The 67,173-nt window shown below is 43.3% G+C and overlaps 2 protein-coding genes across 2 annotated transcripts; one reads left to right on the top strand and one right to left on the bottom strand.

Moving 5' to 3' along the window:
* The first annotated feature begins 6,771 nt into the window (after positions 1 to 6,771).
* LOC118386490 (insulin-like growth factor-binding protein 2-B) lies at positions 6,772 to 25,777 on the top strand. The gene is given in 7 exon segments (XM_035774215.2): positions 6,772 to 7,135; positions 19,727 to 19,759; positions 19,762 to 19,901; positions 22,020 to 22,065; positions 22,068 to 22,150; positions 25,603 to 25,692; positions 25,694 to 25,777. Coding segments are annotated over 7 exon segments (840 nt in total).
* A 22,514-nt stretch (positions 25,778 to 48,291) lies between these two features.
* Positions 48,292 to 65,889, bottom strand: LOC118386108 (insulin-like growth factor-binding protein 5). The gene is made up of 4 exons (XM_035773534.2): positions 65,190 to 65,889; positions 52,897 to 53,120; positions 52,596 to 52,715; positions 48,292 to 52,417 (listed from the first exon to the last, which is right to left on the bottom strand). Exons 1-4 carry the CDS (start codon positions 65,521 to 65,523, stop codon positions 52,283 to 52,285), a joined length of 813 nt encoding a protein of 270 aa, XP_035629427.1. The 5' UTR covers positions 65,524 to 65,889; the 3' UTR covers positions 48,292 to 52,282.
* Positions 65,890 to 67,173: the final 1,284 nt, after the last annotated feature.

Raw genomic sequence — 67,173 nt, 5'->3', positions numbered from 1 at the left:
TCCCCAGGCACCCTCATTTGTTGACTTCTGTGATCGAAAAAGCCTTGGTTTCATGCATGTCAACATCAGAAGCCTCCTCCCTAAGTTTGTTTTACTCACTGCTCTAGCACACTCTGCTAACCCTGATGTCCTTGCCGTGTCTGAATCCTGGCTCAAGAAGGCCACCAAAAATTCAGAGATTTCCATTCCCAACTATAACATCTTCCGTCAAGATAGAACTGCCAAAGGGGGAGGAGTTGCAGTCTACTGCAGAGATAGCCTGCAAAGTAATGTCATACTTTCCAGGTCCATACCCAAACAGTTCGAACTACTAATTTTGAAAATTACTCTCTCCAGAAATAAGTCTCTCACTGTTGCCGCCTGCTACCGACCCCCCTCAGCTCCCAGCTGTGCCCTGGACACCATTTGTGAATTGATTGCCCCCCATCTAGCTTCAGAGTTTGTTCTGTTAGGCGACCTAAACTGGGATATGCTTAACCTCTGCTCCTACCTGGCACGCAGGCGTCCCATCTAGAGCTCTGGAAATGCAAATGCGCTACGCTAAATGCTAATAGTATTAGTTAAAACTCAAACGTTCATTAAAATACACATGCAGGGTATTGAATTAAAGCTACACTCGTTGTGAATCCAGGCAACAAGTCAGATTTTTAAAATGCTTTTTGGCGAAAGCATGAGAAGCTATTATCTGATAGCATGTAACACCCCAAAAGACCCGCAGGGGACGTAAACAAAATAATTAGCATAGTCTTCGCTACACAAACCGCACAAATAAAATATAAAACATTCATTACCTTTGACCATCTTCTTTGTTGGCACTCCTAGATGTCCCATAATCACTATTGGGTCTTTTTTTCGATTAAATCGGTCCATATATAGCCTAGATATCGATCTATGAAGACTGTGTGATAAATGGAAAGAAATAGCGTTTCATAACGTAACGTCATTTTTTAAAATTCAAAAGGTCGACGATAAACTTTCACAAAACACTTCGAAATACTTTTGTAATGCAACTTTAGGTATTAGTACACGTTAATAAGCGATAAAATTCATCAGGAGGCAATGTCAATTCTATAGGTGTCTGTCTCGAAAAAATGTCTTGGAGAGAGCTCAACCAAAACATCCGGTCAGAGACCGGAGGGAATCGATTCCCTTGATTCGGTTAGACCAAGAATCAAAGCTGAATCAAATGACAAGACTCTAGACAACGTGTGGAAGCTGTAGGCACTGCAACCTCGGCCTCATTTAATTCGGTTCACTTTGAACAATTCCTTGAAGTCGCGCATGGATATTTATTTCCATTTTCAGTGATCAGATTTTCCTGCACTTTTCGATGAAACGCACGTTCTGTTATAGTCACAGCCGTGATTTAACCAGTTTTATAAACGTGTGAGTGTTTTCTTTCCACATATACTAATCATATGCATATACTATATTCCTGGCCTGAGTAGCAGGGCGCTGAAATGTTGCGCGATTTTTAACAGAATGTTCGAAAAAGTAGAGGGTCGACTTAACAGGTTAACACCCCGGCAGTCCTACAATCTAAGCTAGATGCCCTCAATCTCACACAAATCATCAAGGAACCCACCAGGTACAACCCTAACTCAGTAAACAAGGGTACCCTCATAGACGTCATCCTGACCAACTGGCCCTCCAAATACACAATCACTGCCTCATTGCCTGTATCCGCCACGGAGCCGCAGTCAAACGACCACACCTCATCACTGTTAAATGCTCCCTAAAACACTTCTGTGAGCAGGCCTTTCTAATCGACCTGGCCCGGGTATCCTGGAAGGACATTGACCTCATCCCGTCAGTTGAGGATGCCTGGTCATTCTTTAAAAGTAACTTCCTCACCATTTTAAATAAGCATGCTCCGTTCAAAAAATTCAGAACCAAGAACAGATACAGCCCTTGGTTCACTCCAGACCTGACTGCCCTCGACCAGCACAAAAACATCCTGTGGCAGACTGCAATAGCATCGAACAGTCCCCGCGATATGCAACTGTTCAGGGAAGTCAGGAACCAATACACGCAGTCAGTCAGGAAAGCTAAGGCCAGCTTCTTCAGGCAGAAGTTTGCATCCTGTAGCTCCAACTCCAAAAGTTCTGGGACACTGTGAAGTCCATGGAGAACAAGAGCACCTCCTCCCAGCTGCCCACTGCACTGAGGCTAGGTAACACGGTCACCACCGATAAATCCATGATTATCGAAAACTTCAATAAGCATTTCTCAACGGCTGGCCATGCCTTCCGCCTGGCTACTCCAACCTCGGCCAACAGCTCCGCCCCCCGCAGCTCCTCGCCCAAGCCTCTCCAGGTTCTCCTTTACCCAAATCCAGATAGCAGATGTTCTGAAAGAGCTGCAAAACCTGGACCCGTACAAATCAGCTGGGCTTGACAATCTGGACCCTCTATTTCTGAAACTATCCGCCGCCATTGTCGCAACCCCTATTACCAGCCTGTTCAACCTCTCTTTCATATCGTCTGAGATCCCCAAGGATTGGAAAGCTGCCGCAGTCATCCCCCTCTTCAAAGAGGGAGACACCCTGGACCCAAACTGTTACAGACCTATATCCATCCTGCCCTGCCTATCTAAGGTCTTCGAAAGCCAAGTCAACAAACAGGTCACTGACCATCTCGAATCCTACCGTACCTTCTCCGCTGTGCAATCTGGTTTCCGAGCCGGTCACGGGTGCACCTCAGCCACACTCAAGGTATTAAACGATATCATAGCCGCCATTGAGAAAAGACAGTACTGTGCAGCCGTCTTCATCGACCTTGCCAAGGCCTTGGACTCTGTCAATCACCATATTCTTATCGGCAGACTCAGTAGCCTCGGTTTTTCGGATGACTGCCTTGCCTGGTTCACCAATTACTTTGCAGATAGAGTTCAGTGTGTCAAATCGGAGGGCATGCTGTCCGGTCCTCTGGCAGTCTCTATGGGGGTGCCACAGGGTTCAATTCTCGGGCCAACTCTTTTCTCTGTATATATTAATGATGTTGCTCTTGCTGCGGGCGATTCCCTGATCCACCTCTACGCAGACGACACCATTCTATATACTTTTGGCCCGTCATTGTACACTGTGCTATCTAACCTCCAAACGAGCTTCAATGCCATACAACACTCCTTCCGTGGCCTCCAACTGCTCTTAAACGCTAGTAAAACCAAATGCATGCTTTTCAACCGATCGCTGCCTGCACCCGCATGCCCGACTAGCATCACCACCCTGGATGGTTCCGACCTTGAATATGTGGACATCTATAAGTACCTAGGTGTCTGGCTCGACTGCAAACTCTCCTTCCAGACTCATATCAAACATCTCCAATCGAAAATCAAATCAAGAATCGGCTTTCTATTCCGCAACAAAGCCTCCTTCACTCACGCTGCCAAGCTTACCCTAGTAAAACTGACTATCCTACCGATCCTCGACTTCGGCGATGTCATCTACAAAATGGCTTCCACAACACTCTACTCAGCAAACTGGATGCAGTCTATCACAGTGCCATCCGTTTTGTCACTAAAGCACCTTATACCACCCACCACTGCGACTTGTATGCTCTAGTCGGCTGGCCCTCGCTACATATTCATCGCCAGACCCACTGGCTCCAGGTCATCTACAAGTCCATGCTAGGTAAAGCTCCGCTTTATCTCAGTTCACTGGTCACGATGGCAACACCCATCCGTAGCACGCGCTCCAGCAGGTGTATCTCACTGATCATCCCTCATTTGGCCGCCTTTCGTTCCAGTACTCTGCTGCCTGTGACTGGAACGAATTGCAAAAATCGCTGAAGTTGGAGACTTTTATCTCCCTCACCAACTTCAAACATCAGCTATCTGAGCAGCTAACCGATCGCTGCTGCTGTAAATAGTCTATTGGTAAATAGCCCACCCATTTTCACCTACCTCATTCCCATACTGTTTTTATACTGTTTTTATTTATTTACTTTTCTGCTCTTTTGCACACCAATATCTCTACCTGTACATGACCATCTGATCATTTATCACTCCAGTGCTAATCTGCAAAATTGTAATTATTCGCCTACCTCATGCCTTTTGCACACATTGTATATAGACTCCCCTTTTTTTCTACTGTGTTATTGACTTGTTAATTGTTTACTCCATGTGTAACTCTGTGTTGTCTGTTCACACTGCTATGCTTTATCTTGGCCAGGTCGCAGTTGCAAATGAGAACTTGTTCTCAACTAGCCTACCTGGTTAAATAAAGGTGAAATAAAAAAATAAAAATAAAAAGTTGTGATCATAATTTAACCATAGAGTCATACCTGTCTACAAAGATACGGTCAATTATTTAATTATAACAAATGGCGTAAACCAAAATCAAATGATTATTTGAGCCCTCAAATTATAATGTACCATTGGCTCCCAACTAGAGTTCCCTTGATTGTCATGTGAAAGCTAACGTTTACATGGGTGGATTACTTTTAGTTTCATAGGTGTTCGAGAGATCTCATATATATCTCATATTATGAATCCCATGGTAAGGTAGTCATCAAATGTAATTAATGGACTATCCAAACTAGCCTTTCAGCTTCCTCCTCTGCCCTCTACGATTCATTCCGGGTAGGCAACCCGCTGACCATATACTGTACAGTATATATACAGTTGAATGTCTTGTTAACAAACTATAGTTTTGGCTAGTCAGTTAGGACATCTACTTCGTGCATGACATAAGTAATTTTTCCAACAATTGTTTACAGACAGATTAATTCACTTATAATTCACTGTATCACAATTCCAGTGTTTCAGAAGTGTACATACACTAAGTTGACAGTGCCTTTAAACAGCTTGGAAAATTCCAGAAAATATGTCATGGCTTTAGAAGCTTCTGATAGGCTAATTGACATAATTTGAGTCAATTGGAGGTGTACCTGTGGATGTATTTCAAGACCTACCTTCAAACTCAGTGCCTCTTTGCTTGACACCATGGGAAAATCAAAAGAAATCAGCCAAGACCTCAGAAATAAATTGTAGACCTCCAAAAGTCTGGTTCATCCTTGGGACCAATTTCCAAACACCTGAAGGTACCACGTTCATCTGTACAAACAATAGTACGCAAGTATAAACACCATGGGACCACGCAGCCGTCATACCGCTTAGGAAGGAGACGCGTTCTGTCTCCTAGAGATGAACGTACTTTGGTGCGAAAAGTGCAAATCAATCCCAGGACAACAGCAAAGGACCTTGTGAAAATGCTGGAGGAAACTGGTACAAAAGTATCTATATCCACAGTAAAATGACTGGTGCACTTCACAAAATAGATGGCATCATGAGGAAGTAAAATTATGCGGATATATTGAAGCAACATCTCAAGTCATCAGTTAAAGCTTGGTCACAAATGGGTCTTCCAATTGGATAATGACCCCAAGCATACTTCCAAAGTTGTGTCAAAATTGCTTAAGGACAACAAAGTCGGGGTATTGAAGTGTTCATCACAAAGCCAACCCCTCAATCCCATAGAAAATTTGTGGGCAGAACTGAAAAAGTGCTTGCGAGTAAGGAGGCCTACAAACCTGACTCAGTTACACCAGCTCTTTCTGGAGCAATGGGCCAAAATTCACCCAACTTATTGTGGGAAGCTTGTGGAAGGCTACCCAAACTGTTTGACCCAAGTTAAACAGTTTAAAGGCAATGCTACCAAATACTAATTGAGTGTATGTACACTTCTTACCCACTGGGAATGTGATGGAAGAAATACAAGCTGAAATAAATCATTCTCTCTTCTATTATTCTGACATTTCACATTCTTAAAATAAAGTGGTGATCCTAACTCACCTAAGACAGGGAAGTTTTACTCAGATTAAATATCAGGAATTGTGAAATTCTGAGTTTTAATGTACTTAGCTAAGGTGTATGTAATCTTCTGACTTCAACTGTACATGCTATAAAGTAAGAAGGCACCCACTAAGACAAATAAGCTTCATTAATATCTGCTAACGTAGGCCCCTGCAGGATAGGCTCCTACAGTGGTTGTGCTATCTTTGGACCCCTTGAGTCAACAAACATTGCTCTCCACGGTGGCCAAGAGACACAGATACCCTGTATGAGTTTACAGAAGCCTGCTTGCTGGATAAGCACAACAACCCCTACTCACTACCAATAAATCAATGGGACATATGGGGGAGGGAGATCCATTTCGGTCCTTGGGACAGCTTTAATTGAGTGTAAATGGTAATGCGAGAAATGGAGTGGTCATGTCAGAGACACCCAGCACACGCTGTAATATTCCCTTGGAAAGTTCTGTTTCTCTGCTCTGCTGCTTGTTGTTTAAACATACTCTCACGAAGAGCAAAAATTGTCTTGACATTATGGCTGAATCAGATGTATTAATGCTTAGGATCATTTTTCACTCGGGACAGCAGTGCAGCCTAAGATAATATTTAAAATGTTCTAAGTAAAGATAACATCATTTGAAAGCACAAAGCAAGCTCTTGCTATAGTCGAAGCATGGCTATTCGAACATATTTATTCAGATATTGACATTTGATCATTTGTTCCTTCAATAATTCGTTATCTACTGCACACTAAGGTTATGCAAGAGACAACTCACTGCAAGCTACATGTCGTTAATTACCTGCCTTCAAGACATAAAATATCAGAAATATGACAGTTGATAGGACCCTGCAGATTGCACCACTGGGTCTCCCACTTGTTTACTATGCTAACACAGTTGAAGGTTCCACTTTTGGACCCAAAGTTTACATCCTTATTTATTCATGTTACTCTTTATTAGACGGTACAGCTCGAGGTAGAATGGTACTATATTATGGCTGCAATTTGCTGCTGCTTACATTTCTTGCTCTGCCGGGTCTATTGCTCGGGGGCGTGGTATTCCATTGTCCGAGTTGTGCTGCGGAGCGCCAAGCTGCATGTCTTAAGCTTGCTACAACCTGCACTGAGATAGTCAGGGAGCCCGGCTGTGGCTGCTGCCCAGTGTGTTCCCGGTTAGAAGGCGAATTATGCGGCATCAACACACCGCGGTGTTCCACAGGGCTGCATTGTTATCCCACTGCAGATTCAGAATTGCCCTTGGACCAGCTGGTTCAGGGGTCAGGACGATGCTCACACAAAGTAGACCCGGTACCCAACCTCACTCAAGAGCATCAGGACAAGAGTGGTAAGTAACCAGACTGTCGCTAAGAGAAGGTTATCATTATTGTAGGGTTACAAGTATTCTGTGTTATACATGTCTTTAATCGGCCACAAAGGAGTTCACAATATTGAAGTGCATGATATCTGCTGAATGTCATAGGCTGGTATCCTGGAGATCTATTGCTTCTCTATATGTTTCCATTAAAAATCAATACCCCAAGTAGTCCCCTTATTAGGTGTAAATGGCAAAACATGTATTTAGAAATAACAAGAATTTGTTCAATGGATCATCATTGATTTCTGGGAATGAATGTTGACATCCGAGGTGTGTTTGGACTAACAGGTAGATCCAAATGCTATTCATCTATTTTTGTCAAACTGCTAACCATGTTTGTCTGATCCTATTTCTCTGTTTTTTTAAACAAAGTAAGTGCATGACAATTTTCCCCCTTTTTTTTATGCCCAAAGCACAGGTCAAAGATTAATGCTGCCGGCAGTAACTTAGTGCCATCTCACATACAGCATCCCCTTCACATGAGATTTCCATTTCATGAGCCAGTCAAGTGTAAAAGAGGCACTATCAGGTGCCAGGTGTCTTGTACGCTTGGAGCTCTCTAAATTATCTTTAATTAGGTAGCATGTCATATTCCTACACATAGCTCCCCCCTCCCCCCTTCATCCATCTCCCTCCCTCCATCATGTGTTAGTTTGATAACTGTTGCTGTTATTGGCATGACAGCACATCTTTCAGCAATGGGAAATGCTGTACGAACTCATGTGCTTTCGTACCAAAATAAACGCACAAAACTTCAGAGTACATACAGTACACTCAGGATGAACTCATCATTTTCAAGGGATTCTGTGCTTGGGTGGATGTTTGAAGATTTGTCCTCATCTGACTGAGCACACAATGCATAGGCTGGAACTGCATTCAGTCTCTCAAAAACAGTGGGTTCTGACAAAAAGATTCCCAGATTTGGAAGAGCAAATAGTGACTGTCTTTGCATGTTGATTGCAAACAACTACATGTTTGCCTCTTTATTGTCTCGTACTTTCTCTCTTTCTCCTCCTTCTCTATGCATTGTCTGTGAACTGGGATTGCCCTTGTAGCCCCGCAGGTAATGGTGTGCTCACACCCCTACAGGTTGTTAATTACACACACACACACACACACACACACACACACACACACACACACACACACACACACACACACACACACACACACACACACACACACACACACACACACACACACACACACACACACACACACACACAGTTAACCCTCGCAAGGCTGCAGGCCCAGACGGCATCCCCAGCCGCGCCCTCAGAGCATGCGCAGACCAGCTGGCCGGTGTGTTTACGGACATATTCAATCAATCCCTATACCAGTCTGCTGTTCCCACAAGCTTCAAGAGGACCACCATTGTTCCTGTTCCCAAGAAAGCTAAGGTAACTGAGCTAAACGACTACCGCCCTGTAGCACTCACTTCCGTCATCATGAAGTGCTTTGAGAGACGAGTCAAGGACCATATCACCTCCACCCTACCTGACACCCTAGACCCACTCCAATTTGCTTACCGCCCAAATAGGTCCACAGACGATGCAATCTCAACCACACTGCACACTGCCCTAACCCATCTGGACAAGAGGAATACCTATGTGAGAATGCTGTTCATCGACTACAGCTCGGCATTCAGCACCATAGTACCCTCCAAGCTCGTCATCAAGCTCGAGACCCTGGGTCTCGACCCCGCCCTGTGCAACTGAGTACTGGACTTCCTGACGGGCCGCCCCCAGGTGGTGAGGGTAGGCAACAACATCTCCTCCCCGCTGATCCTCAACACTGGGGCCCCACAAGGGTGCGTTCTGAGCCCTCTCCTGTACTCCCTGTTCACCCACGACTGCGTGGCCACGCACGCCTCCAACTCAATCAAGTTTGCGGACGACACAACAGTCGTAGGCTTGATTACCAACAACGACGAGACGGCCTACAGGGAGGAGGTGAGGGCCCTCGGAGTGTGGTGTCAGGAAAATAACCTCACACTCAACGTCAACAAAACTAAGGAGATGATTGTGGACTTCAGGAAACAGCAGAGGGAACACCTCCCTATCCACATCGATGGAACAGTAGTGGAGAGGGTAGCAAGTTTTAAGTTCCTCGGCATACACATCACAGACAAACTGAATTGGTCCACTCACACAGACAGCATCGTGAAGAAGGCACAGCAGCGCCTCTTCAACCTCAGGAGGCTGAAGAAATTTGGCTTGTCACCGCCTGGTACGGCAACTGCTCCGCTCTCAACCGTAAGGCTCTCCAGAGGGTAGTGAGGTCTGCACAACGCATCACCGGGGGCAAACTACCTGCCCTCCAGGACACCTACACCACCCGATGTTACAGGAAGGCCATAAAGATCATCAAGGACAACAACCACCCGAGCCACTGCCTGTTCACCCCGCTATCATCCAGAAGGTGAGGTCAGTACAGGTGCATCACAGCTGGGACCGAGAGACTGAAAAACAGCTTCTATCTCAAGGCCATCAGACTGTTAAACAGCCACCACTAACATTGAGTGGCTGCTGCCAACACACTGACACTGACACAACTCCAGCCACTTTAATAATGGGAATTGATGGGAAATGATGTAAATATATCACTAGCCACTTTAAACAATGCTACCTTATATAATGTTACTTACCCTACATTATTCATCTCATATGCATACGTATATACTGTACTCTATATCATCGACTGCATCCTTGTGTAATACATGTATCACTAAGCCACTTTAACTATGCCACTTTGTTTACATACTCATCTCATATGTATATACTGTACTCGATACCATCTACTGTATCTTGCCTATGCTGCTCTGTACCATCACTCATTCATATATCCTTATGTACATATTCTTTATCCTCTTACACTGTGTATAAGACCGTCTGCTAAATGACTTAAATGTTAAATGTAGTTTTGGAATTGTTAGTTAGATTACTTGTTGGTTATTAATGCATTGTCGGAACTAGAAGCACAAGCATTTCGCTACACTCGCATTAACATCTGCTAACCATGTGTATGTGACAAATAAAATTTGATTTGATTTTTTTTTTAAAGAGAGAGACTTAATTTGACCCATTTCCCATAGCAGGAAAATCATGTAAATTATTGTGTGGATTCTAATTAAATCAGACATTATACAGTGGAAATGACAAACTTTAGAAGCCTTTTTAAACCCCAAAACACTAAAGGTTTACATTTCTAGCTGTGCAGGACATTTCCTATAACAATAGGGTGATCACATTAAGATCTAACACCTGTAAGGATAGAGAGGGTGCACTCTGGGTGGCAACTGCATGTTAGTACCTTTATTGAACCCCATTAACATGAGATTGAACCTGTTCCGAAAGGAAAAGTTACGTGCCTGGAGAACTCTGAGAATTCTGAACCTTTTCGAGGTCAAAACGGGATGGAGACGAGTTGAAAATGTCAATTTCCAAACGAATCAAATATGTTATGAAGGCAGAGCTCTTAATAGCAGCTGTACACTGTAGCAACTTGTTAGCATTAGTTAGCCAAGTTATGCACATCATAATGTTGTTCACCAGACTTTCTTTCTCCCAATGCTCAGAATGTCTGGTAGACCAAAGCTTCAAACACAGCCTTCATTGGCCCAGTGGCATGTTCTGGAAAAAGTCCAAATGAAAATAGAAAGTCAGGGAGAAAGTCCAAATGCATATCCATTAACAGTGTGGGGAAGCAACTCTGAAAATATAGTTTTCCAAGCTACCAATTTTTTATCTGGTCACATTAGATTTTGGTTAAAAAGTTGCTTTTTTTATCATCATGATTTATTTGAACATTAATGTGCAATTGACCAAAAGTAAACCAACTTTCTGAATAGGAAACAAAGGCAGGGGAATGCCCCTGTCTGTGTGTGTCAGGGCTAAACCAACATACAGGGAAGGTCTTGGAAACCCTCCAAGGTAGTCGATCATCCCCGTCAGTGGGCCGCTTGCGCCAATAAATACAGTATAATGTAATAATGTCATTTTTTTATCAAGGCTATATAATTGATTTAAAAAAACAGATGGACCCCAAAGCTGTTCATTTGTTAAGTTGATTATTTATCACATGCTTGCTGCACACATATAGACTATAGATAATCTGTTGGGCAGAGACAGCATGCAGCTCTCAAACAACTGGTTGTTGCATGGAGGAAAGCAGTAGGAAAGATGTTCCAAGTTGTGATATCTACCAGTAAATGCTAAGGTGAGAATAGGTATGCAAACCAGGTATTACTGGTGATGTATAATGAATACTGATGATGCACAATTTAGTCCTGCAAAGCTACAGGACTGTTTTGCTCGTACAGACTGGAATGTTCCGGGACTCTTCTGATGGCATTGAGGAGTACACCACAGCAGTCAAACCAGCACTCCAACCTGGAAGCCTTTAAGAAATCCCGCTATGCCCCCAGAGGAACCATCAAACAGACAAAGTGTCAATACAGGACTAAGACTAAATCATACTACACCATCTCTGACTCTCGTGGCAGCTGCCCAGCGACATGAACCTACCAGACAAGCTAAATTACCGTTCCGGACGACTGTGTGATCAAGCTCTCCCTAGCCGATGTGAGTAAGACCTTTAAACAGGTCAACATTCACAAGGCTGCAGGGCCAGACGGTTTACCAGGACGTGTACTCCGAGCATGCGCTGACCAACTGGCAAGTATCTTTACTGACATTTTCAACCTGTCCCTGACTCCCTGAGTCTGTCCTTCTGTAGCTCAGTTGGTAGAGCATGGCGCTTGTAATGCCAGGGTAGGGGGTTCGATCCCCAGGACCACCCATACGTAGAATGTATGCACACATGACTGTAAGTCGCTTTGGATAAAAGCGTCTGCTAAATGGCATATATTATTATTATTATATTATTATTATACCAACATGTTTCAAGCAGACCACCATAGTCCCTGTGCCGAAATTAACACTAAGGTAACCTGCCAAAATGATTACCGACCTGTAGCACTCACGTCTGTAGCCATGAAGTGCTTTGAAAGGCTGGTCATGGCTCACATCAACACCATTATCCCAGAAACCCTAGACCCACTCCAATTTGCATACCGCCCCAACAGATCCACATATGAGGCAATCTCTATTGTACTCAACACTGTCCTTACCTACTTGGACAAAAGGAACACATATGTGAGAATGCTATTCATTGACTACAGCCCAGCGTTCAACACCATAGTGCCCTCAGAGTTCATCACTAAGCTAAGGACCCTGGGACTAAACACCTCCCTCTGCAACTGGATCATGGACTTCCTGATCAAATAGATCAAATAATGACAAATACTTAGAGGAGCTGAACCAAAAACAAAACTACTTCTCTGGTTAAAAATGTTCCATGTGGAATTGATAGTAGTCGCAAACATCAATTGTAGTCCCAAAATTGACAACAACAAAAAGTGTCAAGTTTAATCATTTATAATGTCAGTATTTTCCAAAATAGAGTTTTGTGAGATTTATGGGAAAGGATGTAAATGTTTTTTCATGTTGGGTTTAGATTTCAGTCCTGCCCACATTCCCACTAACGTGGGACCACTGCCTGTTAGCACCCAAATCATCTGAGCACAGCTGCACACAAGTTGTAGCAGCAGAATCAACCTATAACACACCCATTCCTTTACAGACAGTAGAACTACCCAATGAGACAACGAACAAGACATAGCTTCAATACATCATCGCCAATGTTATGTTGAAAGAACAAGAAATGTTCATTATCAAAGGCTTGTTTTTTCCCCCAACTCAAACATCCACACATTTCGTGAGTCAACATTAGCATCACAAACACAACTGTCATTCCTTTAGACAATTTCGTAGATAGCACGGTGGTGCAGGATGTTTGGGGCTTGGGATAACTCAACTACGGTAAGTGAAGAGGAACAAACAACAATAACTGCCATATATTGATCATAACACATACACATACACAACAAACCACACCCTCAAGATTCAAATCTAGTTTTTTTTAGGAGAAAAACCCAGGTGAAATCAGTTCAGACCCCTGTCAGTGTTTATATGCGCAATTAGCCTGGGGACGATGTTAGGCACATCATTACAATTCCATGATGATGATTTTGGGACTCTTTGTATCTCTACTTGTGAGTTGTTGCTAGCTTTTTAGCATAAGTTAGACACATTGCAATTGACACAAAATCTATGGAGGTTGATTGATATGACACTTTTGACTGTGATTCCTTTTGGAATAAGTGCTAAGTCACAAGACTAGACCTCATGTCCTTTGGGAGCAGAGAACTTGAGCTGGATGAAGAGGCAAACCATCATATTTTTGGGCTCCCTGCTTCGACAAAACCGACACAATAATTTGACTGTTTGCCAACTGAACTTGTTTGAAAAGGTTTAGCCGCAAGTGGAAGGAACCATCACAAGGTACGGCCATTATCTTGGCAGAAGAAAAAAGGTGTGATTTGCAACCTATTTACCACATTTTGAGCACAGTTATACTGTAAATCACAACCAATGTCCAAAAGAATGATACCGTTTTAATTGACATTGTAAATACTGTATATCACTAATTCAGACAGCTGTGAAAGCATGTTCAGTAGCATTCTCAAAGCCAAGGTTCACATAACTTTCTAACATGCAGTTGCTATGCTTCCAAGATGGGATCAACACTAGTGTTTCAAAGTAAAACTAACAAGCTGACGGTTGTTGGCTGAAACTTGTATAATTTTCAGAAATTTGGAATTTCAATAGCTACTGCCACAAAGCATTCAATCTGTCCAGAACTCTGAACGCTATACTCTCTACTGCTGTGGACATTTTAACCAGAGTGGACAGTAAGCCATTCCATACATTTTGAGGAGAAGCATACTAAGTAAAGTAATAAAAAATGGTATATAAATACACACAAGATTAGATTTGAATACCCCCTCTCTCATTCTCTCATCCTCTCTCGCTCTCTTTCTCTCAATTCAATGTAAGGGCTCTATTGGCATGTTAAACATATGTTAACATTGCCAAAGCAGGTGAACTAGATAATAAACTAAAGTGAAAAAATCTCTCTCTCTCTCTCTCTCTCTCTCTCTCTCTCTCTCTGAATACTGTTTGAATGCCTTTGTCAAGTCAATGGGTTGCTCTCCCTCCTGGGAGTGGTTTACTGTCTTAGAGCTGCATTCCTCTGTTTGTGTCTCCCTAATTACAGATAAGAGTTAGTGGAGTGACACACACACACACACACACACACACACACACACACACACACACACACACACACACACACACACACACACACACACACACACACACACACACACACACACACACACACACACACACACACACACACACACACACACACACACACACACACAGAGACACACACAGAGACACATGCACAAACACACACACGCTCACACAGTGCCCCCAGGAGGTAGTTCACCTCCACTGAGAAGGCAGGCAGAAAGTCCTTACTCAGCAAGACAACCAGGCTAAAAGTGCTTCCATACTATTCCATGCTCGCTTCGCATGATAGGGAGTAATGTTCTGATCCGTAGTCAACAATTTTGCACCAGTGTTCTCTATAAGAATAGCAAAATTCAGCTAAATTATAAACAGCGTTTCAGGTTTTCAAAACTGAGTGGTTAGGAAATGAGTGTAACTATATCAGAATGTAGACGTTTTGTAACTCTGAGCCCTCCTGAAAAATACCCCATATCCATTGTTGGGCCAATTCAGCCTGATTTTAGTGAACCGAGCAATGCTACAAAAGGGTAGTGTGAAAGACAGTAACTGGGAGCAGCTTCTGTTGTAATACAGATAACGCTTTGCCAATGATGATAAAACTTCAGGTGGACCAAACAAAGATTAACAGTTGGGTACAACTTTATCCACCACCATAATTGTTTTATTTTTTATAATTATATATATTTTTACAGATAGAAGAGAAACAGTGTAAAAGACAGGTGGGACCTGGATTCGATCTCTCTCAGCTAGAGGCTCATATACAGTGCCTTCATAAGGTTTGCATACCTCTTGACTTAGTCCACATTTTGTTTTGTTACAGACTGAATTCAAAATTGATCAAATGTATGCTTTTTTTCTCACCCATCTACTCTCAGTGCCACATAATGACAAAGTGAAAACAAATGTTTAGAAATTATTTTGTGAATTTTGTGAAAATGAAATACAGAAATGTCTAATTTACATACAGTGGGGCAAAAAAGTATTTAGTCAGCCACCAATTGTGCAATTTCTCCCACTTAAAAAGATGAGAGAGGCCTGTAAGTATCCAAAGAGTTGCATCCAAAGAACATAATACCTACTGTGAAGCATGGGGGTGGAAACATCATGCTTTGGGGCTGTTTTTCTGCAAAGGGACCAGGATGACTGATCCGTGTAAAGGAAAGAATGAATGGGGCCATGTATCGTGAGATTTTGAGTGAAAACCTCCTTCCATCAGCAAGGGCATTGAAGATGAAACGTGGTTGGGTCTTTCAGCAAGACAATGACCCCAAACACACCGCCCAGGCAATGAAGGAGTGGCTTCGTAAGAAGCATTTCAAGGTCCTGGAGTGGCCTAGCCAGTCTCCAGATCTCAACCCCATAAAAAATCTTTGGAGGGAGTTGAAAGTCCGTGTTGCCCAGCAACAGCCCTAAAACATCACTGCTCTAGAGGAGATCTGCATGGAGGAATGGGCCAAAATACCAGCAACAGTGTGTGAAAACCTTGTGAAGACTTACAGAAAACGTTTGACCTCTGTCATTGCCAACAAAGGGTATATAACAAAGTATTGAGATAAACTTTTGTTATTGACTAAATACTTATGTTCAATCATAATTTGCAAATAAATTCATAAAAAATCCTACAATGTGATTTTCTGGATTTTTTTTCTCATTTTGTCTGTCATAGTTGAAATGTACCTATGATGAAAATTACAGGCCTCTCTCATCTTTTTAAGTGGGAGAACTTGCACAATTGGTGGCTGGCTAAATACTTTTTTGCCCCACTGTACATGTTTCAAACAGACCACCTGCCTAAATGATTACCACCCCGTAGCACTCACGTTGGTAACCATGAAGTGCTTTGAAAGGCTGGTCATGGCTCACATCAACACCATCATGCTGGAAACCCTAGACCCACTCCAATTCTCAATTGCACTCCACACTGCCCTTTCCTACCTGGATAAAAGGAACCCCTATGTGAGAATGCTGTTCATTGACTAGAGCTCAGCGTTTACCACCATAGTACCCACAAAGTGCATCACTAAGCTAAGGACCCTGGGACTAAACACCTCCCTCTGCAACTGGATCCTGGACTTCCTGACGGGCCTCCCCAGGTGGTAATGGTAGGCAACAACACATCTGCCACACTGATACTCAACACTGGGGCCCCTTAGGGGTGCGTGCTTACTCCCCTCCTGTACTCCCTGTTCTCCCATGACTGTGTGGTCAAGCACGACTCCAACACCATCATTAATTTTGCTGATGACGGTTGCAGGCTTGATCACTGACAATGAGGAGACAGCCTATAGGGAGGAGGTCAGAGACCTGGCAGTATGGTGCTAGGACAACAACTTCTCCCTCAGTGTGAGCAAAACAAAGTGATCGTGGGCAATAGGAAAAGGAAGACTGAACAGGCCCCTATTCAAATTGACGGGGCTGAAGTGGAGCATGTCGAGAGTTTCAAGTCCCACCAACAAACGAACATGGTCCAAACACACCAAGATAGTTGTGAAGAAAGCACGGCAACACCTTTTCCCTCTCAGGAGACTGAAAAGATTTGTAATGAGTCCCACAGATCCTCAAATAGTTCTACAGCTGCACTATCAAGAGCATCCTGACCGGTTGCATCACCGTCTGGTATGGAAACTGCTCTGCATCTGACCGTAAAGTGTTACAGATGGTAGTGTGTACAGCCCAGTACATCACTGGGGCCAAACTTCCTGACATCCAGGACCTATATAGTAGGCGGTGTCAGAGGAAAGCCCAAAAAATGGTCAATGACTCCAGTCACCCAAGTCATAGACTGTTCTCTCTGCTACCGCACCGCAAGCAGTACCGGAGATCCAAGTCTACCCCCAAGCCATAAGACTCCTGAACATCTAATCAAATTGCTACCCAGACTATTTGCATTGCTCCCCCTTTTTACACTGCTGCTACTCACTGTTATTATCTATGCATAGTCACTTTAATAACTCTACCTACATGTACATATTACCTAAATTACCTCGACTAACCGGTGCCCCTTCACATTGCCTCTGTACTGGTACCCCCTGTATATAGCCTCGCTATTGTTATCTTACTAATGCTCTTTAATTATTTGAAACTTTTATGTCTTATTATTTTTGTAAATGTTTTTTAAATTTATTTTAAAAATAAATAGTGCATTGTTGTTTAGGGCTTGTAAGTAAGCATTTCACTGTAAGGTCTGTTGTATTCGGCGCATGTGACAAATACAATTTGATTTGAACTCCAGTGTATATTTGGCTTTGTGTTTTAGGCTAATGTTTCTGCTGAAATGTGCATTTGTCTCCCATTGTCTGTTGGAAAGCAGACTGAAGGATTTTGCCTGCGCTTAGCTCTATTCCGTGTATTTTTATAAACTCCCTAGTCCTTGCCGATGACAAACATACCCATAGCATGATACAGCCACGACCGTGCTTGAAATATGAAGAATGGTACTCGGTTATGAGTGAAGTTGGATGTGCCCCAAAAATAACACTTTGTATTCAGGACATAAAGTTAATTTCTTTGCCAATTTTTTTGCAGTTTTACAAAAGTGTGTTATTGCAAACATCTATCCTCAGTTTTCTCCTATCACAGCCATGTTTTAAAGTCACCATTGGTTTAATGGTGAAATCCCTGAGCAGTTCCTTCCTCTCTAGCAACTGAGTTAGGAAGGACACCTGTATCCTTGTCATGCCTGAGTGTATTGATACACCATCCAAGGAATAATTAATAACTTCACAATGCTCTAAGGGATATTCAATGTCTGCTTTTTATTTTTTACCCATCTACCAATAGGAGCCCTCCTTTGCGAGGCATTGGCAAACTTCCCTGGTTTTGTGGTTTAATCTGTGTTTCAAATTCACTGCTCGACTGAGGGACAGATTATTTTAAAATGTTTTATTGAACCTTTATTTAACTAAGCAAGTCAGTTAAGAACAAATTCTTATTTACAGTGACGGCCTACCCAGCCGCACCAATGTGTCGGAGGAAACACTGTACAACTGCCGACCGTGTCAGTGTGCACTGTGCCCAGCCCACCACAGGAGTTGCTAGAACGCGATGGGACAAGGACACCCCAGCCGGCCAAACCCTCCCCTAACGCAGACGACTCTGGGCCAATTGTGCGTCGCCTCATAGGTCTCCCGGTCGGAGCCGGCATCGACACAGCCCGGGATTGAACGGATATGTATATGCGGGGTACAGAGATAAGGTAGTCGTTCTAAACTATATTATTGCAAGAAGAGTCCATGCAACCTATTATGTGACTTGTTAAAGCATAGTTTTACCCCGGAACTTATTAAGGCTTGCCATAACAAAGGCAATGAAAATTATTTTCGACTCAAGATATTTCAGTTTTTAATTTCAAAATAATTTGTATAGATGTTTTTTTTTTTAAATCCACTTTGCCATGATGGGGTATTATGTGTAGGCCAGTGGTAAAAACATATATAAATGTAATCCATTTTAAATTCAGGCTGTAACACAATTTTCTGTGGAAAAAGACAAGGGGTGTGAATACTTTCTGAAGGCACCGTATGTGCTGAGGGCTTTGATTTTAACAACACAACTAATCTTAGGCACCATCTCTCATCATGATTTACAACCTGTAGTACATACAAACTGTCAGCAATAAGATTATAGTCCCGACCACTTCTGAGACTCACTGCCCAGCAGGAGAAGTGACATCAGTGTGAGACACATACTGTACCAGCAGGATGGTGCCTTGAGGAAGCCAATGTGAATCTTTCTCTTCCAAAGATAACACATTGTTTACAGAAACCTGTCATTAGAAACATAGTGCTTTGAAAGCTCATTTGGGATTAATTAAAGGAGAGCAAACAACTGTGTGTGTATCTATGGGTGTGGGTGTATGTGTTCTGTCAACCCTGAGAGTCTATAAAGGGAATCATTTTGTCTTTGAGTTTCCGGTGCATTTAAACTTTTTATGTGCAGATATCCTTGTTTGTATTCGGGGCATGTACACTCTTAGAATAAAAGGTTCCAAAATGGTTCTGTGGCTGTCCCAATAGGAGAACTATTTTTGGTTCCATGTAGAACCCTCTTTGAAAACAGTTCTACAAGGAACCCAAAAGGGTTCTAATTGGAACCAAAAGGTGTTCTTCATAGGGTTCTTCTATGGGGACAGCCGAAGAACCCTTTTTGGTTCTAGATACAGTATCACTTTTTTTCTAAGAGTGCACTAAGTCTTTGTGTGTGTGTGTGTGTGTGTGTGTGTGTGTGTGTGTGTGTGTGTGTGTGTGTGTGTGTGTGTGTGTGTGTGTGTGTGTGTGTGTGTGTGTGTGTGTGTGTGTGTGTGTGTGTGTGTGTGTGTGTGTGTGTGCGTGCATGCATGCAGGATCTATAGAGGAGCTGCAGGGCACTGAGGGCCCCCTCAGAAGAAGCCGACCAAAGATGCCAGCCCTTGGATGTGGTCCAAACAGAAGACTTTGAGGCAGGCCCAGAACGAGCTCAAGACCAAGATGAAGGACAACACCCGCCCTGAGGAACCTAGGACCCAGCGGGCCACTTAGGTCAGGACAAACCATTCCAAAAATAAATAAAAATCCATCTTTGTTCACATCCGCTTTCCGAGAGATACAGTTCAGACACCTGATGAGCAATTAGTATTATGACACTACATAGCTTAGAATGGCTAAACTTAGGGCCTCCTGAGTTGTGCAGCGGTCTAAGGCACTGCTTCGCAGTGCTTGAGGCATCACTACAGAACCGGGTTTGATACCGGACTTTGTCGCAGCGGGAGACCTATAAGGCGACGCACAATTGGCCCAGCATCATCTGGGTTAGGGGAGGGTTTGGCCGACCGAGATGTCCTTGTCCCATCGCGCTCTAGCGACTGTGGCGTGCCGGGAGCATGAACGCTAACACGGTCGCCAGTTGTACAGTGTTTCCTCCGAAACATTGGTTCGGCCGGGTTAAGCGAGCAGTGTGTCAAGAAGCAGTGTGGCTTGGCAGGGCCGTGTTTCGGAGAATGCATGGCTCTTGACCTTCGCCTCTCCCGAGTCCGTATGGGAGTTGCAGCGATGGGTCAGGACTGTAACTAACAATTGGATATCATGAAATTGGAGAGAAAAACATGGATTTGGGTAGGGTCAACTGATCCTAGAGCCCCCCTAACCTTTCTAAACACGCTGTTGTGTAAATTGATCACAGTTCTGAAAGTGGTATCTGTAAATCCACTATATGAAATTGATTGAATACTGGCCTTAATGAACCTGGTTGGTATTTGGTACGGCAGTACCCTCTTCCGTACACACACAAAGACACAGCTACTTTGTATGTCAATAAAATCTTTATATATTTATATGTGTTGACAGATTGTAATTTATTTACATAGACCACTGAAGGCCAGTATTCTTATACATTTATTTTAATACTGCAATTGGTAACTGTTTACAAAATACTATCAAATATTGGCAGTATTTTCACCGTCAATCAGTAGAAATATTAGAGCTAAGTTGAATTGTGTTAAATTTGCACACTGCCAACAAACAGCACTCATTCAACAGTGTTTATGTGCTTCATTCAAGATCACGTGGCTTACAAGGACAACCTTGTTATTAGTTGACTAACACAACCCTAGTTAGCCCTAAATTAATTTCCCAAACAACCCATTGTCGTCCGGTTCATGTGAACTTTGTTTAAAGCAAAAATATGTGGCATGCTAATAAGCGTGGCCCCCGGGGCCCACAGAGAAGAGCCATAAGTGTTCCGACCTAGGAAACAATCATATACATGCCCAGATCTTCTCCCTCATTTAACTCTATGTATTGCCACAAAACACAAAATAAGCGAGGGAAACACAATTGAAGAGACCATTAGAGACAACAATGGATATACTAATGCAGTAAATGGGGGTAGGCAAAATGGGGGAGTCAGTTCTGGGGGTTGGTAAGTTGTGGGTTGTGGAGGGACAACTAAAATGACTATTCGAAAATGTTCCAGCCTGGGGTTTGGTGAAATGGAGTGTTAAAGATGGGTTTCCTGTTAACATGAGTGTTTGGAGTTTGAGGTAGATATAGTGAGATCATTATTTACTCCATCTAGAAATGAGAAGTCTTGCTAAGTTAAAAGCTCCTCCTTCCCTCAATAGAATGTGTGGGAACTTAGCATCCATATGTTATTGTAAGGTCCAGATAAGCACCCTGGAGGGTCATGCCCCCCTCTTGTCCCAGACCAAACCATTGGAGGACACACTGATCCACTTTGATGGCTGTCATACACTACTGTATAGTATAAATAGGCCGGCAAAACACAGCCCTCAGCTCTGTCACACTGTGCACCTGTCATACATTTCAATCACTTATTTAAGGGAAAGGAAAGGGGGGGGGGGGTACCTAGTCAGTTGTACAACTGAATGCCGTCTGAATGCCTTCTGAATGCCTTCCGCATTTAACCCAACCCCTTAAGGCAGGTGCGGGGGGCTGCCTTAATCGATATCCACATCTTTGACGCCCGGGAAACAGTGGGTTAACAGCCTTGCTCAGGGGCAGAACAACATATTTTTTACCTTGTCAGCTCGGGGACTCGATCCAGCAGCCATTCAGTTACTAGCTCAACACTATGTACGGGATGGTGCTGAGTTGAAGGTGTATTAGTTCAACAGTCAGCATTTTGTCTGTGCTTTTCAGAGCCTTTGTCAACAGGAGATGGCCAAGGTGCTGGAGGAGATCTCCAAGATGACAACAGGGAACCGCTGGAGGATCTGTACGAGCTCAACTTCCCCAATTGTGACAGAAGGGGCCAATACAATCTCAAACAGGTGAGCCTCTAATCATTGATAAGGTCAATGCAATATACTGCAGCCTCACAGCATATTGGTCAGTGTTGATTTTTCAGTGTAACATTTCTAAAAGAACCAAAGTGTTGATGTTAATAACCAGTGTTGACTGTGAGATTGTGATCGTGCCTGTTTTACTCTGTGGAGAGTAAAACATTTCTATCAAAACCATGGCCATCATTATCATTATCCCCAGCATGGTGTACTGCAGCTCTATTTTTGCATGTACATTGATTGATACATTCACCATGCTACACAAAGATAAATAACTGACTACTATCAGTTAGGTAGATTTATTGCACCCATTACTGAAATGGTTGTTCTAGTTTAGGTAGTCCCCTTTATCAGTATTCCCAACCCTGAGTGTCATTAAGGAATGCAGGTTTTGGTTGAATAAAAATGCCAACTGTTGGTTGTCATAACTCTGTCTGGATTCCAATAGGAATTACATATCACTTCGCAAGTCAGCATAATGCGACTTGCAGGCCTGATGTGTATGCTGAGTCAGTAGTGAACTTGAAAGAATTCCCTGTTTTAGTTCAGTTAGGATCACCACTTTATTTTAAGAATGTGGAATGTCAGAATAATAGTAGAGAGAATGATTTATTTCAGCTTTTATTTCTTTCGTCAGGATATTGTTGCCAATTGCTTAGGTTTGCCCTTTTCAAACTATCATCACCTGGTGGAGTGGAGCTGTGTTTTTTATTGCAGCTCACTTGCTGTTGTTAGCTATCTCTTTGAAAATGACTTGCATTAAACTTGTTGCGTTTAAACTTTGGATCACCGCTTAATTTGTGTGCTGAACATAAAAAAATATGTTTGCAATGCGAAAGGAAGAGTTGTACATTTCGATTGGGAGATCCTATGCCTAATGGTTGTGTTTTTGTGTTGTTATGATTGGGACCTACTGTACTGGCTTATTATGTCTGAGTGAATAGGCTGATTATCCTTTAACGCCATGCTGTGTGTGAGTGCTGTCTTTCTATTGGCCCCAGCTATGTGTTTTACAAAAAGTGCACTCACCTGCATCACAAGCCTGTCACACACAACCTTTGATGTGTCACTGTTGTCACTTTTGGTGATAGCGTGATAGTGATGGCGTTAGTCTACCATAGGTTGTGTAAGCAGTGTTGTTGCTGGTAGCATTATCTCTGTGTGAGTGGCAACCCGAAGCTTGGCTCAGCCTCAGGCCTGTTTGATTCAGCTGGGCGCATTCAATTATGCTACTTTCTGCTATTTTTCTTCATATTTGAGTTTGGTACAATGTGTTGGAAGATTTATTTTTCTCCAGTAGTGATGGTTCTCCACTGCGCAAACATGTCTATAATAGACATAAAGACTGTTACAACTTCTCACGGTCTTCCTTTACTAATAGTGAGTGTTCAACCTTCAAACAATTTCCCTACTCTTCCAATCCAATGCATCGAGGAAATTCTGACGATCACGACACAGATTGAGGATTTTCTTTAATGAATGGACAGTAATGTTATGAGTAAAGTAGAAAGCCCAGTTTTAATAAGCAATATTATATGAAAGGGATACCTCTGGGTTTTGGCAATAAGGCACTTTATCTACTTCCCCAGAGTCAGATGAACTTGTGGATACCCTTTTTTTTGTCTCTGTGCCCAGTATGAAGGAAGTTATAGTTAGTTTCGCTAGCCAATTCTAACTAGAGTTAGCAAAATGACTGGAAGTCTATGGGTATCTGCTAGCATGCTAGTAGATACCCATAGACTTCCAGTCATTGTGCTAACGCTAGTTAGCATTGGCTCTCGAAACTACCTCTAACTTCTTTCATACTGGACATCCCAAAGTATCCCTTTAATGATTCATGATATAGCCTGGTGAAGTGATTTTATGCACAAGCTGATAATTATGAATGTTTTACTCTGCAAGTCTTGGAAAGAAATTATGAGTTCTCACTGTCCGAAACAGAGTCCAGGCCAAGTAAAAATGTATATGACACAGAGACAAGATCAAGACATTCAATATGTGGTCTTTAGACCGGACTCGGGTACTACAACACTGATATTTAGGCTTGGAATGACATGTGGCCCATTGTTTACCTTATCATCAATGACATGTGGCCCATTGTTTACCTTATCATCAATGACATGTGGCCCATTGTTTACCTTGTTACCTGGCAACAACAAGGGTGTTTCAAAGAGCTGTCAGTCAAGGCGAGCTCACGATTATAAGCTCCCTGCCCACTCAGCCTGTTCGTTCAGCCTCCCTGATAGTTACAGATAAGAGAAAAGGTATAATTTCTTGAATTCTGAGCATTTAAATAGCATAAAAATATTATGGGTGATGTTTTGGTAATTTAAAGGCTATTTTTACTTGGGAAATAAGATGACTGTGCAGGACCATTAACTCAACTCATACTCTTAAAAAGGGTAGTATAATCTGCACGCACACACACTGTACACAAGCACACACACACGCACAAACACACATTTATTTTCAAGAATGCCTTGAAAGGCAGAGTCAGTGGGTAGAGGCCCAGCAGGAAAGTATGCCCCCTTTATCCACCACCATCCTTCACACACACTCTCACCCGCCCCATGCCTGAGAATGGGGCGATTTTTGTCAACATGGGGGCGACAGCGTCTGTATCCAGAGTTACAAGGTAATAAAACTGTTTTCAGGCAGACCTTGGGAAGATTTCCACACTAAGTCGAAACAATGTTTCCCAATGAGGCTTTTCCCAGTTTCCTCTGCAAGCTTGTCTTTGCTGCTGGAAGGACCCACTTATTTTTAGAACGTGGTCAAAACAATGATATGACATATCTGCATCCTGAAAATGCTTCATCTAGGCATCTGTGTGAGGTAAAATGAGGACAGGGGAGAAAGAGAGTGAGAGAGAGAGAGAGATAGAGAGAGAGAGAAGCAAATGAGGGCATTGTTTTGATGACAAAACTCTTTGGTTCCCAGGGCTCAAAAGACACTGCACCTCCAACAACACTTAATCGTTCCTCTCGCAATTATTGTAACTGTCACTTTTTGTTCTTTCTCATTGAAGGAAAAAATGGAAAGTGTGTTTTTTCTTCTTTCTCCTCCCCTAAGGCCCCGTGGTCCTTTCTTGCGTGGCCTAAGAAGTGTCCAGTTAAATCAGTTCAATTATAACCTCATTCTCGGGATAGGGGGGAAGGGTCTCAACGGGGGGTCCGAGGCCAGCTCGCATGCTGGAGGGGACAGAGGGGGGATGGGAGGATGGGGAGGTGGGAATGTCCCGAGGATGGGCTGTTATTGCGGGCGGGAGCCCTACCCATCCACCTCATCTCAGCCAATCCAAATTCAAACGCCCTCTTGTTATGCCGCCTACGCCCCCAACAAACGCCCCATCTCTGACTGTATCCAGTGCCTCATTAAACCCCCACCTCTCCCCCCTCACCCCCTACCCTTCTCTCTCATTTCCCCCTCCTGTGTTCCAGTGCCACATGTCCACCCACGGTCAGCGGGGCGAGTGCTGGTGCGTTAACCCCTTCACGGGTGTCCAGATCACCCAGTCCACGAAGGTGCGGGGGGGACCCCAAATGCAGCCAGTATGTGGAGGAGCAGGAGATGGCGACTGGGACACTTCCCACTGTTGTCCTCCATATGGCATAGCAGAGCTTCACCCACATCCAGATATCCCCGACGGTGGAAAGGTCCAACTTGACTGACAGCTGATATTGTTGTCATGTGCATGGGTTTCTTTCCTATGCAGCCTACATGTTTTTGTTTAAGTGTGTGTATAGGGGGGGGTGTTGTCTTTATATGTTTATGTGTGTGTATAGGGGGGCTTTTTGTCTTTATATGTTTATGTGTGCGTGAGAGGGAGAGATAACGAGTACTTCTCTTGTCTTAGGACAGGTCTCCCGTGTGGAAAAGATTTGCGCAAATCAAGATGTTTGATAAAAGGGGTGTGAGTGCAAGGCAAGGATATTATCCATGCTACAATTCAAAGCAGGTTTCATGAATATGCTTTTACTGTGTGGGCATACGCACTGTGCGCGCGTGTGTACCTGCCTGCTTGATTGCTCGTGTGTGTGCATGCGTGTGTCTGCATATGTGTGTGTGTGTGTGTGTGTGTTTGACTGGCTGTGTCCCCTGCTATTCATAGGGCTGCGAGTAGCATGGGTGCTGCGAGTAGCATGGATGCCGGAGCTAACACTATGCTAATCACGGGGCTGTCACTGCATCTGGTTCAATTGGTGTATCAGGCGGCATATAACCTCCCATTTATGCAGCTGCTTGCCTTCCATGCCACGTTCCATATCTATTTATTCAACCTTTCTCTCATCACACTAGTCAATATGTGTGGTGGACTAACAAAGCCTCACATTAAGCCCTTGACATATAGAAGATCCGTACCAAACTAACGAACCATGGGTGACACTTCATTTTGGTGTCTACATACAATGCACACTAATCTGTTGTTAGTGCATCATTCCAATGATGATGATGTACTTACATGCTAATACTAGTTTGAATGGTTGGAAACACTTTACCTTAATAACCTATACCGCCACACTCTATTACCAACGCTATTACACAGCAGTTCCTATGTAACGACAATGTTGTTACTACAGTTACTACTGTGTAGTTAGATAGGTAGGCTACAGAAGCAACTTAAGGTACTCTGCTACCAAATTGTTACGTGTTAATCGAAGTGTTCCGAGATTTCTGCAGGGTAACTGTAATGTTAATGATTTGTCTTCTTCAATACACATTCTTCTGTCCTCTCCTCGTTCTGATAAACAGTCTCATGTTTTTGTTATTAATATGGCTCTGATATTCAGAGAAATAGCCTGTGCATGGATGGATCCTGTTGGTCCCTCACATCAACAAGGTTAAGTCATTTATGTTCAAATAACTTTCATCTTTTGAGTATTCCTTGATTAGTTCATCAAATGTAGGTACATCTCTTGTTGAATAAAATGTCTGAATAAAATGTACCCAACCAAGCTCTCTTTCTCTCTCTTTCTCTCTTCTATTATTTTCTACTCTGCCTTCTTTATCCTTCACCTCATGTGTCCTCTCCCTCTTGTTGATCCTCCAGAATTCTGACCCCCTCCTCTCTCCCTTTCTCCAATCTATCCATCTTCTGCACTCTCTTCGTCCACTCCTCTCACCTCTCTACCAATGTTGTTCCATGATGACACCAGTTTGCAGTGGAATTGGGGTGGTGGTTTGTGTGTGTCTCTTTGCCCTCTGGTACTGTCATGCATCCTGCCCATGTGGTGACGCCCCTGGCAAAGGGTGGTGGGGGTGGTCGAAGGGAAAGGTGTATGGGGATCGGTGGTGGTTTGTAGAAGGGGGGTGTTGGAGGAAAGAGTGAATGGGGGTCGGGTCGGCGGGTGGTTTGAAAAAGGGGGTGTGGGGGGGTGTTGCGGGTTACTAATGAAGTGTTGACAGTGGTGAGAGATTAGAACCCAGGGCTGACATTGACAAATGTGATACTAAGTGGGTTAAAGTGTCTATAAATAAACATAGGTTCCCAAATGTATGTCCGCTATGCTAACGCTGAGGCCTGGCTGCTACACCTCCAGTCCACACACTGCTAGGCAGAGGGCGAACAGAGAGAAGGGAGGTGAGGGTTGGTGGGAGGGAGGAGGAGGAGGAGGAGGAGGAGGAGGAGGAGGAGGAGGAGGAGGAGGAAGAGGAGGAGGGTCTTGCACTTGTGTGTCCTATCCAACCCTGGATCTGGATTTCCCATACTTTTCTATGGGCTCTTTCCACAATGTTGAGAGCCAACCACTGACTGTCTTAGATGGCCCACTGACCGAATGAAGATATGAATACAAACATGCAAGCATGTCATACCAATTCAACGTTTCAATGATTTACAACTAAAACATTAAAAGAAAGGACAAACTAATGTGTGAGACTGTCGTTATGGAAAAAACACAATTTTTGGTGATCACTTGAAATGGTCAAAAAACACGTTTTCATATGACCACATGATCTTATTTAAAGTAAATGTGATAACATGTGACATGTAAAGCAACACGTGATAACATGAAACTACATGTGAAAACATGTGATCACGTGAAGTGTTCCAAAAATACATTTTCACATGTGAAGTCATGTGTTTTTTCTGTAAGCCCACATGTGACTGGGCTTTGACCTTATGACCTTATGTGTTACCAGTCTGCCAGCAAGGTGCTAATCCAGTCACAATGCATCATCAACCATGGCACTCTCCATGTGGAACTGGAGCTAGTATTTTCATATTTCCTTTTTGTTACTGTTTTCGTAGAGTAAATTAGTTGTGCTTAGTATGATTTCAGTGCTTTGAGGATGTTGGCAGTTCGTTTCCTGTATAGATCCCTCTGTGCCCTCTGGTAGTGCACTAAATTTAACGGTAGTTTGAGGCTGGCCTACTTTGAAAACAAAGAGAAACCAATCCCTGTGGTTTTTGGGTATATTGATTTGTCAGAGTGGGCTAAAGTGGGTGGTGTGTGTGTTGATGGAGTGTGTGTGCCGGTGTGTGAAGAAGGGGTAGGTTTGGCTAAGAGTGTGCATATGTATGCGTTCCTGGGGGGGAGTGGTTTAGCACAGAGTGGAGTGAGTGTTTACCATATGCTGCAGAGCAGGTCCTTGGGTTTGGAGAAGCTCACTCTGGGTGACAGAGGGAATTCTCTGAAGCAAAGCAAAGCACCATGTGCACTGCCAAGAACATTCACCGGGTGTTCTCCTTCCTTGTTTTTACTTCATGTTTAATTTTAAGGTAGCACCTTCTAGCATTCTTTCTGATTTGCGTAAGATATACTGAACAAAAATAGAAACGCAACATGAACTAATTTCATATAAGGAAATCAGTCATTTGAAATACATTCATTAGGCCTAAATCTACGGATTTCACATGAATGGGACGGGGCGCAGCCATGGGTACGCCTGGGAGAGCATAGGCCCACCCACTTAGGAGCCAGGCACACCCACTGGGAAGTCAGGCCCAGCCAATCAGTTTTTCCCCACAAAAAGGCTTTATTGCAGACAGAATTCGCTTCACAGTTTCATCAGCTGTCCGGGTGGCTGTTCTCAGACAATGTCGCAGGAGAAGAAGCCAGATGTGGAGGTCCTGGGCTGGTATGGTTACACGTAGTCTGTGGTGGTGAGGCCGGTTGGACGTACTGCCATATTCTCTAAAACGACATTGGAGGCGGCTTATGGTAGACAAATGAACCTTCAGTTCTCTGGCAACGGCTCTGGTGGAAATACCTGCAGTCAGCATGCCAATTCTACGCTCTCTTAAAACTTGAGACATATCTAGCATTGTCTTGTATGACAAAACGGAACATTTAAGAGTGCCCTTTTATTGTCCCCAGCACAAGTGCACCTGTGTAATGATCATGCCATTTAATCAGTTTCTTGATATGTTACACCTGCCAAGTGTACTGTGTTTCCTCCAAAACATTGGTGCGGCTGGCTTCCGGGGTAAGCGGGAAGTGCGGCTCGGAGGATGCACAGCTATCGACCTTGGCCTCACCCAAGTCCCAATGGGAGTTGCAGCGATGGGACAAGACTGTGACTACCAATTGGATACCACGGAAAAAAAGTACATTTTTGGGGGGGGTTTGTTAACATTTTCACTATAACATCTCACAACAAAACATTAATCCAACTCTGACTGTTTTACTCTAGGATGAGATTTGATAAGATGTTCGGGGATTCACAGATGTTAGTTATACAGGACCAGCATTGGGGGATAGAGCGCTTTAAAGGAGTGTTTTGCTTTTTTCAACTAAATCTCTTTTTTTTTATACAAATGGGGTGTTATAGAAGGGTCCAGGCACTTTTTTGCAATTTCACTTGTGTTTGAGAACATTTCCCCAACCAACAATTTATTTCCTCATCCTCGTTGTACAGGACGGGGTTCCGAAAACATGAACATAGGCTCTAGAAAAGCCCAAATAAGCCCAAACTCTCAGTATAGTGATGCAGGTCTTTGTTGTACACATGAAATTGTGTCATTCAGAACTTTATCTGCAACGTTGTATTCCATTTTGTTGCGACTGGAGCGATTACCGCTCTGTCCATTCTAGCAGCGGGTTACACATCGAAATAAACAGCTCGATAGGGAAACTGTCTTGAGTTGCACAAAATGAAATATCGTGTTGCATATAAAGTTCTGAATGGCACAATTTCATGTGTTTTTGGGGCATTTGTTAATGGGGTTTTTTGGAGCCCACATACTGTACAAGAAGGATAAGGAAGTTAATCTCTGGTTGTGGTGAGATTCTCAAAAACAAGTAAAATCGCAAAAAAAAGGGTCTGGACCATTCTATAACATGTAATTTACCTCAACAATAGAGATTTGGTTGTAAAAAAGAAAACTCCCATGCTGCGCATTCCTCAAATTGCCTTTCATCTTTATTCCAAATGGAGAAGAACCCCTATTACCCTTTGAGAGATGGAGAGAGTAGTACATGTAGGAGAACACAAGCAGAAATGTGGTATTTGTAGGTCTTGTAGTAAAATATCGGGGTGATTAAAAGCATATTACCTCCAAGGTCTGTGTTTCATTTGTCTTGCCGTTATTAATTATGTTTTTGACTCTCTTATCTACACATATCACGATGTCCTGAACTTGGGAAGCTCTCCAAAAGTGAGGCTGGTTTCGGATTGAGTAGTACTGAGGAATTGAGATGAAATCTGTTTATTAATTCCATCAGTTATTAGAACGTTATTCAATACTGCTAAGCACATTTTAGCAGACCGACATTATATACGTTTCACAAAACCCCCTGTGCGACTTTGTGGGCCGATAAACCTTTGAAACCTCAAATACTTGGCATGAATCACCTTGTTCTAGGACAGGTTTGGTGTAGCGAGGCCCTTGTTGCGATTATATGTAGCCATCCATAATTGTTGGCCTAATACTGTAATAAAAGGGGCATGAATGCTTTGAAGCCCTAAGTGCACTTGTCAGTGTCTTTGAAGGCAATAGTAATTGTCATGTTCACTATCTCACAAATCAAATCATCTACACATGTTCCTTCTCCACAGAGTCTACCCGGCTTCCCTCTTATATTACTGATGCCTTGATCCGACTATACAGGGGAACAAAGTTGCCAAGTCCTCCTCCCTCAGTGTCTGTGTGCCGACGCTGCGTCAATCACACACATCTGAAGTTGGTCAAGTCCTCGTGTCCCCAACCCTGTCTCGTCATGTTGTTTCCTGGATGTCGTCCGCAAACAATTCCCCTTACACCCTCTCCTTCTCCCCCAAAACTGAAAAAAGCCAGACTACCTTCAGAGGAAGGTGTGTGATAGATGAGCTGATAGTACCCTCCTCTTTTTCGTTATTGAGCCCAAAAATGTTCTCTCTCTCTCTCTCTCTGTGTGTTTGTGTGTGTGTGTGTGTGTGTGTGTGTGTGTGTGTGTGTGTGTGTGTGTGTGTGTGTGTGTGTGTGTGTGTGTGTGTGTGTGTGTGTGTGTGTGTGTGTGTGTGTGTGTGTGTGTGTGTGTGTGTGTGTGTGTGTGTGTGTGAGAGAGAGAGAGAGAGAAAGAGAGAGAGTGAGAGAGACAGAGAGCAACGACTTATAACACAGCTCAATAACTTTGTCCTTCGAAAACTTTGACTTGGCATAACTGCCATTTCTTCCATATACTGTTAGCCGTTTTTATTTAATCAGTAACTTACAATTTTAATCAACACTATGATACTGTATACACTGAATACAGTAGATTACCGTAGAATGCACAGTAAAAATTTGTTTTACAGCAAACTAAGATCTTTCTGTAATTTCCATAGTGCATTTTGGGGAAAAGTTGTCAGTGGGAAAGAGTCTCTTGCTCATTAATGTTGAGATGTGTCTGTTACTTGAACTCTGTTGTCATGACGTTGGCCTGGGGGTAGGTTTATGACCATCATAAATACCTCTTTCCCCCTTTTTCCTCTCTCTACCCTACTGATGTTACATTTGCAAAATCCTTGGTTAACATAGAGATTCTGGGAACATCAGATGGTGGGGGGAAATGAACTATATTCTGGTAATCCGACCAATGGAACATATGCGGTGGTACTTAATGAATATGATGTCAGTTCGGTTGTCATCTGAGACATTCTCATCAATGATAAGATGACATAAACTCTACAGTGGAAAGTCTACACATCAGAGTTATCGGATTCACATGGAATTGTTGTTCAATTTAAATGTTTGAATATGAAATTATGAAATGTGATTTTAGCTTCTAAAATGTGAGATTTGGGTTTTCATAAGATAGGGCTCTGCTCAATCAGTGGCCCGCCCCTGTGAAGGGACATGGGCTATAAAACTTTTCAAACACACCCTCCTCTCCCTTCCTATATAAGCCCTTGACGACAAGGTTCTTGTCCTGTTCCGAGGACGTGAGGACCACAGTCCGATGTCAGAATGGTTCAGATAATAACTACAGAACAAAGCCAACATCAGCGTGAGCTTTGGTTGCGAATGGTATGAACTTTGAACTCTTATTCACTACAGAAGTGATACCTCCTAGCCGTTGAGTTAGCAACAGCTGCTGCAAACGAGGGTTAGGAAGGAACAGACAGAGTATCCCGTCTACCACACAACGACGTTACAACGTATTCAATTTACCAGCAGATACATTCTTCAAAGGACACAGGACTCGGTTGGGCAACACAGCCTTCCATCTACCACAAACCTACCGAAGCGCAGCTCAGAGTAAATATTTTTTGCATTTTCCTTTTCCAAACAGGCGGTAATTTAGAATGCACTAGATACTGTATTTACGATAGCACAGCTTTGCCATTTGTTCCTCAGTTAACCCGCTCTTTCACTTTCATCCAGCCCCTTTTCTTTTGTGTAACAAGCTGTCATATCTATATTTCAAGACTAGTCATTCAACTGAGACTGCTCTTCTCTGTATCACGGAGGCGCTCCGCACTGCTAAAGCTAACTCTCTCTCCTCTGCTCTCATCCTTCTAGACCTATCGGCTGCCTTCGATACTGTGAACCATCAGATCCTCCTCTCCACCCTCTCCGAGTTGGGCATCTCCGGCGCAGCCCACGCTTGGATTGCGTCCTACCTGACAGGTCGCTCCTACCAGGTGGCGTGGCGAGAATCTGTCTCCTCACCACGCGCTCTCACCACTGGTGTCCCCCAGGGCTCTGTTCTAGGCCCTCTCCTATTCTCGCTATACACCAAGTCACTTGGCTCTGTCATAACCTCACATGGTCTCTCCTATCATTGCTATGCAGACGACACACAATTAATCTTCTCCTTTCCCCCTTCTGATGACCAGGTGGCGAATCGCATCTCTGCATGTCTGGCAGACATATCAGTGTGGATGACGGATCACCACCTCAAGCTGAACCTCGGCAAGACGGAGCTGCTCTTCCTCCCGGGGAAGGACTGCCCGTTCCATGATCTCGCCATCACGGTTGACAACTCCATTGTGTCCTCCTCCCAGAGCTCTAAGAACCTTGGCGTGATCCTGGACAACACCCTGTCGTTCTCAACTAACATCAAGGCGGTGGCCCGTTCCTGTAGGTTCATGCTCTACAACATCCGCAGAGTACGACCCTGCCTCACACAGGAAGCGGCGCAGGTCCTAATCCAGGCACTTGTCATCTCCCGTCTGGATTACTGCAACTCGCTGTTGGCTGGGCTCCCTGCCTGTGCCATTAAACCCCTACAACTCATCCAGAACACCGCAGCCCGTCTGGTGTTCAACCTTCCCAAGTTCTCTCACGTCACCCCGCTCCTCCGCTCTCTCCACTGGCTTCCAGTTGAAGCTCGCATCCGCTACAAGACCATGGTGCTTGCCTACGGAGCTGTGAGGGGAACGGCACCTCAGTACCTCCAGGCTCTGATCAGGCCCTACACCCAAACAAGGGCACTGCGTTCATCCACCTCTGGCCTGCTCGCCTCCCTACCACTGAGGAAGTACAGTTCCCGCTCAGCCCAGTCAAAACTGTTCGCTGCTCTGGCTCCACAATGGTGGAACACACTCCCTCACGACGCCAGGACAGCGGAGTCAATCACCACCTTCCGGAGACACCTGAAACCCCACCTCTTTAAGGAATACCTAGGATAGGATAAAGTAATCCTTCTCACCCCCCTTAAAAGATTTAGATGCACTATTGTAAAGTGGCTGTTCCACTGGATGTCATAAGGTGAATGCACCAATTTGTAAGTCGCTCTGGATAAGAGCGTCTGCTAAATGACTTAAATGTAAATGTAATATCTGTTCCGCCCGCTAGGGACGTTTTCCTTTATGACGTCATTTGTTATGATTTAATTATGTGTATGTATAATTCTGTGTAATTAGTTAGGTATTTAGTAAATAAATAATTAAACCCAATTTTGTGTTGCTAGGGTGGTATTATTTAAGTTTGTTTAGCCCGCTTCTGTTTGTGCGTGCTTGTTCTTCTGTATTTGTGAGAGGCGTTAGTGTTTTGTTGGGTTTTCTCGCTGTCCTGGCATTTTTACCTAAGGGTACTTATTGTAGTAATAGTGTGGTTCTTTTTGATTTTGGTGTCACGTTCTGACCTTTATTTCCTTTGTTTTGTATTTATTTTAGTATGGTCAGGGTGTGAGTTGGGTGGGCAGTCTATGTTTGTTTTTCTATGTTTTGGGGTATTTCTATGTTTCGGCCTAGTACGGTTCTCAATCAGAGGCAGGTGTCATTAGTTATCTCTGATTGAGAATCATACTTAGGTAGCCTGGGTTTCACTGTGTGTTTGTGGGTGATTGTTCCTGTCTCTGTGTTTTGCACCAGATAGGGCTGTTTTTGGTTTTCCACGTTTATTGTTTTGTAGTGTTCGTGTTTATCTTTTTTTATTAAACATGAATCAATATAACCACGCTGCGTTTTGGTCCGCCTCTCCTTCACCACAAGAAAACCCTTACATTTGGACATTAAAGCGTGTTTTTTCCCACATCCTTTGCTCTCTGCGCCTGACTCCACACCCATTCACTCATTGAGCGTTACAGATGTAAAATATTACTAGGTCTTTAAGAGATTTTTCAGGAAGATAACAGCTCTATAAATATTATTTTGTGGTGCCCGACTCTCTAGTTAATTACATTTACATGATTTGCTCAATCAGGTAATATTAATTATGGAGAAATTATTTTATAGCATGGCATATCACTGAATCCGGCATAGCCAAAGACACGACACTGTGAATCATTTAACTGGGCTGGAATCTGAGGTGCAGTTAACTCTAATGATCTTATCATCTGCAGCAGAGGTAACCTTTCCTGTGGTGGTCCTCATGAGAGACAGTTTCATCATAGCTCTTGATGTTTTTTGTGACTGCACATGAAGAAACTTTCAAAGTTCTTGAAAATGTCCGGATTGACTGACCTTCATGTCTTAAAGTAATGACGGACTGTCGTTTCTCTTTGCTTATTTGACATGTTCTTGCCATAATATGGACTTGGTCTTTTATCAAATAGGACTATCTTCTGTTTACCAGCCCTACCTTGTCACAACATCACTGATTGGCTCAAATGCATTAAGAATTAAAGAAATTACACAAATGAACTTTTAACAAGGCACACCTGTTAAATGAAATGCATTCCAGGTGACTACCTCATGAAGCTAGTTGAGAGAATGCCAATAGTGTGCAAAGCTGTTATCAAGGCAAAGGGTTTGAAGAATCTCAAATATATTTGGATTTGTTTAACCATTTTTTGGTTACTACATGATTCCATATGTACTATTTCATAGTTTTGATGTCTTCCCTATTATTCTACAGTGTAGAAAATAGTAGTTTTTAAAGAAAAACCCTTGAATGTGTAGGTGTGTCCAAACTTTTAACTGGTAGTGTATATCATAAAATAAGTTGTTGTAATTACAATTATTTTGAAAACCAATGCATACCGAACTACAACAACATTTTCCGTAACGGTTACAGAAAACGTTTAGTTTCTCTGATTTATCAACCTTGAATGCACTGACTGTACATTTCTAAGGACAACCTCAATACTGTTTACCCCTTAACAAGCTCTGCCACTCAAACATCCCCTCAATTTCTATGGGGGCTGTGACTAAGGGTTTCCCAAAGTCGGTCCTGGTCCCAGAAGAATACCACCTTGTCAAGCCTATTTTGTTTTGTCGGCTTTTGGAGTTTACCAAATTTCATAGCACCTGGTTTATGACTGTGATGTCTCACCTAGCTATCTTCAGATGAATGCACTTACTGTAGGTCGCTCTGGATAAGCGCATCTGCTAAATAACAAACATTCACATTATTTGGCGTGGGCGTCTGTGTGTGCGCCCACGTGTGTGGACCTTCGTTTCAGTGTGTGTGTGTGTGTGTGTGTGTGTGTGTGTGTGTGTGTGTGTGTGTGTGTGTGTGTGTGTGTGTGTGTGTGTGTGTGTGTGTGTGTGTGTGTGTGTCTGCGAGTCATATAAAGGTAAATTTTTCAAAACATGGTGGGGCTCCTTAGGCTACCCTTTCCCCATTTGAATAGCAAAGTTAGTGCCGCCAGAGTTCTGCCCCCTTGAAGTTAGTTCAAACCCCATGTTAAATGACTTCCTAGTTCCTGGGCAATCTCTTTGATTTGTGTTGAAAACCAGGTGACTCACCCCCGGGCAGGCCTTTAATAAAGTAATATCCTGTATTCTATTCTCATCCTGTGGGCCCTCGTCTTAGTCTGCAAGCTTTATTAGTAACACGCTGATCATATTGGTCCAACTAATAATTTTTGTTCAAGACCAAATGCTATCATCCTAAATAATCCACCTTTCTTTTACTACTGGTATACTTCAAGGGGCCGATTCAGATTTAGGAATGTATGTATTTTGTTACACACAACCTTCCTACACACTTCTCAGTATTTGGTATTCAGATTTACCTTATTCAGTCATGTAACAAGCTCTGCAGGTGTGGCGACCTTGAGCGCGCTGAATACATTTACAATGCCTTGCAAAATAATTCATCCCTGTCACGTCCTGATCTTAGTTCCTTTTGTATGTCTCTATTTTAGGTTGGTCAGGGCATGAGTTGGGGTGGGCATTCTATGTTTTGTTCTTGTGTTTATATTTCTATGTGTTTGGCCTGGTGTGGTTCCCGATCAGAGGCAGCTGTCAATCGTTGTCTCTGATTGAGAACCATACTTAGGTACCCTGGTTTCCCACTTTTGTTTGTGGGTGGTTATTTTCTGTTTCAGTGTTTTCACCATACGGGACTGTTTCGGTTTTCCTTTATTCTCTTGTTCGTTTGTTTTCTGTGTTCAGTGATAAATATGATGAACACTTACCACGCTGCATATTGGTCCGATATTTCCCACTGCTCCTCAGAAGAGGAAGACGGCAACCGTTACAATCCCCCTTGGCTTTTTTCCAATTCTGTTACATTACAACCTGTAATTTAAATAGATTTTTATTTGGATTTCATGTAATGGACATACACAAAATAGTTCAAATTGGTGAAAAATTCAGAAATGTAAATTATTCACCCACTTTGCTATGAAGCCCCCAAATGAGATCTGGTGCAACCAATTACCTTCAGAAGTAACATAATTAGTTAAATAAAGTACATCAGTGTGCATTCTAAGTGTCACCTGATCTCAGTATATATACACCTGTTCTGAAAGGCCCCAGAGTCTGCAACACCACTAAGCAGGGGGCACCACCAAGCAAGCAGCACCATGAAAACCAAGGAGCTCTTCAAACAGGTCAGGGACAAATTTGTGGAGAAGTACAGATCAGGGATCAGGGAAAAAATATCAGGAACTTTGAACATCCCACGGAGCACCATTAAATCCATTATTAAAAAATGAAAAGAATATGGCACCACAACAAACCTGCCAAGACAGGGCCGCCCACCGAAACTCACGGACCAGTCAAGGAGGGCATTAATCAGAGAGGCAACAAAGAGACAAAGATAACCCTGAAAGAGCTGCAATGCCCCACAGCGGAGATTGGAGTATCTGTCCATAGTGCCAATTCAAGCCGTACACTCCACAGAGCTTGGCTTTACGGAAGAGTGGCCATAAAAAGCCATTTCTTAAAGAAAAAAATAAGCAAACTCGTTTGGTGTTCACCAAAAGGCATGTGGAAGACTCCTCATACATATGGAAGAAGGTACTCTGGTCAGAGGAGAAAATAATTGAGCTTTTTGGCCATCAAGGAAAACGCTATGTTTGGTGCAAACCCAACACCTCTCATCACCCCGAGAACACCACGATTTTCATCAGCAGGGACTGGAAAACTGGTCAGAATTGAAGGAATGATGGATGGTGCTAAATACAGGGAAATTCTTGAGGGAAACCTGTTTCAGTCTTCCAGAGATTTGAGACTGGGATGGAGGTTCACCTTCCAGCAGGACAATGACCTTAAGCATACTGCTAAAGCAACACTCGAGTAGTTTAAGGGGAAACATTTAAATGTCTTGGAATGGCCTAGTCAAATCTCAGACCTCAATCCAATTGAGAATCTGTGGTATGACTTAAATATTGATGGGACACCAGCGGAACCCATCCAACTTGAAGCTGGAGGAGTTTTGCCTTGAATAATGGGAAAAAATTCCAGTGGCCAGATGTGCCAAGCTTATAGAGACTTACCCCAAGAGACTTGCAGCTGTAATTGCTGCAAAAGTTGGCTTTACAAAGTATTGACTTTGGGGGGAGTTGAAAAGTTATGCACACTCAAGTTTTCATTTTTTTGTTCTTATTTCATGTTTGTTTCACAATAAAAAAAGATTTAGCATCTTCAAAGTGGTAGGCATGTTGTGTAAATCAAATGATACAAACCCCCCAAAAGCCATTTTAATTCTAGGTTGTAAGGCAAAAAAATAGGGAAAATCCCAAGGGGGATTTTTGAATACTTTCGCAAGCCACTGTAATTAAATCACTGGCCAACATATTTTCTCATGAATAGGGTTTCAGAGTTTTCATAGAATAGGGTGTTCAGTACATGTTTCTTAATAACCCTGTCAGCCTGGAGATTCCAGCAAAAATTGGCTTTTCATTTATAGAGTGCATTTGCAAAGTACTCAGACTCTTTATTCTAAAATGGATTAAATCGTTTTCCCCCCTCATCAATCTACACTCAATACGCCATAATGTTAAAGGAAAGACTGCTTTTTAGAAAATTTAGCAAAGTTATGAAAAAATATTGGAAATATTACATTTACATAAGTTTTCAGACCCTTTTCTCAGTAGTTTGTTGAAGCACATTTGGCACTGATTAGAGCCTTGATTATTCTTGGGTATGACGCTACAAGTTTGGCACACCTGTATTTGGGGAGTTTCTCTCATTTTTCTCTGCAGATCCTCTCAAACTCTGTCAGGTTGGAGGAGGAGCGTCACTACACAGCTATTTTCAGGTCTCTCCAGAGACTTTTGATCATGTTCAAGTCCGGGCTCTGGCTGGGCCACTCAAGGAAATTCAGACTTGTCCCGAAGCCACTCCTGTGTTGTCTTCGCTGTATGCTTAGGGTCGATGTCCTGTTGGAAAGTGAACCTTCACCCTAGTCTGAGGTCCTGAGCAGGTTTTCATTCAACGATCTCTCTGTACTTTGCTCTGTTCATCTTTCCCTTGATCCTGACTAGTCTCCCAGTCCCTGCTGCTGAAAAACATCTCTTTAGCATGATGCTTTTATCACCATGCTTCACCGTAAGGATGGCGTCAGGATTCCTCTGGGTGTGACGTTTGGCAGTCAGGCCAAAGCTTCCAATCTGAATTTCATCAGACCAGAGAATTTTGTTTCTCCTTTAGGTGCCTTTTGGCAAACTCCAAGCAGGTTGTAATTTGCCTTTTACTGAGCAGTGGCTTCCATCTGGCCCCTCTACCATAAATGCCTGATTGGTGGACTGCTGCAGAGATGTTTCTCCTTCAGGAGCTCTATCAGAGTGACAATCTGGTTCTTGGTCATCTCCCTGACCAATGCCCTTCTTCCATGATTGCCCACGTTGGGCCGGCCGGCCAGCTCGAGGAAGAGTCTTGGTAGTTCCAAACTTCTTCTATTTAAGAATGATGGAGGCCACTGTGTTCTTGGGGACATTCAATGTTGCAAACCCAAATTCCTTAGATCTGTGCCTCGACACAATCCTGTCTCGGGGGCTCTACGTACAATTCCTTCGACCTCTTGGCTTGGTTTTTGCTCTGACTTGCAATGGGACCTTATATAGACAGGTGCGTACCCTTCCAAATCATGTCCAATCAATTGAATTGACCGCAGATGGATTCCAATCAAGTTGTAGAAACATCTTATGGATGATCAATGGAAACAGGATGCACCTGAGCTCAATTTCAAGTCTCATAGCAAATGTTCTGAATACTTATGTAAATAAGGTATTACATTTTTTTAGTTTATACAGTTGTAAAAATATCTAAAACCCTGTTTTCGCTCACCTTTTCATAGATAGCTTTTAATAGGTTGTAGCTCAAACCATTCAGACTCCACATTAATTTTTGTATAAAAGACCCTCCCTATATTGAATATATTGAGAGAACGGGATCAGAATATTAGGGATCAGTGAATGAAAACCATTTAAATATATGCATTTTCATCTCTGTTTCACCACCAATTGGTAGATTGTATCTTACAGATTATTTAGGTTTAGGAAAGCAGTCATGAATCATAAAAAACAAGTTTGGAGAGCCTTTACGCATGAAAGAAAGGAAACAGTGTTGTGATTATTTCAGAAAAATGCCACATTCAGTTTTTTAAATTTAATTAGCCAAGTAATTTAAGACCAAATTCTTATTTACAATGATGGCCTAAACCGGCCAATTCTGCTCCCCCTATGGGACTCCCAATCCCAGCCGGTTGGGATACTGCCTGGATTCAAACCGGTGTCTGTAGTGAACCCTCTATCACTGAGATGCAGTGCCTTAGACCCCTGCACCACTCGGGAGCCCAAAGCCTGAGCTGTTGTTCAACCCATGGTAATGTTGGAAAATGTGTGTACATAGAATTACAATAGGGCGTATAGTGTACAATAGTGGACTATACACTCGTCTATTGCCTGCACTAACCATGGAATTGTGTGATGACACAGCCATGTAATGGACCATGCGTCGGGTTCAAACTGTTATTGCTTAGTCTGTGCTCTGCTCCATAACAATTTCATTAGCCTACTTGTTACTAATGATCCTCATCAATAATAAAATGTATTTCCTCAACTGGTATTGATGTGAGATCTACAAGTGTGATGGACAACAAACTGAGGAGTGCTGCTAATGGAAAAAGATTGGTTTGCGCCTTATAAGCTTGTTCTCTTCTCCTCCCCAAACAGCAACATCTCTACTCAGTTACGTTGGGAACAGGATTTGTCTCACCGCACTACCGTGGAATGCATTATGGAAAAACACAACAGCAATGTCCAATTGTGTAAGGTATAAAATGAATCAAATGAAGATCTTACATAGGGCTTATATTATATATTATATTACATAGGGCTTATATTATATAGTATATTACATAGGGCTTATATTATATATTATATTACATAGGGCTTATATTACCGCACAGGTTGAAAAAAAGGGATCAAAGCCTTTCAGATTTGTCTTGGCGTGGCTGTGGTGAGGTTGGTACACTAATGAGTATGTTCTGGAAATGTCCAGCCGTCAAAAGATTTTGGACTGAGGTCCAATATGATATGTTGTCTGGAATTTTGAATCTATATATCCCAATATGTCCTGTAGTGTGCTTGCTAGGAAGTAGGGTGGACAATATCCAACCTAGAACCATGCAACACATAATTGCACTGGTCTTCCTATCAGTCAAACGAACAACACATATGAATCGGAAAGAGTGCAAACCGCAGTGCTTCAGCATGGACATTTGACCTCTGCCAGGCCACACAGGATGCCTGGCTTGCTGTGGTAGGGCTCGCTGGGTATCCTGTGTTTCCTGGTTGAACCCAGGTTACCTACCCTCGACCTCCCCCATCTATTGTTTATTGTCATGTTTGGATGTTTGTTGTCACTATGTTGTTGTTTTTGTTCTTTGTAAATGAAAAATAAAGAATAAATAAAAAATAAAATAAAACGAAGGATCCTCAGCAACAGAGAATAAATAAAAAATAAAATAAAACGAAGGATCCTCAACAACAACCACACAGCCGTGACAGCTTTTACAGAGGAAGTAAGGTAAACTAAGCAACATAATTAAATGGAATGATAATGTAAGCTATATTAACTGAAGGGAACAGTAAAATGGCAGTTGAATAGGTGTGGTTATTAGGGCTACTGACGGTCGATACTCATAGTGGCTAATATTTAACATGATAGAAATAGAAAACTGAGAAAGTAGGGGTATGTTATAATTAAGACATTCAAGAGTGCCCTTGCAAGTTAAAAGGGTGGCAGGTACCCTAGTGATTAAGAGCATTGGGCCAGTAATTGAAAGGTTGCTGGTTTGAATATTTGAACTGACAAGGTGGAAAAATCTGCTGTTCTTTCCTTGAGCAAGGCAATTAACACCCCAACAACTGCTTCCCATGCACTGATTAAGGCAACCGCTGCAGCTCTCTGATTCAGAGGGTTTAGGTTAAATGTGGAACACACATTTCAGTTGAATGCATTCAGTTGTGCATCTGACTAGGTACCCCCTTTCCCTAAAAGGCTATACAATTTAAATTATGGAGAATGGTGTTATATCAACAAAACAAAAAAAATTGCAAACGCTTTTCCCACTTGGAACCGGTAGGTTCACTAGACTACGGTTTCTCAATCTCGGTTTTGGTTTTTGCCCTAGCACTACACAGGTGCTTCAAATAACCAACTCATCATCAAGCTTTGATGATTTGAATTAACTGAATCAGACTGAGTTTTGATGATTTGAATTAACTGAATCAGACTGAGTTTTGATGATTTGAATTAACTGAATCAGACTGAGTACTGGAAACCCTGCGCTAGACCGTATTCAAGGGTTTCCTCACTCGTAAAATTTGTGGAATTATTAAAAAATGTAATCAAGGTCAGAATACGCCGCAATTGTAGACTCACCTTCATTTATTTGATCTCCACCTCAAAAGAATAGCGAGTGAATAGCATGCAATTCTCATGCTTTATTTAAGTTCAAGGTCAGAATACACAGAGGGAAAAGTGTGAAAAGTTTACACTCGCTTAATTCCGGTCTAGAATCGTCTCCCAAGTCTTTACACTGGATATTAATACATTTACATTTACATTTAAGTAATTTAGCAGACGCTCTTATCCAGAGCGACTTACAAATTGGTGCATTCACCTTATGACATCCAGTGGAACAGCCACTTTACAATAGTGCATCTAAATCTTTTAAGGGGGGTGAGAAGGATTACTTTATCCTATCCTAGGTATTCCTTAAAGAGGTGGGGTTTCAGGTGTCTCCGGAAGGTGGTGATTGACTCCGCTGTCCTGGCGTCGTGAGGGAGTTTGTTCCACCATTGGGGGCCAGAGCAGCGAACAGTTTTGACTGGGCTGAGCGGGAACTGTACTTCCTCAGTGGTAGGGAGGCGAGCAGGCCAGAGGTGGATGAATGCAGTGCCCTTGTTTGGGTGTAGGGCCTGATCAGAGCCTGGAGGTACTGAGGTGCCATTCCCTCACAGCTCCGTAGGCAAGCACCATGGTCTTGTAGCGGATGCGAGCTTCAACTGGAAGCCAGTGGAGAGAGCGGAGGAGCGGGGTGACGTGAGAGAACTTGGGAAGGTTGAACACCAGACGGGCTGCGGCGTTCTGGGTGAGTTGTAGGGGTTTAATGGCACAGGCAGGGAGCCCAGCCAACAGCGAGTTGCAGTAATCCAGACGGGAGATGACAAGTGCCTGGATTAGGACCTGCGCCGCTTCCTGTGTGAGGCAGGGTCGTACTCTGCGGATGTTGTAGAGCATGAACCTACAGGAACGGGCCACCGCCTTGATGTTAGTTGAGAACGACAGGGTGTTGTCCAGGATCACGCCAAGGTTCTTAGAGCTCTGGGAGGAGGACACAATGGAGTTGTCAACCGTGATGGCGAGATCATGGAACGGGCAGTCCTTCCCCGGGAGGAAGAGCAGCTCCGTCTTGCCGAGGTTCAGCTTGAGGTGGTGATCCGTCATCCACACTGATATGTCTGCCAGACATGCAGAGATGCGATTCGCCACCTGGTCATCAGAAGGGGGAAAGGAGAATATTAATTGTGTGTCGTCTGCATAGCAATGATAGGAGAGACCATGTGAGGTTATGACAGAGCCAAGTGACTTGGTGTATAGCGAGAATAGGAGAGGGCCTAGAACAGAGCCCTGGGGGACACCAGTGGTGAGAGCGCGTGGTGAGGAGACAGATTCTCGCCACGCCACCTGGTAGGAGCGACCTGTCAGGTAGGACGCAATCCAAGCGTGGGCCGCGCCGGAGATGCCCAACTCGGAGAGGGTGGAGAGGAGGATCTGATGGTTCACAGTATCGAAGGCAGCCGATAGGTCTAGAAGGATGAGAGCAGAGGAGAGAGAGTTAGCTTTAGCAGTGCGGAGCGCCTCCGTGATACAGAGAAGAGCAGTCTCAGTTGAATGACTAGTCTTGAAACCTGACTGATTTGGATCAAGAAGGTCATTCTGAGAGAGATAGCGGGAGAGCTGGCCAAGGACGGCACGTTCAAGAGTTTTGGAGAGAAAAGAAAGAAGGGATACTGGTCTGTAGTTGTTGACATCGGAGGGATCGAGTGTAGGTTTTTTCAGAAGGGGTGCAATTCTCGCTCTCTTGAAGACGGAAGGGACGTAGCCAGCGGTCAGGGATGAGTTGATGAGCGAGGTGAGGTAAGGGAGAAGGTCTCCGGAAATGGTCTGGAGAAGAGAGGAGGGGATAGGGTCAAGCGGGCAGGTTGTTGGGCGGCCGGCCGTCACAAGACGCAAGATTTCATCTGGAGAGAGAGGGGAGAAAGAGGTCAGAGCATAGGGTAGGGCAGTGTGAGCAGAACCAGCGGTGTCGTTTGACTTAGCAAACGCGGATCGGATGTCGTCGACCTTCTTTTCAAAATGGTTGACGAAGTCATCTGCAGAGAGGGGGGAGGGGGGGGAGGGGGAGGAGGAGGATTCAGGAGGGAGGAGAAGGTGGCAAAGAGCTTCCTAGGGTTAGAGGCAGATGCTTGGAATTTAGAGTGGTAGAAAGTGGCTTTAGCAGCAGAGACAGAGGAGAAAAATGTAGAGAGGAGGGAGTGAAAGGATGCCAGGTCCGCAGGGAGGCGAGTTTTCCTCCATTTCCGCTCGGCTGCCCGGAGCCCTGTTCTGTGAGCTCGCAATGAGTCGTCGAGCCACGGAGCGGGAGGGGAGGACCGAGCCGGCCTGGAGGATAGGGGACATAGAGAGTCAAAGGATGCAGAAAGGGAGGAGAGGAGGTTTGAGGAGGCAGAATCAGGAGATAGGTTGGAGAAGGTTTGAGCAGAGGGAAGAGATGATAGGATGGAAGAGGAGAGAGTAGCGGGGGAGAGAGAGCGAAGGTTGGGACGGCGCGATACCATCCGAGTAGGGGCAGTGTGGGAAGTGTTGGATGAGAGCGAGAGGGAAAAGGATACAAGGTAGTGGTCGGAGACTTGGAGGGGAGTTGCAATGAGGTTAGTGGAAGAACAGCATCTAGTAAAGATGAGGTCGAGCGTATTGCCTGCCTTGTGAGTTGTGGGGGAAGGTGAGAGGGTGAGGTCAAAAGAGGAGAGGAGTGGAAAGAAGGAGGCAGAGAGGAATGAGTCAAAGGTAGACGTGGGGAGGTTAAAGTCGCCCAGAACTGTGAGAGGTGAGCCGTCCTCAGGAAAGGAGCTTATCAAGGCATCAAGCTCATTGATGAACTCTCCGAGGGGACCTGGAGGGCGATAAATGATAAGGATGTTAAGCTTGAAAGGGCTGGTAACTGTGACAGCATGGAATTCAAAGGAGGCGATAGACAGATGGGTAAGGGGAGAAAGAGAGAATGACCACTTGGGAGAGATGAGGATCCTTGTGCCACCACCCCGCTGACCAGAAGCTCTCGGGGTGTGCGAGAACACGTGGGCGGACGAAGAGAGAGCAGTAGGAGTAGCAGTGTTATCTGTGGTGATCCATGTTTCCGTCAGTGCCAAGAAGTCGAGGGAATGGAGGGAGGCATAGGCTGAGATGAACTCTGCCTTGTTGGCCGCAGATCGGCAGTTCCAGAGGCTACCGGAGACCTGGAACTCCACGTGGGTCGTGCGCGCTGGGACCACCAGATTAGGGTGGCCGCGGCCACGCGGTGTGGAGCGTTTGTATGGTCTGTGCAGAGAGGAGAGAACAGGGATAGACAGACACATAGTTGACAGGCTACAGAAGAGGCTACGCTAATGCAAGGAGATTGGAATGAGAAGTGGACTACACGTCTCGAATGTTCAGAAAGTTAAGCTTACGTAGCAAGAATCTTATTGACTAAAATGATTAAAATGATACAGTACTGCTGAAGTAGGCTAGCTGGCAGTGGCTGCGTTGTTGACTTTGTAGGCTAGCTGGCAGTGGCTGCGTTGTTGACACTACACTAATCAAGTCGTTACGTTGAGTGTAATAGTTTCTACAGTGCTGCTATTCGGGCTAGCTAGCAGTGTTGATTACGTTACGTTGCGTTAAAAGAACGACAATAGCTGGCTAGCTAACCTAGAAAATCGCTCTAGACTACACAATTATCTTTGATACAAAGACGGCTATGTAGCTAGCTATGTAGCTAGCTACGATCAAACAAATCAAACCGTTGTGCTGTAATGAAATGAAATGAAAATGTGATACTACCTGTGGAGCGAAGCGGAATGCGACCGGGTTGTTGAGTGCAGAAGTTCTATTCGGTAGACGTTGGCTAGCTGTTGGCTAGCTAGCAGTGTCTCCTACGTTAAGGACGACAAATAGCTGGCTAGCTAACCTCGGTAAATTAAGATAATCACTCTAAGACTACACACTCTAAACTACACAATTATCTTGGATACGAAGACAGCAAAGACAACTATGTAGCTAGCTAACACTACACTAATCAAGTCGTTCAGTTGAGTGTAATAGTTTCTACAGTGCTGCTATTCGGTAGACAGTGGACGTTTGCTAGCTGGCTAGCTGCTGGGCAGATAGCAGTGTAGACTACGTTAGGACGACGAAATACGATAATTACGCAGTTATCTTTGATACAAAGACGGCTATGTAGCTAGCTAAGAAGAAATTGCTAAGATTAGACAAATCAAACCGTTGTACTATAATGAAATGTAATGAATAATAGTTTGTATACAGTTAAGTTTATGGCATCTGATTCAATTTTCATCGACTGGATGGATTTATTCAGTCAGCCAGTATTAATTTGTACCGTTTATATTATGGGTAACCAATAATTTAGTCTTTACAAACTCTGTATTATTTCTAGGCCTTAAAGCAGAAATCTTCAGATGCTACATCCTTTGTTGGACTTAATGATACAAGCAGAGCTTATAACTGTCAAATCCCATCAGAATCCAAAATATAAGCTTGTTTTATTCCAATGTTTGTCAACAACATATTTGTAAACATATACTGTAAAGCCCCAAAACATGGTTAAAGCTATTTCATGTCGTGGATGGTCAGTCCTTGTAGCTCTGTCTATACATTTCTCCATCCCTCAGCTTTTTATCAAAACATTGGTGGGGATAACTTTTTCTTATTGTTTCAACTGTGGATTTCCCCTTTAAATATAGATTATATTCATCAACATTGGGTATATGTATGTTATGGGATGGGGTATTGTGCTTTGAGTCATTTTCCTGACCAGGGCAAGTGTGATCAGTCCTCAGTCAAAAGTGATATCCCCATTGCAGTATACAAAAGCAAGACCACAATCGTGCAGCTGATATCACGGCCAGTGTCTGTAGATACAGCATGTCCTCATCGTGTCATATCTGATCACCACACCCTTAGGCCCCATTCACACTGCTCCTGGTAACAACATGGAAGTATTTTCATTGGTTCTAGCCGGCTTAATCTGGGGGCGTCGGCACAAGGAGTGAACTATTTGTATGGGCTCATTTGAATAGCTAGGATTACTCTGAGAACCTAAGTTGTTGTGGTCAGGTTTTTCAAACCTTCACTAACCCACATACAGTATACTCCCTATATATCCCTCTTGTATGGCTGTACTGTATTTTTGGTATATGACTATATGTTAGTGCCTTGGAATAGCATGAAAATAGTTTTGAGATAAACCATTTTTAGAAGTAGGTTTTGAGGTCTTGAGGCCACACTGCACACCACAAAACCACATCACTACTAAGTCTTTAAATGAATACATAACTTTATTTAAATAAATGCTTTATAATAACAAAAAAGACAAAGGTTAAAAGAGTACATAAATTACATGTTGAATAAATATTACACAGTGATATTCACTTTAATAATTTGAGATTTTTTGTCTTTTTTGATATTTGTTTCATGAAGAGTTCCAAATGCTGACCATTTCTTGTAACAATCCTCCGGGCACCAATGGGTCTTTTTTCACAAGCCAGTTAACACCACATGTTATTAAGATAACCAATTGATTTTGTCTCGTTTCATCACTAAAAACGTTATGCATTCAGAAAAAAAAAGCTGTAGTTACTATTGTAGTATGAACTGTATGAGTCTATAACCAGGTTGAAGACTAGGAATCTGAAGACGCTTTAAAACTCAACCTCTCCAACACCTCAATCTAACGCCATACCACTGAGAAAATGTATTGAGAATTTGCACAATTTGCAGCTTGGTTGAATTGTGTCAATTTGTTGATTAGACCTCAAATTATTCAATGCCCTTATCCACATTTTCTTTGAACCAAGATAGCCTTGGCAAATCTTAATTTTGAAAATGCCCAGTTAGACTGCATCATTATGGATGGCCAAGTTCAATAGGCTTCTGATGGACTGCTCTTAAAATGGAAGGTGAACATTGAAGCTGGAGAGGGAGTCAACATCTAAATCTCAGTCGCTAGCTGCATTCCTGTTCCTCAGATTCCCAGGTCTCCTTGTGTCTGTTCCTAACTGTATCTACTGTCATGCGATTGGTGACCCCTCCGTGATGGGGTGGTGTGTGGCTAGGCCCTGAACATGACCCCTGTCCATGGTGCTCTGTCTCTTACTTTCGCTCTCTCACTCTGTCATTCTTTCTCTCTCACTCTCTGTGTGCTAGAGTCCATGAGAACAGTTAGATCAAAGCGGGACAGTTGTGTGGTTGCTAATGTATGGTACTGTGTGTTATGATCTCCTTTTCCTTATTGGACGTTGGTGATGGAGGTCCCAGGCATGGGCCACATAAGCCCCTGTCAACGATTACCCAGAAGGCCTTGCAGAGGCCTGATTCTGAATCACAGTAAATGTTTAGCTTGTTTGTTTTTATACACAAGCAACACTATTACAGGACATTGTCTGTCGGTATTAATATTGTAGTTGTTTTAACTTCTATACAGTAAGTGCAAGCTGCTTTCTTTCAAAGTGGACTGGGGTGGAGGTGGGGAAGGGTGCCAAGCTGCATTGGGTATAGGAGGACCTAGTGATTTGAGATTTGCCACAGGGGCTGTATAGTTCACCTCCATATAAGAAGGATGTGAAGGGTAGCAGGGTATAGTGACTTTTCCCCCACTAATTCTGTCTCATAGTAAATGAGGGTATAAAGCTATAGGCCTGAACGTTTTGACCCCATTGTTAGTGTTACAGCATCTCGTTGCCATTATGAGCCATACAAATCAAGAGTATCCTATCCATCGCATCTGTATGTCCAAACGGATAATATTACGTAATGGTTGGTTCACAGACTCAACTGAGGCTGGAGTAAAAGCTCTTTCATTTTTTGTCTGCTGATGGTCTTTCCCCCTGCCTCCCACTCCGTGGCTAGAGTAACTATGACCACTTACGCTGTGGAATAGGATCTGATGGCTAGTAATGCCTTGTACATCTCTTCTCTGACTACTGGGAGAGAAGCAGCAGCAGTTTGCTAGTGCTAACTCGGAATTGTAATATCACTTGGCTTATATTTTCTGGCAATCGAATACATTGGCAGTCAACTTTGAAAGCAATGTTCTAGCTTATCAGTGTGTTTGAAAATATGAGACAGAAGGGGTATTCTGGTCCACCTTGCCCACAGAGAGGGATTAGCAACAGATTCATAATGTGACTGTGACACGATTACAAGGGCTATGTCACATCCTATAGAGTTACCCTTTGTCTGGACTACACCAAGAACAACTACTCTGGGGCCTCTCAGCATGAGCAGGGTCTCTGTAACTTAAGACAGCTACCACGTTGCATTTGCATCACTATTCAAATGTGGATTTGCATGTACGAAGGCACTGCGACTTGCACACAGACGGACATAAACTACTCTTTCAACTGACCCTGTAGGTAGTGTTCAACGATGCCTCCCTTCAGCGGAAGGAAAACTGCTCACCATTTCCGATGCAAGTAATGTTGTGTTGTGCTGAAAAACAAGTTGTCGAGAAAGAGGGAACAATTTTGGGGTGCAGCATGCAAGCAAAGAGGGAAGGATATAGATGGGGTATAGCTTTTTTTTGACTGTCTCATATTCAAATAAGGATGATGTCATGGAACTATTCAAATTGTTTACAGGCTAAAATACACACGTCCTTTTCCAAGCACCAGTACATTGTAGTTGTTTGTTGAAAAAAAAAGAACATTCATTAATCTGTAGGTAAAAGTAATACACCGAGGTTACACCGTAGCATTGTTAGGGGACCACTTGGTTAAGGAACATGGCTCAAAAGTGGGCGGTTGTTACTTCACTGAAGGCAAAGAAAACAGCACAAACAAAACCATACAAGACTACACCCTCGAGCAACTGAGACACAAAGGGTAAACATCTATAGCCTCACTGGTGAATGCAAGTCTACAGCATGCTTTTTCCCCCTCGTTCTCCCAAAACATCTAGCCTCACTGGTGAATGCAAGTCTACAGCATGCTTTTTCCCCCTCGTTCTCCCAAAACATCTAGCCTCACTGGTGAATGCAAGTCTACAGCATGCTCTTCCCCCCTCGTTCTCCCAAAACATCTAGCCTCACTGGTGAATGCAAGTCTACAGCATGCTTTTTTCCCCTCGTTCTCCCAATTTTTGTCCAGACTTTAGCAATAAAATGCATTACTGCTGTTAGTTATTGGGGGACTGCATGATTGTTCAGCCACATTCAATATTCTTTAAGTCCAGGTAGTTGGGACCAATGGAGTCTTGCTGAGCACAGCTCTGATCAGATGAGAGAATGGGCACTTTGAGGCAGTATTCCCTTCACCAGTAGGGGCAGTGTTCTCCATTAAGTTCTGTGTTACCCTGCATGGCAGTGTCTGTTAACAATAGGCACAGTTGGCATATCAGGCTAGCTACAGAGTCAAAGAGTCACTTACATAGGTTCGTCTGTAATGAGCTGCTTATTATGTCAAACACTCTCCATTTTCCCAGATACATAGGTTTCATAGAATAGTGGGAGAAATCCATCCTCAAGACTACTTCAAGCAATAATGCTTGTTATGTTGTTGTTGTGACAAGACGAAAAGAGAAAGAAAAATGACATTCTTGTGTTAAAGGCTCACTCCCTCTCTCTCTCTCTCTCTCTCTCACACACACACTCAAACACACATACATGCTCGCCCACACAAACTTAGTGAAGTTACACATATCCAAGCAGGTTCCCCTATTCATAAGTGCTGTGACAGAACCAAATACCCAAATAGAGTCAACTGTCTCAGAAAGACCCTATCACATGCTTCTTTTTTCTTTTTTGGAAAGCAACCAAACAAAAAAACAATACCTCTGCCAATAGAAGGTCTCCTCTGACACCTCAATAGCAATAGATGTGAAAGATCAAAACAGTCCCGTTTATAATCAGCATGCCTTATTTTCGTTTTTTCATCGCTTTTATGTTAGCTTTACATGATACAAAGTTTGGTGCTTACACCCCAGCTTCTATAAAAATATATCAACACAAGTATATATTTTCATGAATCATTAGTGTGGTTCCCAGCTCTTAGTGGGGGAGGGGCCCGAGGGTCAAACAAGGGCTTAAAACCTCCTGGGTTCCGTCTACTAAGAGATGAGCACACAGTCACACAAAAAAAAGAGATTTCAGGTGTCCTTTTTTCAAGCCTGTCCTTTCGTTCATTTGATGTTTATATTTTTTTTGTTTTGAAAATCTCAAAAAGTGACTGGAGGGCGGAGCAGACAGGCAGGAGGGAAAGGAGGAGGCAGGGCCCTGGGTCAGGTGATCGGGACGGGGTTGGAGCAGCCTATTCACTCGTTGTTGCTGCTGCTCTCTAGGTCCTTGCATTGGATGTCTCCCCCGCTGTAGTCTGTACCGGGCAGCTGCACGCCGTACTTGTCCACGCACCAGCAGATGCCCCGCTTCCTGCCGCGGGAGGGTTTGCACTGTGGGAGCGATCAATGTGCAGCAACACAAGGGAGGGAAAGAGAGAATGAGCGAGAGAAAGACATCGTAAGAACAAATATTATTTTGGAGCCAATGTGGATCTGAAGAGGCACATCAGTATACAACTGGTCTATGTTACACCGTGAATAAGGATGACGACGGAGGGATAGTTCTCACCTGTTTGCGTTTGAAGAAGCCCTTTCTGTCACAGTTGGGGAGGTACAAGGACAGGGCCATGACACGGGATGTGTCCTTCATTCCCTGGATGATCCCATCCAACTTCCTCCTGCAAGGACCCTGTGGAGGAACGATACAACTAACATTAGTTCCCAGTGTTAGCGCCATGGGTGGAACAAATTCTTGCACAGTCAGTTCTTTCTCCTAGGACCAGAGTTGAAGATGCACACTAGCAAGCATCAGCATTAGCACAATATTAGCGTTAGACCCCATCTTTCCTTCTCTCCACTCTTATACTTACAAACTCTGGCTCATGCTTGTCAATGGGGAGTGGGGAGTAGTCCATGGGCCCAATGGAGCGCAGTTTGGCCTGCGCCCGCTTGCGGTCCTTGTCCTTGCGCATGGCCTGGATCTTCTTGCTGTTGATGACGTCCTGCTTGGGGAGGAGCGGCACCTTAGCAGGGTGCAGTTGGTCCTCCATTATTTCGGTTGTCAGGGTGTCCTCGTGTTCCCGAGACTCATGATCTACACATGGAAAAAATATTTGTATCAATGGGTGTGTCATCAACATGAACTAAAACAGTGCATACTTGTCACATTACCTAAAAGCTTTTCCTGCACAAAGGAAGATATGTACTCCCAGATGCTTTCCCCAGAGTTTGTTCCCAGAAATGTTGCTTTTGCATCGTTTACAAAGGAGGGGTCAGGATCAAGGATCAACAGCTGATAAACTACTGTACCTCCTCCACCACCTCCACCATACAAACAGCCATAATCAACTAATGGAGGTCAAAGGAACGAAAGTAAACATGTCTGAACGCTGACCAAAAATGACAAAAGCTTATCTCAGTCACTTCTGTATCATGCTGGCTACATTCTTGACCTTGTCTCTAAGACATCTCTGCAACAAAGTGTGTGGCATTTTGGGTGAAACAATGGCTTATTTGGTTGATCATAAGCCATTTTGGCAATAAAATACTTCTCTGGCAATTCTTGCAGACTTTCACATCTCTCACAGATCAGATGTTGATGTCATGGTAACTGAGAATCCATGGCAACTGAAGCCTAAGGCAGAGGTGGACACATCGTAGGCTGAATGTAAAGTATAACTTCATACTAAGAAACATAACATAATAATGTAAAATAGCCTGAAGCCAGGCAGAAAGACCAGTGCTCTCCCCCTACCCTACCCCATCCCACTCCCCAGGGGGCACTACAGTCCTAGATGTACATTTGAAGTTCCCACCAGGCTAGCGATTTGGGGTCCTGATCCCTTATCCCCTCTCCTCCAGTCCCTCCTCTGGGCTCAGCCCCCATAAGCCAAGAGCCCTAGCCTGCAAAGAGATGAGTGCTCCTCTCCCGTCTTTGCTTAGTCTATCGTAAGCACACAAGGCACTGTTATGGGACTTTGCCAGGCCCCAACTGGTGGGCGGCCGCAGTGCCAGTAGATGACCGGGGATATATTTATCTAGCAAAGAAACCCACAGGTCATTGCAGCGGTGGCAATGAGGAGGGCTGGCCCAACCGGAGTAGTGGTTGAATGTGCATAGTATTGTTGGGGAGAGACAACCGCAATATATCGACAGACAGCTGAAGAGTGGGACCATAAAAAAAGAATTGAAACATAACCATGTTTTAATGTTATCTTAATTAAGTATAGACTAGTGGTCTGGACTTTGTACATGGCCACCTTGGGGAAAAAAAGAGAGGTATGTGACCACTGAGCGGTATATTCCAGAGAATTGATGTCTGAAGAGTCGAGACACAGCAGGGGTGTCTGGGAGGAGGTGAGTTGGGGGATGAAGGGAGGAGGGTGATTACCGGAATTGGGACCCTGGCTTCTGAACTGCCGTCCTCGCTTTGAAAGTAATCTCACAACTCATGACTTGGCAGGCGTCTCTGTGTTTGGATACGTCCTCGACTCTCCCTGCTCAGACCGCCAGGGCTATAAAACGCTATAAATAAGTATGTCAAATGAGCTTTCCTACGTGCTCGATGCCTGGATGCTGGGGGAAGAATCCTTCATTTGATCACTATTCAAAGTACCACTGATGACACTGCTGCATGTGTGTTTCAAGCCTTCATGAATGATTCTGTGATTTTGCAAGCCATTTTCAGGGTTACAACAAACTGGAGAATGTAATCCCCCTTCCATTTTACAAATGCAACACACACTACATCAATGACCTACTTTACATATGTGATCCAAAACATTTGAGTATCTTCCAGAAAGACTGCTGTGTCTCATGATCCGTGACATGTATTCACATTCAGCCTAATATGATTTGGGTGGAGAAATATTAGATTGAGAAATGTCAGCACACTGACATCATTGCACTCCAATTACATTAGCAGTAGGATTTGTGAACAGGCTCATTAGCTCAAGTGAGGGATGAGAGTTTGGCGTTACTTGTGTGTATAAGCTTGTGAGGAAATATTGGACGTTTCATTGGATGTTCTATTGAAATATGGGATGGCAGAAGTTTGCTTAATATTTGATGGCGAAAATGAACATCCATCAACCGTTTAAATGTATATTATTATTATAACAAAATGTAGTGTTTATTTTAGTACTCCTTGCCCAGAGTAAATGAAGTGCTGTTGTGCTTCCAATTCACAAGCTGTCCCTGCAATTCAAAGACATGGAGACAGAATGTACCCATCTTTAGCCAACAATACCCAGAGTGTAGCCTGTTTGCAGACAATGGAGTCTCTCTCTCCCCCGCTCTCTGTTTCTCTCTCGCCCTCTCTGTTTCTAAACCACCAAATTTGTACTTTCTGAAGTGGGCTCTTCACTGCAAGCGGCAAAAACTCAGTTTTTCCATGCTTAGGGTCCCCAGCTTGTAAAGGAGGCTTAGTAGTCCTGTGTTTAAGTACTGAAACACTGCCAGGACGCTGGCCTCCAGCCAAGACAGCACGGTCACATGCAGCCCCCTCCATTAAGCCCAGGCTGACAAGGTATTGGTATCTCTCCCCTTGTTCTCACTAAAGTTTTCATTAAGACAAGAGGAATGGAACAGGCAAAGGAGGTGCAACCGATATGCCTCTGTTTAAAAATGTACATGTGTGCGGGGCAATTATGCTTCATGGATATCCCAACCCACTGGGCACACACGGGTTGAATCAACATTGTTTCCACATCATTTCAATTCATTTACATTGAAAAAAACGTGGAATAGATGTTGAATTGACATTGAATTGACGTCTGTGCCCAGTGGGAAGTTTCTTTCAGCCAGGACGCCTAAGCGTGAACGATAAGCCACTCGTTCTTTTTCTCTCTCTCGGCTGGTCTTTTTGAGTTTACAGTCATGCAACTTGGGGTGGAAAATGCACCAGAACAATGAGCTGCTCAAATTCTCATTGGCTCACAGTCCATGAACTAGCACAGAACACCCTCTGAAATTACACCTTTACAAGATCCTAGGTGTTGAGTAAAGGTGCTGCTAATCAGGGGGTCAGGGGGTATGCGATAGCATAGTGATAACGGAGCAGGAAGTCCTCTGTCATCTTTTAGCCATGATACTGGCCAACCATGGGTCTGATGCTGGTAAAATAAAGGGTAAATAAAATACAAATAAAATAAATGGAACATTGCACTTGAGTAATTATATTACAGGTAGGAATACATGATCCAGACCAAGAGCCTGTAGAGATCTAAACAAAATGTACAGTCATTGGAGCACATTGAATTCCACATCGACTGGCCTTACAAAATGCTTGCTCATTGGGGCACAACTCAAACACTGAATTGCCCTCCAACAGAGCTGGAGGGCAATGCAGTGTAAGAAGAACATGTTGATTTGTTATCAGTAGTCCTGTAACAACCTCAACTAAAATGTATGTGGAGATGGTGCCACTATACAGTGCATTCAGAAAGTATTCAGACCCCTTCCCATTTTCCACATTTTGTTACGTTACAGCCTTATCCTAAAATTGATCAAATAAATGTTAATCCTCATCAATCTACACATAATACCCCATAATGACAAAGCGAAAACAGGTTTTTAGACCCTTTGCTGTGAGACTTGATATTGAGATCAGGTGCATCCTGTTTCCATTGATCATCCTTGAGATGTTTCTACAACTTAACTGGAGTCCACCTGTGATAAATTCAATTGATTGGACCAGATTTGGAAAGGCACACAAATGTATATATAAGGTCCCACAGTGCATGTTAGAGCAAAAACAAAGTCATGAGGTCGAAGGAAATGTCCGTATAGCTCCGAGACAGGACTGTGTCGGGGTACAGTACCAAAACATTTCTGCAGCATTGAAGGTCCGCAAGAACACAGTGGCCTCCATCATTCTTAAATGGAAGAAGTTTGGAACCACCAAGACTTTTCCAAGAGCTGGCCACCCGGCCAACCTGAGCAATCGGGGGGAGAAAAGCCTAGATCAGGGAGGTGACCAAGAACCCAAAGGTCACTCTGACAGAGCTCCAGAGTTCCCCTGTGGAGATGTGAGAACCTTCCAGAAGGACAACCATCTCTGTAGCACTCCACTAATCAGGACATTATGGTAGAGTGGCCAGACGCAAACCTCTTCTCAGTAAAAGGCACACGACAGCCCGCTTGGAGTTTACCAAAAGGCACCTAAAGGACTTTTAGACCATGAGAGACAAGATTCTCTGCTCTGATGAAACCAAGATAGAACTCTTTGGCCTGAATGCCAAGCATCACGTCTGGAGGAATCCTGGCACCATCCCTACAGTGAAGCATGGTGGAGGTAGCATCATGCTGTGGGTATGTTTTTCAGCAGCAGGGACTGGAAGACTATTCAGGATCGAGGAAAAGATGAACGGAGCAAAGTACAGAGAGATCCTTGATGAAAACCTGCCCCAGAGCACTCTGGGGTGAAAGTTACCTTCCAACAGGACAACGACCCTAAGCACACAGTCAAGACAACACAGGAGTGGCTTCAGGACAAGTCTCTGAAAGTCTTGGAATGGTCCAGCCAGAGCCCGGACTTGAACCCGATCGAACATCTCTGGAGAGGCCTGAACATATCTGTGCAGTGACGCTCCCCATCCAACATGACAGAGCTTGAGAGGATCTGCAGAGAAGAATGGGAGAACCTCCCCAAATACAGGGGTGCCAAGCTTGTAGCGTCATATCCAAGAAGACTTGATGCTGTAATCACTGCCAATGCTGCTTCAACCAAGTACTGAGTAAAGGGTCTGAATCTTATTTTATATATTTTTTTATAAATTTGCAAACATTTCTAAAAACCTGTTTTTGCTTTGTCATTATCAGGTATTGTGTGAAGATTAATTTTAATACATTTTTTAATAAGGCTGTAACGTATCAAAATGCGGAAAAAGTCAAGGGGTCTGAATACTTTCCGAATGCTCTGTAAGTCCTGGTGGATAGTCAAATCATAGTCATGTATAACGTATCTAGAATTACATTATTTCCATACACTTTATTGACACTATTAGATGGCTACTACCAGTCAAAGCAGATTTTGATTCCACCATTAATAAGAGATGTCTTCATTACATCTTCAAAACAAAGTATTCATAGGAGAAATTTAGCAGGGTGCTTTTCTTTCTGCTTTAAATAAAAATGCTGGACCTCATTGTAAAAAGTGTAATCATATACTGCTAAACGACAGCTTTGGTTGGACAAGGAGACCATGCTACTGCTTTGTTCAGTATGTTTGTTGTGCAGTATGTATTGTTGGTTCCTGTTTTGAACCTTGTATCTGGGCCGTACAATTGCAGTCTGCTCTGGCACTGAATTCAAACTCAATCAGCAACTTACAGGAAATAACTTTTTCTAAGGTACAATGTGCAACAAATATGTATAGTGCAAAAAAAAACAAGAGTTTAAAATAGCAGCAAATAGCAGCAGGAACAATTCAGGGATTGAAAATTAAAGGAGCACTTGTTCCGTAGGGATGAAAGTCCCTTCCAAGTAGGGCATAGGTATACTGACCCCACTCCCCCTCTCGCAACTGCTGCACCAAAGACATTTCTCCTTTGAGGTAAAATAAATGTTCGACAGCAGTTGAAAGCACACTATCGCGATGCTACATGCAGCTGCTCTCCTGTGCAAGCCTAATTTTGGTCTGAGGTCTCATTACACATCTGAGTTTTGTTTTTTTGACAAGCCACATGGACAGACGCTGCCTTTTTCTGGGTCAACCTTCACCACCACACAATTGCTGGGTGTGACATAATCCCTGGGGGCAGAGGCCACTATTTTGGCTCGCCATGAACGTTCTCTGTCCACTGTCCAAAGCTCAACTTCAGACACTGAGGCCAGAGACGAAGATGAAAATGACAAGATCCATATTCTGGAGCTGAAACTGGCACCAAAGTTGCAGACAAAAGATAAGGCTCTCCATTGTTCCCGTTCTGCAAAGAAACTTGAGGCAGGCTTCTTTGTTGAGCTCATTACAGTGACTTTCAACAAGTTAGGTTCTTCTGTGGGAAGTGATTAGTTGATTTTGAGCCCAATAACATCCTTATGCTGTCCTGGGTCGTGTCCAGTAGGGAGAAAATGTATTGAAACAGAGTGAAAAGAAAAGTACGAAACAATAATTTTCGTTGTTTGTTGCAAATCTTTTGGTGTTCTCTACTGAGCACGACCCTGGAGTTGGAGCGGTAAATGGTGGCAACGTTGGTGTTAACAGGGCCTACGCAGTTTAGGTCAGATCACGTAAGGTTTTAAAGCCAGCATGTGGATGTCACTACCTTTGGAGTCACATGTTTCTGATAGAGAGAGACTACTGCATGAGCTGATTCTCTCCACAGCTGTTACCCACTAGCCTTCCAGGTGTAAGTGACAAATGCTAGACTGATTGCTATAAAACTTTATTGGAAGAACTCATTCAAGCGTGCCAAATCCAAAAGCAGGTTCTCTAGCTTCAATACTGTGCGTGGGAACAATGCCACAGCTTGACCGTAGAGCATGTTTGCAGTGTTCTTTTGGAGACCATACATTAGCAATTGGTTTCCCATGATTAACACTTGCGATGGCACAGCATTCTAGAAAAACCAGAACCTACACCAAAGAAGACTACATATTGTACGCCGAGGGCGGCATGTCATTGATAAACTGTTTCACATCTGATGAGGTTGGTTATATTTAGCATTCAACAACATCCAGTTCTGTGAGGAGGAGGGGGTTCATGGTGAGTGAGTTGTAAAATCCCTGTCAGCAATGGTCTTCTCCCTATGACCTAGCAATGTAACAATGAAACAGTCGGGTCCATCTCTGAGTCAACTGAACTGTCCACAACGGATAGAGCCATTTGTGTGCAATGTCTACACTACAGTAAGTGTTCAAGTATACCATTTATAGTAGATAGGACCAACCAAGATGCCTAACACAAATGTGTATTGTCAGTGGACTCTGTTGAAGGAGACTGGCTTGTCTGATGTAAAATAAAAAATGAAAGGATGTTTTCTCGATTAGGGAATATAACAAGGCAGTAGGGATGTGCAACGTCAACTAGCCCATACTGGCATTCTGCTGGTCTGTCTGATCAGTTCAGACGAGGAGAATTGGTGTGGAAATACATGAAGTTGACCCTGCTACCGTAAAATATTTTCTTTACATGGCTGGGGCTGTATTTTATCTGTAAAAGACCAGGGATAAAGAAAATTGAATCGTCCCCCTAGTTCTAGCCTTTAAACAACAGAGCCACAAATCACTTGACACGTGGATTAAGTTGTCAAGCTAAGGGAGTACATTTGATTTATAATAAAGGTTACATGGAGAAAATGGGACTTCTCTGAAATGAAAATGGATTACCATCCCTTGAGCAAAATATATTTGACCTAAACCCTCCCTTAACGCTTGAACAAAAAAAATCAGGTAACCCTCCCCTATACCCAAAATAATAATTAAAATAGCAGAGAACATGTCTACCGTTTACCCTGGACAAGAGTAGGGGTGGAAAGATCTCCTTTATAACAAAGCAATGCATGAATCTATGATCTTATTTGCAGGTCCGATAAAAAATTGCATTTCATCAAAATGTCATGCAATTCTACATAATTTTACATATTAGCAGAATACCACACAAATTACAGAAACGACAGGCTAAGAATATACAGAGAGATAGGCCCATCTGATCATATTACTCCCATGACATCAGTGTGTCTTGTTTGCAACGAAACTGTCCCCGTTTGCTAATAAATACATCTTAGACATTAATAGGAATCTGAGCATAGGTACTTAGGCCTAGCTTTACACCCCAGACAGAGTAGGCCTACCTTTACACCCCAGACAAGAGTAGGCCTAGCGTTACACCCCAGACAGAGTAGGCCTAGCGTTACACCCCAGACAGAGTAGGCCTAGCTTTACACCCCAGACAGAGTAGGCCTACCTTTACACCCCAGACAGAGTAGGCCTACCTTTACACCCCAGACAGAGTAGCCTACCTTTACACCCCAGACAGAGTAGTCCTAGCTTTACACCCCAGACAGAGTAGGCCTACCAACTGCTGGCTACTCTTCTTCCCGGGGCTTAACCCACCGAGATAACAAGTGTTTCCTTAAAAGCTGTCTGGGTTTAAACATCTTCTATTATACAGAAAGTGAATAGCTTAATCAATTGATAGTGACAGAATTAGATCACTTCCCAAGCAAACTATATTTATTGTCTCCTCGGCCATGAAAGGTTGTAGCTCAGCCTCTGAATGTCAAAGCAACAAAACAATGAGTCACCTCTTTCCCACAGATTTTACAGCTTGTTTCTAGCATAAAGGATCACGGACCAAAGCGCGGTTATAGATAACGTTATATAATAGTATCTGTTTTATTTTCTTCAGAATCTTAAGCTAACAAGGGGTAGGCCTTTGCTTTTTGCCATTTTCTTTAAATAAAGGTAGAACTATGGCATACACTCTCATACCCCCTTAATTCAATTTTTGGTTTTAACTTGACAGTCCTTCACTGACACGGACGTAGGCTATTTAAAGAGTGCATGGTGGTCGGAGGAATTGACCAACAAATCTATGGATATAGCAGCCTATAGCAACATTTTCGAAAATTGGAAGAAATAGGCTCCAACACAAAGCCCTCTTATTGTTAGTAGTCTAATTAAAATGAAGACCTTTGAACTGAATTATGTCTACTCTAATGTGCCTACTTTCAGTACCATGAGCTGTCCATTTCCGATTGATTGTGTCACAGCTGATGTTTCGAGTTTCAGCACCACAATATGTATTACTAGAATCTGGTTTATTGTGAGGTCAATAACTCTGATAAATACATTATGGCAACAAACATGTTGTTGTTAATAAAATCTATTATAGTAGTAGCAAGCTATCAAAGTTGCACTCCGGTCCTCCTCACCTTCGTGCTCTCCTTCTCAAACTGAACCGAACATAGTCTATAGGCTAGTCTGTGTACAAGATAGTGCATTTTTTAGAGTAGGCCTAATCAAAAAAAAAAAGTATAATCTGAGGAAGCTTTTGACTCTCCTCCTGAACTGACACATAGGCCTACACAGCACAGCCATTGGTTAGGTAGCACACAAAAACGTATTTGATCAGCCAGAGCAGAGCAGGCTGGGGCTCAGGGTTGGACTATCCACTGCATGTGTCACGCACCCTAGTTTAATTTACACCGTCCCGCCATCTTCGACATCTAACTTTGCTATGTGCTTCTCCGAGCATGTTCTTCGTAGCTTATAGCCTATAGATCATTTGATTGAGACTACACGAAATATCCTATAGGCACACTTGATATTGCGCGCCCAGTGGAGAATCAGAGATGAGGTCCGGAATTGGGGTACGAGCATTTGTTTTGTGCCATAGTCATTGTAAATTGTCTTAACAAGGACAGGTGACCAACAACTGGCTTCTTCGCATTGGCTTGTGATTGCACTAAAACGTGTAAATGTACCACCAAGCCAACAAAAAAATCTTGGAGCACAAACACAAACCCCAAACTCAACATTTTCTGTTCTTTTGGGCTTTGGCAGAAGCTGCATTTGTGTTGATGCTGTGCTTATAAAGCACAACGTCCTTGTTCATGTGCAAGTCAAGCTTTCTAGATTTGTACGCTCTCTTTAATCATCTTCTTGTTTCTTGGCAAAGAGCAATCTGTTCAAACATAAGGCTCTTTCACAAGCTCAGAGAGCAAGGGGCCTTCTGCCATGGAGTCATATCTGTTGGCAGGCGTTCCAGGATCCTATTCTTCTGGGCTAGCACAGTGCACTGAGAGGCCAGCAACACAAACCAGCCTCCTATGCCCAGCAATCAGAGCTAAGCACCATTTCCTTGGAACACAACTCAACAGTCAACAAAAGAGGGTGACACCAGACTTATGCAGAGATGAGAAAGAGACAACAGAGTCGTGTGTAGTTTGGCAACATTGTATTACAATGTTATACCCATATCATGTCAATACATTTGTTAGAGAGAAATACATAGATGATTCAATGTCATTCTCTCTCTTCAAGAAACATATCCTGATCTGGCAGTCCCACTTTAAACAAACTACAACGTATGAAGACCTTACATGTGCTATATATAGCCTTTGTAATATGTGGATTGTTTAAAGTGGGTCCACTTTTCTTGCTTAGGATGCTGTAGAATTGCATGAATGCAGCCGAGAGATAGAAGCTATTGGGTCCCCTGAGGATCTGTCTTTGGACACTTGACCTGCCCTCTTTCTGTCTGCCTTGCTCAGCTGGTCAGAGCAGGTTGAAACCCTACCCAGCAGGAAACCAAAGGCTTGTGTCTAATTCCAATCGTAGCCCTTGACAGACAGCCCTTCAGAGAAGAGCAGCCGGAGGCATTCTGCTGAATCACTGTGCTGTGCTTGAGCACCCACACTGCCTAACCAGGGGCAGGAAAACGGACGCACTCCGGTTACCACCCAGTGCCAAAGGAGAAGTCAGTGTTCACACACACACACACAAATGCACGCACAAACGCCTGCACACACACACACACCCACCCACCCACAGGCTTGACACAGAGTGCGTGTTGGAATTCAATCTCCTAGATCAGAGTGACACTTATAGCTATACAAAAGTACTAGGGTTTATTTCAGTTAGAGCTGCAAGTATTCGTTGGATGTTATGTATAGCCTTGCTGCCATTACTACAGACAATGGTGACCTCTTGAATGGGCTGAATTCCATTCTAATGTTGTTTGATGTATGTCCTCCTAGGGAGTTACATGCAGGGTGTATCCAAAGCCCAAATAGGCTGAGTCTTTCCACCTGGCCAACCGAAGAATAAACCAATAGCATTCATCAAAATGAGCTTGTCACTAAAACTTGTATGTAGCCTAAATCTTGAATCATCTAATAACATGTGTCTATCTCTGACCTCTAAATGTTGACGTTTGGTTCATTTATACCTAACTTCTCTTGCCCGTGCACACACACATTTAAGAATTAGAAGTGCGCACAGACTACGCACACACACACACACACAGGCGCGCACAAAAAATACACACACACACATCATCAGATGTAATATTTGAGCAGTAATCCGACTCTCAACACCGCCCACAGGGACTAAACCTAAATTCAGCTTTCAAAAGATCTGTAGCCTCAAGAGCAAGGCCCTCTTCAGTCAATTAGGCTACAATAAGAAGAACTGGATATTATATGTTGGAAAATATATATTTTCTTCATGGGTGGCAATTGTGTTTGTGAGAAATGCAAGTGTCTGACACAGTGAAAAGGGATATAAGTAATTTCCAGAGGAAAAAAAGAGCAGCAATTAGTATTACCACATACAATATGTTCTCACGTGAGAAAGAGAGCACAAGAATGGATGTCCAGGCAGGCATTGCGACAAGGGAGGGACACAGCCCTGTAGATAAGCATGCAGAGGAATGCGTTAAGTCAGTCTACCATACTGTATTCATAACAAACTCCATACAGCGACTGCAAATTAGAGCAGGGATTCCCAAACTCTGTCAAGGCTGTGCTGCTCTCTAACTCAGGGTTTCCCAAAGTAAATAATACTGCAGCAACAGGACATGTGAATTATTATGTGGATTCAAATGAATGGACATTTTTTCGTAAGGGAAAATCAATTCTGAAATTACAAAAACGAAATTACAAACTTCAGAAGTCGTTTTAAACCTCAAAAAACACTACAAGCTTTACATTTCCTGCAATGCAGGACAGTTCTCCTGCAACAGGGTGATCAAAGTAAGATCCTACATCTGTATGCTATAGCACATGTATTCTTTGCATGTGCTGTTATTGTGGCATGTGATGAATCCGACTGTGTTTAATTTAATAACGACCCAGATTCACAATTAAGCCTGCCGCAATCTCTGACAAATCGGACCGTTTGCTCATAGGAGCTACTCATGCATGCTATGCAGTTATTTCAAATTTGGATTCCAAAACGTCAGTGTGGAATTGCTTACAATAGTATTACTTTACAAAACTGAAACATCAGGGCAAGCTCGTTTGCGAGGTTTTTAGCGCGGGGTCATGGAAGCACCAAATGAAAAGTGCTGCTAAAAACGAACCAAAACGTCTATGATGCAGTTTAGACGCCGGTATAGCTGGAACTGAATTTAAACCCTGCGACAATAATCATGATGTTGTATTTTACACAGCTCCCCTGGATCCCCTAAGCACACGCATTCATTGCACCGTCTTACCTATGGGTGGATGAAGGGGTTTGTATCCTTTCTCGTTTGTGCACACTCCCCTGCCATGGAGAAGCGCGTGAAGTGGCTTCTCTTCTCCATTCCGCGGCAAGCAGCGCAAGCCATGGGTGCATGTTCCGGTGTAAACGCCACACGCCTGACCTTCCGATAAGGCGCAGGTTAGGCAGCAACCGCAGCCCGGCTCCTTCACGAGTTGACAACCGACGGGGACTGGGGGGCACATAGAGAGTGCCTTCTGGTCGCACGGCTCGCAGGGCACATATGAGCCCAAGCACCCAGATAGCCCCAGGACAAATGTCACCAGTAGACAAAAGCTGAGAAACATATTCGTCTCGCGATTGTTAAACCTCAAATGTGGAACGAATTGACCGACAATGCCCGTGGGTTAAATGATCCGATTTATAAAGCAAAAAAATTGTCCGCATCCAAATGTATAGTGTTTTCAGCACTCCAGTTTAAATAAACTGAAAAAAAGACTGTTTGAATTTACAAATAAAAAGTATTCACAGAACAAGTCAAATATCATGAAAAGACTACACTTCGGGATGCAATGTTTGCCTTAATTGACAGAACTGATGTCCTCTCTCGGTGCAATGCAATTCTTTGTACAAAACCTGGACCTTTTCCCCTTTGAAACCGATTCCAATACTTTCCCCTCCAGAGAAGTTTCTTGAGCAGACTGATCAACTTCAGGCCAGGCTTGCCTTTTTAAAATCAGCCAAACCCCTAACTATGAATACGCCTAACAGCAGGGAAGGGAGGCGCACTTGTTCCAGGTCTTGGCAAGTGGCCAACCTTTTTTACAGCAATAGGATCAGTCTTTCACGCTGAAGGCTGAAGTGATGCCAAGTGCGAGGAGCAACACAAGAAACAAACGCAACCTTAATCAAAACATATATTTTTAAACACTTCATATGGAAGCATAATTAGAATCCACGGTTACTGAATACGTGCTTTTGCTAATCGAGCACACACTTCTTTCTTACCCCTAAATGTTTTCCACCCAGTCTCAAGCGGTGCACATCGATTGACTTAAAGAAAAAAAGCTTGCTCACGAAGCTACGAGCAAAACGAAAGGAAAACCAGTTCTCTTAAATTATAGTTGCATTACAGACGGAATTAGTCAAATGCATGATCATGACAGAATAGCACACTGTGCTGCATCAACTACAGTACTTTGGCTACAATCTGTCTGGGGGTGAGAACCAGTATGAGCTGACACAATCAATGTCAGTCTGGCTCCAAACTCTGCTCGGTGGTTGATGCTTATAGGCCGGATCAGCTCTTGGTGACATGTTGTGCTGTTTTGTATGGTATGTTTTACATTTTGTAATGGTGTATTGACCGCAGCTTCTTTCTTGGCCAGGTATCCCTTGCAAAAGAGATTAAGTGTCACAATGGGTCATTTTCTGGGTTAAATAAGGGTTACATACAACATATATATTAAAAAAGAATGCTACATTCTGCATAAACGAAGCATGTGAATAGGCCTTTACTATAATGAAAATACATGCACTGTATTTTTTTGTAGGCTACTGTAAGCATTATCAGGCACAATATCGAACTTGGTATAGAGAGTGGAGGGAGAATGAAATCAGTGTTTATTGTCATAGCTAATCAACATTACATTTCCCAAATAGGTTGTATAAATGTGTTAAATCAATCAGCAATCAGGCAATGCTTGAAAACTCTGTCTAAGATGATCTCTGTTTTGTATTTAGATAACGCTGGCTGTGGATGCCTATTTCACTCTAAAAATAGGCATACTTTAAAGCCTGCACCTGTTCTCTCCATTGGACACCATTTCTGATACAAAGGTAGCCAACTGACTGATTTAAATACATGCATGCCTCTCAGAGTGTGGGTGGGGGGGTAGAATATAGAGGCTCAGACCCTGATGCGTAATAGCTTCAATTCAACATGAGACCATCATTTGTTGTTCTCCTTTCACACAGTCTGGCTAAGTGAAGACTGC

Source organism: Oncorhynchus keta, chromosome 7, assembly GCF_023373465.1.
Source record: "Oncorhynchus keta strain PuntledgeMale-10-30-2019 chromosome 7, Oket_V2, whole genome shotgun sequence".
In the NCBI taxonomy this organism is placed as follows: Eukaryota; Metazoa; Chordata; class Actinopteri; order Salmoniformes; family Salmonidae; genus Oncorhynchus; species Oncorhynchus keta.
Note: the sequence above shows the minus strand (reverse complement) of the source record. Positions and strands in the feature narration are given on the sequence as shown.

Excerpts from the sequence above, each read along its gene's own strand:
- LOC118386108 (XM_035773534.2), bottom strand. The coding sequence starts at position 65,523 with ATGTTTCTCAGCTTTTGTCTACTGGTGACATTTGTCCTGGGGCTATCT. Across the intron at positions 53,121-65,189 it reads ACCCCTTCATCCACCCATAG|ATCATGAGTCTCGGGAACAC; the intron begins GTAAGACGGTGC and ends TTCCATGTGTAG. Across the intron at positions 52,418-52,595 it reads GCTTCTTCAAACGCAAACAG|TGCAAACCCTCCCGCGGCAG; the intron begins GTGAGAACTATC and ends TCGCTCCCACAG.